This window comes from Dysidea avara, chromosome 1 (assembly GCF_963678975.1).
Source record: "Dysidea avara chromosome 1, odDysAvar1.4, whole genome shotgun sequence".
Taxonomy (NCBI): domain Eukaryota; kingdom Metazoa; phylum Porifera; class Demospongiae; order Dictyoceratida; family Dysideidae; genus Dysidea; species Dysidea avara.
This window is the reverse complement of record NC_089272.1, coordinates 24,564,690-24,636,778: the sequence shown is the minus strand read 5'-3', so window position 1 is coordinate 24,636,778 and position 72,089 is coordinate 24,564,690. Positions and strand designations below refer to the sequence as shown.

The 72,089-nt window shown below is 37.6% G+C and overlaps 3 protein-coding genes and 1 long non-coding RNA gene across 5 annotated transcripts; 1 reads left to right on the top strand and 3 right to left on the bottom strand.

Annotated features, from left to right (window-relative positions):
- The first annotated feature begins 16,706 nt into the window (after positions 1-16,706).
- On the top strand, positions 16,707-44,911 carry LOC136237791 (uncharacterized). Its single transcript, XM_066028026.1, has 8 exons — positions 16,707-16,815; positions 17,212-17,589; positions 28,457-28,714; positions 33,219-33,350; positions 40,988-41,140; positions 42,482-42,515; positions 42,639-43,062; positions 44,664-44,911. The coding sequence occupies exons 1-8, from the start codon at positions 16,707-16,709 to the stop codon at positions 44,754-44,756; spliced, it is 1,581 nt and encodes a 526-aa protein (XP_065884098.1). The 3' UTR covers positions 44,757-44,911.
- Positions 44,912-52,691: 7,780 nt separating this feature from the next.
- LOC136249174 (uncharacterized) lies at positions 52,692-53,736 on the bottom strand. Its single transcript, XR_010698103.1, has 3 exons — positions 53,606-53,736; positions 53,058-53,288; positions 52,692-52,905 (listed from the first exon to the last, which is right to left on the bottom strand). It is a non-coding gene; the product is annotated as an uncharacterized lncRNA (long non-coding RNA).
- A 3,521-nt stretch (positions 53,737-57,257) lies between these two features.
- Positions 57,258-58,900, bottom strand: LOC136260217 (uncharacterized). Its single transcript, XM_066053870.1, has 3 exons — positions 58,240-58,900; positions 57,574-57,840; positions 57,258-57,471 (listed from the first exon to the last, which is right to left on the bottom strand). Exons 1-3 carry the CDS (start codon positions 58,468-58,470, stop codon positions 57,358-57,360), a joined length of 612 nt encoding a protein of 203 aa, XP_065909942.1. The 5' UTR covers positions 58,471-58,900; the 3' UTR covers positions 57,258-57,357.
- A 227-nt stretch (positions 58,901-59,127) lies between these two features.
- On the bottom strand, positions 59,128-67,159 carry LOC136260206 (uncharacterized). Of its 2 annotated transcripts, none has more exons than XM_066053848.1 (5): positions 67,064-67,159; positions 64,700-64,779; positions 63,585-63,890; positions 61,255-61,689; positions 59,128-59,339 (listed from the first exon to the last, which is right to left on the bottom strand). In XM_066053848.1, exons 2-5 carry the CDS (start codon positions 64,761-64,763, stop codon positions 59,248-59,250), a joined length of 897 nt encoding a protein of 298 aa, XP_065909920.1. In that variant the 5' UTR covers positions 64,764-64,779; positions 67,064-67,159; the 3' UTR covers positions 59,128-59,247. The 2 variants fall into 2 exon arrangements, with proteins under 2 accessions (XP_065909920.1, XP_065909928.1); XM_066053856.1 differs by having other exon boundaries at positions 64,700-64,804; positions 67,064-67,136.
- Positions 67,160-72,089: the final 4,930 nt, after the last annotated feature.

The window sequence follows — 72,089 nt, the reverse complement described above, 5'->3', positions numbered from 1 at the left end:
CATGTGTCTATAGTGACAGTGGAAACATGTTTACTGTATACCTGCTAAACATTACAGCAGTGATTAATTAGTAACAATATGTGAATATGTTTTAACCTTTTATACGATGAAAAGGAAGATTTCAACATCCTTAAATAAACAGTGTATGTAGGTGTATAGGTTGTTATGGTAGTTATAATAAAGCCGTTAAAGTATGCATAAACAAGACTATTAATTTTTCACATGAAAAGTATGCTCCATATAAGTGAAACCATTTCCTAAACAATTAACCCTACAGTCGTGTGGCTAATTACCGAATACTATATAGTACAATGAGCATGAGCAATTGCACAATAATTTGTTGTGCTTTGTTGGTTGAAAAAATTCAATGAATATTGAATATGTGTGATACTGCTAACGTAAGCCTTTTACATCACAATAACCATGTGTGTAGGTGTACTGTACATATGGGGGAAGAAAATGTCCAACTATTCTTGTCTCACATATATACAGGTGTAGTCTAGTGGGATGTTTCAAGTACATTTCCTTGTAGATGGTACAGTTACTTGTAGGTTACTAGAGAAGAGTCTTCTGTACTAATTAACTGCATAGCACAGATATCCGCCAAGTGAAGTCTGTGTGATATTGTGTAGCATGATTGCTGTACCATCATTGATACGTGTAATCAGTGTGTAGCATGACTATACAAGGGAATTATACAAGATCAGAGATTTAAAAAATATCAAGTTGTGGGTAACAAATAATGAATACTGGTAATGTATACTGAATACAGAATGTCCTCAAAGCAATTTAGCATTCCATACAGTCTTGAATTCATTTGAATAAGAAATCATCTAGTGCTGTGCATGGAATTAATTACAAGTGTTATATTAAACAAAAGTGTCTGTAAACAGCAGTGTTTACCATATGACTGTATGGGGTTAAAAATATTATTTTGCTGTGAGAACAGTTTCACTAAATCTACAAAATTTCCATGACAGTTCCAATCTAGGTCCCTGAATGTTTTCTTAAAAATTGTAACTTAAAGATTTTTCTAGTGCATAATATTATGCTATATGCAAATGTCAATCACACAAATAGTATGTTTTACTTGCTGTAGTATCCACACAGTTATCACACACATATTTGTATGTGTGCTATAAAAGGACACATGTAATGAATACTTAATACCCACCATCAGTGTTGCCATGTGTGATGTCATGCCATATGATGTCAATGATGGCATGCGTTTTGATGTACTCGCATGGCATCGGTACATCAATTACCGAAATAGGATATTTATCTTTTATATAAATATGAATTAACTATCTCTGCTCACATGCGTTACTAAACCAACTATATTTCCTATCACATGTTTTAAATTCCTCCATTCACATGCTACTGGTGATAACAATCTTAACAAATAAACAAAAATTTTGGTAATCACGGATCATTCATGGAAGCAAGGAAATCCATAAGTGACAGATTATATTCAGTGTGATATCATAGAAGTGTTTCTACATGTGTACATGCATGGGCCATCAGTGTAATAATTTCTAGATATATACATTAAACTGTATACCAAAAAGATTATTTTGCTTAATAAAAGCTAGTACCAAAACGGACAGCCTGATACATGACACAGGTGTTATCAAATGTAGCCAGCAAGCAAAAAATGTCGGTTGTTGCATCAGTGTATATCCTACCTTGATTTGTTTACAAAACTATATAGTGCATAAAAATAATAAGGTTTGATCATGAAATGGGTAGATCTAAGCACTGTTACTATACAACTCGTACAATAATCGATTAGTGGGCGTGGCTCCACGTAAGCTTGCAGACAGCAACGGACACAGTTTCGTACTAGACTGCACTTACTAATAAATGGGCGTGGCTGAGCGTATGTTTGTAACGCGATAAGTGGGCGTGGCTCACGAAAGAGCTACGCGACTAGCGTTTATGAATTATCACGTCGTCAAACGGACAATTTCATTTCTCACGTGATCCAATCAGGGTCAGACCCGGATAATTTGTAAACCGGGTAGGCGGATGACCCGTGACCCGGATGACCCGACCCGGTTTCAACGCTGTACTGGATAGCTCTTTTTGTAGCTGAGCTCTCTACGCAGTGACTTGTTTGTAGCTGAATTCTCTACAGAGTGACTTGTTGTAGCTGAACTCTCTATAGGTGACTTGTTTATAGCTGAATTCTCTTCAGTGTGACTTATAATGTTCTGAATCTCTACATCAACATATTATTTGGAGCTGAACTCTCTACAGGGTGACTTGCTTGTAGCTGAATTGTCTATAAGATTAACTGTTTGTAGCTGAACTCCCTACAGAATAACTTGCGATGTAATATCTATAATGGAGTAAGTTATAAACATAGCTGAATGCTCTATTAGGGTGACTGTTCTATTAGAGTATCTCGATCTCGCATATGCTACACGTAGTTGGCTTTGGAATCATAACTCAGTGGTTTGTAATCCGATTCTTCTGTACTACTGCAAGGACTTTCTATAATAATTATTCCAGCTACACACCGATTTTCAGCTCATTGTTCTAAGTGGTTTGCCTGGTAGGCGTGAAAACTAATAGTTTTTTTTAAATATAAATCGATCGCGTAATTGTGACACAGATTGGGTTTTGTGTCGTATCTCGATGGCCTTTAACTGGATTCCTTTCAAACCACAAAAAGGCACTCCTACGATAGTTACTCCATCTACATAGCAATTTTCAGCTCATTCCTTCAAGCGGTTTACCCTGTGGGCGTGACAGATCTTCGACCTTATTTTACGCAAATAATCGGTTATAATTCCGTGAATGTTCATTGGATTCCTACCAAACTTGGTACTGAGATTCGCCTTAATGAGCTCTTTAAGTGTGCCAAATTTCAGCCCTATTGGAGTACGTATTCGTGTTTTATGGCGGATTTTGCAAAGTGTGCGAAAAGAAGAAGTAAAAGTAGAAGAAAAAACCCAAACTTTGGCTGCTCGTATCTCGGAAACAGATGGAGCGAGTTTCTTCAAATTTTGAATGTAGCCTCCCCTACCTAGCCGGAACTTCTGTAGCAACTTTGGCTTCAATCGGATAAGGAATCACGGAGTTACAAAGGTGTGAAAATTGCGTTTGCTTTCTTCCTGTTAATATACTCATGGTGTGGCGCGCCGGCTTCTTGGGCTGCACAACACACTACCGTGTGTCTTGATTCAAGTTTGGCATTTATCGGTACTGTACACTGCAATTAACCCACTCATGCCAGTCATCATTATCATCATAATCAACATAATTTATGATAGGTGCTATGCTAGCTGATACAACAGGTTGGAAATCATATTCTAGCATAAAAGGTGCAATGTTTATTTGCTAAAAGTTGAGCAATTGTAACTTACCATGTTTGCATGAAAAATTGAGACAGACACAACCGTTGCTGCAAGTGAAATTAATATCCTAATAGTACAATCATGTATACCTAACTTGGAAGGAATTTACTTTGTTATAAAGTACTAGTGCAAATAAATATCTAATCAAAAACAGCCAAGCTGTAAAAAAAAGGTGCGGCCCCTAAAAAGGTCAAGGTGAAAAAAGATGTGAAATCCAAGGTGGCAGCCAAGAAATGGCTGTGATGGTAGGTTAATGGTAAAAATTTTAATAACAACAATTCAGGTGAATTTTGTGCCGCTTGGTCTTGGCACAAAATTCACCTGAATTGTTGTTATTAAAATTTTTACCATTAACCTACAGTACCATCACAGCCATTTCTTGGCCGCCACCTTGGATTTCACATCTTTTTTCACCTTGACCTATTTAGGGGCCGCACCCTTTTTTACAGCTTGGCTGTTTTTGATTAGATATCACTTCTTTTTGTATTTGTATACCCCAAAGCTGGCCATAGGCTGACTTTGGGGCTTTTTTAACCTATCCTATTTCTTTACCACATGAAGAATAAAAAGACAGGGCAGATTTTTAATACTTCAACTGTTTTTGATTTTATCAGTAATTATATAAATATATTTATTACATGTCTATTATTCCCTACTGGATAACTTGTTCGCAGCTGATCTTTCTACTAAGGGACTTGAAATGTAGCTAAACTCTCTACAGGTTGATTTGTTAGTAGCTGCACTCTCTACAGGGCGATTTGCTTGTAGAAGAACTCTCTACAGGATAGTTTCTTTGTCACTGAACTCTCTACAAGGTGACTTGTTTCTAGCTGGCTCTCTACAAGATGACTTCCTCTAGCTGATTTCTCTACAAGGTGACTTGTATCTAGCTGAACTATCTACAGGATGATCTATTTGTAACTGAAATCTCTACAGGATGACTTGTTTCTAGCTGATCTCTCTATAGGGTAACTTATTTCTAGCTGAACTCTCTACAGAGTGGGTTCTTTATAGCTGAACTCTCTACAAGATCACTTCTTCTAGCTGATCTCTCTATAGGGTGACCTGGTCTCTCTGCAGGGTGACTTTTATCTAGCTGAACACTCTACAGGGTGTTTTTTTGTAGCTGAACTCTCTACAGGGTAATTTATTTGCAGCTGAACTCTATGCAGGATGATTTGTTTGTAGCTGAACTCTCTACAGGATGGTTTCTTTGTAGCTGAACTCTCTACAAGGTGACTTGCTTCTAGCTGATCTCTCTACAGGGTGACTTGTATAGCTGAACTCTCTACAGGGTGATCTGTTCATAGCTGAACTCTCTGGGTGATTTGTTTGTAGCTGAACTCTCTACAGGATGGTTTCTTTGTAGCTGGTCTCTACAAGGTGACTTGTTTCTAGCTGATCTCTCTACAAGGTGACTTCTCTTACTACAGGGTGACTTGTATCTATAGCTGAACTATCTACAGGATGATGATCTGTTTGTAGCTGAAATCTCTAAAGGGTGATTTGTTTGTAGCTGAATTCTCTACAGGATGACTTGTTTCTACATATAGCTGATCTCTCTATAGGGTAACTTATTTCTAGCTGAACTTTCTACAGAGTGGGTTCTTTATAGCTGAACTCTCTACAAGATCACTTCTTCTAGCTGATCTCTCTATAGGGTGACCTGGTCTCTCTGCAGGGTGACTTTTATCTAGCTGAACACTCTACAGGGTGTTTTTTTGTAGCTGAACTCTCTACAGGGTAATTTATTTGCAGCTGAACTCTATGCAGGATGATTTGTTTGTAGCTGAACTCTCTACAGGATGGTTTCTTTGTAGCTGAACTCTCTACAAGGTGACTTGCTTCTAGCTGATCTCTCTACAGGGTGACTTGTATAGCTGAACTCTCTACAGGGTGATCTGTTCATAGCTGAACTCTCTGGGTGATTTGTTTGTAGCTGAACTCTCTACAGGATGGTTTCTTTGTAGCTGGTCTCTACAAGGTGACTTGTTTCTAGCTGATCTCTCTACAAGGTGACTTCTCTTACTACAGGGTGACTTGTATCTATAGCTGAACTATCTACAGGATGATGATCTGTTTGTAGCTGAAATCTCTAAAGGGTGATTTGTTTGTAGCTGAATTCTCTACAGGATGACTTGTTTCTACATATAGCTGATCTCTCTATAGGGTAACTAGTTTCTAGTTAACTCTCTACAGAGTGGGTTCTTTGTTGCTGAACTCTCTACAAGGTGACTTCTTCTAGCTGACCTCTCTATAGAGTAACCTGATGTCTCTGCAGGGTGACTGTTATCTTGCTGAACACTCTACAGGGTGATTTGTTTGTATCAAAACTATCTATAGGGTGATTTTTTTTATACCTGAACTTTCTACAGGGTGATTTGTTTGTAGCTGAACTCTCTACAGGGTGATCTGATCTCTCCACAGGGGGTAATTTGTTTGTAACTGATATCTCTACGGGTAGATTTGTTTGTAAGTGAACTCTCTACAAGGTGATTTGTTTGTAGCTGATTTCTCTACAGGGTAATTTGTTTGTATCTTAACTCTCTACAAGGTGATTTGTTTGTAGCCGAACTCTCTACAGGATGATGTGTTTCTAGCTGATCTCTGTACAGGGTGATTTTTTTTTGTAGCTGAACTCTCTACAGGGTGATTTGTTTGTAGCTGATCTTTCTACAGGGTGATTTAGGTTGTAGCTGCTCTCTCTACAGTGGGTGATTTGTTTGTAACTGAAATCTCTCAGGTTGATTTGTTTGTAGCTGAAGTCTCTACAAGGTGTTTTGTTTGTAGTCGATCTCTCTACAGGGTAATTTGTTTGTAGCTGAACTCACTGCAAGGTGATTTGTTTGTAGCTGATCTCTGTACAGGGTGATGTGTTTGTAGCTGAACTCTCTACAGGGTGATTTGCTTGTAACCGAATTCCCTATATTGTGTCTAGTGTGTATATAGCTGATCTCTCTACAGGTTGATTTGTTTGTAGCTGAACTCTCTACAGGGTGATTTGTTTGTAGCTGATCTCTCTACAGGGTGATTGTTTGTAGCTGATCTCTCTACAGGGTGATTTGGTTGTAGCTGATCTCTCTACAGTGGGTGATTTGTTTGTAACTGAAATCTCTACAGGTTGATTTGTGTGTAACTGAAGTCTCTACCTGGTGTTTTGTTTGTAGCTGATCTCTCTACAGGGTAATTTGCAAGGTGATTTGTTTGTAGCTGATCTCTCTACAGGGTGATGTGTTTGTAGCTTAACTCTCTACAAGGTGATTTGTTTGTAGCTGAACTCTCTACAGGGTGATTTGTTTGTAGCTGATCTCTCTACAGGGTGTTTTGTTTGTAGCTGATCTCTCTACAGGGTAATTTGTTTGTAGCTGAACTTACTGCAAGGTGATTTGTTTGTAGCTGATCTCTTTACAGGGTGATTTGCTTGTAACCGAATTCCCTATATTGTGTCTAGTTTCTAGCTGATCTCTCCTATAGGTTGATTTATTTGTAGCTAAACTCTCTACAGGGTGATTGGTTTGTAGCTGAACTCTCTACAGGATTGTTTCTTTGTCACTGAACTCTCTACAAGGTGACTTGCTTCTAGCTGATCTCTGTAGACGGTGACTTCTTCTAGCTGATCTTTCTACAGAGTGACTTGTATAGCTGAACTCTCTACAGGGTGATCTGTTCATAGCTGAACTCTCTACAGGTTGATTTGTTTGTAGCTGAAATCTCTTATTTCAAACTGATTTCACTGTAGGATAACTTGTTTGTAGCTGAACTCTCTACAGGATGGTTTCTTTGTAGCTGAACTCTCTACAGAGTGATTTTTTTGTAGCTGAACTCTATATAGGGTGATTTGTATGTACCTGAACTTTCTACAGGGTGATTTGTTTATAGCTGAACACTCTGCAGGGTGATTTGTTTGTAGTTGATCTCTCTACAGGGTTTCTTTACAGCTGAGATCTCTACAGGGCAACTTCTTCTAACTGAGCTCTCTCTTGTTTCTAGCTGTTCACTCTACAGAGTAACTTGTTTGTATAGCTGAACTCTTTACAGGTGGTTTTTTGGTTGCTGAACTCTCTACACTGTGACTTGTTTGTAGCAAAATTCTCTACAGAGTGACTTGTATGTAGCTGAATTCTCTACAGAGTGACTTACTTGTAGCTGAACATTGTATAAACTATAAAGTGACTTGTCTGTACACGTAGTTGGCTTTGGAATCATAACTCAGTGGTTTGTAATCCGATTCTTCTGTACTACTGCAAGGACTTTCTATGATGATTATTCCAGCTACACACCGATTTTCAGCTCACTGCTCTAAGCGGTTTGCCTGAAAACTAATAGTTTTTTATTCATAAAAATCGATCGCGTAATTGTGACACAGGTTGGGTTTTGTGTCATATCTCGATGGCCTTTAAATGGATTCCTTTCAAACCACAAAACGGCACTCCTACGATAGTTACTCCATCTACATAGCAATTTTCAGCTCATTCCTTCAAGCGGTTTACCCTGTGGGCGTGACAGACCTTCGACCTTATTTTACGCAAATAATCGGTCATAACTCCGTGAACGTTTATCGGATTCCTACCAAACTTGGTACTGAGATTCGCCTTAATGAGCCCTTTAAGTGTGCCAAATTTCAGCCAGATTGGAGCACGCATTCGTGTTTTATGGCGGATTTTGCAAAGTGTGCGAAAAGAAGTAGTAGAAGAAGAAAAAAACGAAGAAAAAAAGAAGAAAAAAAAACCAAACTTTGGCCGATCGTATCTCGGAAATGGATGGAGCGATTTTCTTCAAATTTGGAATGTGAACTCCCCTACCTAGCCGGCACTTCTGTAGCAACTTTGGTTTCAATCAGATAAGGAATCACGGAGCTACAAAGGTGTGAAAATCGCGTTTACTTTCTTCCTGTAAATATACTCACGGTGTGGCGCGCCGGCTTCTTGGGCCGCACGACACACTACCGTGTGTCTTGATTTCAATGGCGGATCCAGGATGGGGCATTTGGGGCAAATGCCCCCCCTTCAAGAAATTGCATACAAGATCAAGATACTCTAATAGAGCAGTCAATTACTCTAATAAAGCAGTCACAATGTTCATGAGGCAGTGTAGCTTACCTATGAAGCTATAAAATAGGATTTTATTTTACATAACAGACGTGATATAGTTGGTAAGGATAACTAGCTATTATTGTTGTGACCTTTTTTTTTTTTTTTTTTTTTGGTCTTCGACTGGTTTTCAGGAAGTTTTTTTGGTCTTCAACTGTTTTTCAGAAAGTGCCCCCCCTCTTTCCAAACTCTGGATCCGCCCCTGGATTTAGTGCAAATAATTATTTGAAACACAAAAAGAAATAAAATCCATGCAAAAACATCCAAGATGTATAAAAAGGGTGTTGTTATGCATTTCACTTCACTCCATGTTCTAGTTAATGCCCTACCCGCTCTGGAACATGCGCTTCTTAATAACAATACAGCACACAATCACACACCCCCATAAAGAAAGGCACTGTCACACATACTGCATAATCTCTACAAAAACAACAAAGTTAGCATTACAGTTATAACCTAAAAAACCCAGATAAATACAACAAAACAAAAATCAAACTTAATTAGAGTCCACAGGTTCAGGTGTTCATTCCCTGGACAGGGCATCAGCCAAAACATTATCTCTGCCAGCAATGTGACGAATGTCCAGGTCAAGGATCACAAAGCCAAACTCCATCACCGTAGACGCAGGGACTGGCTTCAATATCAATGGAACCACTGGAATTGGATGATTCGGTTTGCCCACCACTTAACAAACATGATGGGTCCTGCAGAACTAAGCCACATCATGCTTCAGCTTTGGCAAGTAGAAATGAGCAAGTATCTTGCGATATGTCTCATTGACACCTAAGTGTCCAGCCATGGGAGATGCATAGGCCAGGGACAAAACTTCCCCTCGAAACTTCTGAGGGAGGACAATCTGATGTAAAATCTGCCACTCCTCATTAGCTGGTACATCCAAGGGTCTCCACTTCCGCATCAGGACCCCTGACTTCCTATAAAAACAATTGTCATGCTTATGCATCAGCATCATTCATTAACAGACGCAATTCAACATCATCTTCTAGGGCTAGGATCAGCTGCTCCCTACTACACAGAGTAGCTTCAGCTCTTACAAGGTCATCATTAGCACACACAGTGTCCTCGCTATCACCAGTATCACTTAACATCACACCACCTGAAACCTGTTGACTAGAGCTAGCAACGTCAGGTTGTGTTGTGTCACTGGGTTGCAAAGCTGCTCATCTTGCTGCAGCCCTAGTAACTGCACACGGAAAAGCCCTGGAATAGTGGGTATTGACTTGTCCACATCTGTAGTCAACTCAGGGTTGCTGGTCACTGACAAATCAGGTGTCACTCTACTGCCTGCTAAATCATTTCCTAAGAGTATAGAAATCCCCTGGACTGGAAAGCTAGGCCTTGTCCCCACTACAACTGGTCCAGTAACCAAACCACAATGAAGAAACACAGTATGGAGTGGCACACTAATAGGTGCAAGTCCCATCCCCTGGATGAACATGGTAGCTTCAGTTGCTATTTCCTTAGATAAGGGTAAGGTACCTTCCACAATGAGACTATGGGTTGCCCCCATGTCTCTCAAGATTGTAATTGGCACTTGTACTCCTTCCTTTGACAGTGAAACAGAACCCTTGGACACAAAGGGGTTGACTGGTTCATGTAGAGACAATGGCATAAGTCTGCTGTCAGACTTTGGTTGTACATGATGAGGAGTACAGCCAAGAGTTGGGCTGGGCATTCTTCTTCAACATTCAGCCATGACGTGACCCTTCTTCTTACAGTAAAAGCACACTGGCACATTGTACTTACTGGACCTCGATCCATCAAGCTGACATGTATCATTAGAAGATTTACCACTGGCAGAGCCTGATGCTCCACCATTGTGATTACCCTTGGATCCAGCACCACTCTGGGAATCTTTTGAACAAGTACCCTTAAGAGTCAATGAATAATCCTCTGCCAAGACAGCAGCTTGGTGAAGACTTTCTGCATTCCGTTCATCAAGGTAAGTTTTTGTGTGGGCAGAAATGCAGGATTTAAATTCTTCAAGTGAAATAAGTTGACGAAGTTTGTTGAAGTCATGAGTTACTTCCTTGGACACACACCACTGATCAAATTGTACTTCCTTTTCCCTAGTAAACTCTTTAAAAGTTTGCAAGACCTCTTTGCGACTGTTCCGGAACTGCTGTCTGTAATAGGGATGCCATAATAGTTGTGACATACAACATGTCATGACATAAAGCTCCATGATATGACATGACATAGGCTTCTTTATGTCGAGACATAAATATCTCCTAATAATGCACACTTTTCCATTCATTTTAATCAAATTTGATGCAATAAATTGGGAAAAGTTGACCAATAAGTATGAGCAATGTTGGTTATTGATGTCATAGTTAATATTGCTGATGCTTAAGTTGATATTTTTGCATGTTTGAATCAAAATAATATAGCTATACAGTTTCATAAGTAACAGCTTCAGTTGTGAAACTTTAAGAATTGCATATGTCATGACATAAACCTCTATGACATGTGAAATAAAAATTTCTATGTTGTGACATCCTAGTTTGCTAGCTTCTGGGACTAGTTCATAAGCCTTGAGTATTGCACTCTTGGCTGAGTCATATCAGGAGCTCTGCTCATTCAATCAACAGTGCAGAATAAACCTCATGGACTTTCCCTGTTAAAACACACTGGAGTAAGAGTGTCCATACATTCCAAGCTGGTAGCAATCTTCTCATAATGTAAGAAATGTTTATCTACCTTGAATGGAGGGACAAATTTTATGTGCTTACTGATATCAAACTGGGAAGGATTGGTAGGTCGTGGGGTGGTAGCAGGAGGAGCTTCTAATTCTTTATTCATGGTTGGATAGATAGTTCTTTCTCACAAATTTCCAATTCTTTAAGCTTTAGCTGGCTCTCTCTTTCCCTTTCCTTATCCTGGAGTTCAAGTTTCCGCAATTCTAAACTGTTCTGATCTGTACCAGACACCATTGGTGGTTCAACCTCCTCCACTGACACTATCTCCTCTTCCACTAAATGATCAATAACTATCTGTTTGGTTTGGCTCTTCTTCATTGTACTACCAACCCCAGCTTGTAACCGATACTAACTCGGCCTTCTTCAATGACCAAACAACTCTTAGGGTCAGTTCCTCTACAAAAGTTTCAATATTGAAAGGCTCCATTGTGTGACTATTAAACAAAAATGATAACGAAGCATTAACCACTGCCAAATTCTCTTCACGAGGATAGGAAAACTAAACAGTGCAGCTGGCTAGAGCATGGTGATAAACGATGACAATGGCAGTCAATCCCTGCTAACAAATGAAGCGAGAAATACAGTAACATAATCTTATGCATACCCACCATTAATCCAGCACCAAGGAATTTGAGTCTGAGGTTAAGAAAACAAAATGATGGGTTGCTTAATCCTTCGGATGATCCACCTTCCAGTACTTACACACGTTCACAACTCGCAGTGCTCTTCTGCTTGCTTCTTAGACTTATTTGCCTCTGCCGTCTCTCTCCCGGACAAGCCCCCAAACCTGTTACGGCCGGAGCACATTTCACTTCACTCGGCAATCTAGTTAATGCCCTACCACACCCTGGGGCGTGCACTTCTTATTAGCAATACAGCACACCATTGCAGTATGGCCTTCAAAAGACTGAGTGAAAAAAGTTGTGAAATCACAAGTGGTAGCCATGAAATTGTTGCAATGTTGTTAATGATAATAATGGATTTTGCATTGTTTAAAATTTATTAGCATTAACATCATTGTAGGCATTTCTTGGCTGCCACCTTTGATTTCACAATTTTTTCACCCAAGTTTTTTGAAGGCCACACCCTTTTAATACAGCTTGATTGTTTTTGCTTATTATTACTGCTTAATTTACAGTGACCAGCACTGAAGGTCTGACAGCAACTAGTACTGCATTTTGCACTTGCTTGGTTTAAGATTTAAGATTAGATACTGGGCAGTCAACTCAGCTGGTTGGCCCAGGGGGTGAAAATGCCCAAAAGGTACAATCACATGCATACATCCTATTAAATTAATAATTACAATAATTAAGATTAGTAAATTCGTCTATGTCTCTTGATTCAATCACATTAATTGGTAAATTGTTCCAATCTTTAATTGTTCTAGGATAGTGGTTTTTACTTTGTAACTCTAGTTACAGTATTATTACAGTTTTTCAAAAGCATTGCTGTGATAATTACTTTGTAATAATATATGCACACCAATTTCCATTTTTTCCCATGCAATTTACCCTGTAGCCATGATATAGAATTGATCTTTTTTGCAAAGAAATGTCCATCTTAATGTGAACGTTTATCAGATTCATAGCAAACTAATTCACTTTTATTTGCCCTACGGTTGCACCAAATTTCAAGGCAATCTAGTTGCATATTTCAATTTTATATTGCAAAATCTGCAAAAAAAAGAATATTGGCCTCCATAAAGTCCTTAAGAATAATAATAAAATAAAGACAAACATTGAAACTTTGGCTACCCATATCTCAGGAGTGAACTTGATCAAATTTGGTTTGTAGTCTCTAATACCTGGTAAACAGTTAATGGTACTTTGGAGAAGGAACTCTGGGGTTACACATGTGTGAAAATGGTAGTTTTTTCTTCCTGTCATAATACATATGTGTGTCAGCTTTCTTGGATGTATGACACAATACCATGTAGCTATAAACAGCTATCATGGTGTTGTTTGCTGAAAATGTAATATTTAAGTCATGCCAAATGATAGTACTACCATACCTATAAAATTATGTGACCAAATTTTGGAAAATCATTCATATGACACCTAAAATAATACATGATAAAAAAATAAGCTTTATGGTGTAAATTCACTTATTAATGATTTTAATCAATTCTCAATTTCTTGAAATACAAAAAAGTTTTTGAAATATTTTAAAACTGGACCCTGCACTAAACAACATCACCCTAAACATTAAAATTATTTCATGAGTGATAGTAGTGTAAACAATCAATTACTGATACTCTTAATACCACGGAACGTACCTTCCACTTCAATTATTCCTCAGGTACAAATTTTGGCAGAAGTATTCCTCTAAATACAGGTGTTCCCTAAGTTTGATGTCAATAGCTGCCTTCCCTGACCAGTAACAGGTGAAAAGGTGAGGAATCAAAATAACCAGTTACCAGAGCCATAACTCAATTACCGGAACTCACATACGCTTGTGTATTTCAATTACCGGAGCAATATCTAACCACCAACCAAAAGGACATTCCTAAAGCCATCAAAATTTATACAAATTTATGTTTACATTTTATACATCATTTTATTGTAAGAATTACGATTTTTTTTTGTAAAAATGTATACATAAATTGCTTGATAATTAAACACACAATGATTATTTAACAGTTCTACAGTAATAAATAGTGGAACAACCAGCTCCCAACCAATTCTAGATGTTTCACTTTACACTGTTCTTGATCTCTTGGTTTTTAGATGTTTTGTAGGGATAGCATGGCAGTATGCTTCACTTCCAGTCATGAAGATGAATACCTATGTTTCTTAGCAGTTGGCCAAATGCATGGTAGTACACTATTCTGGACTATATTCTCACCAACCTCTGCCTTCACCACAGCCACCATGTCATCTTTGGGCATGTCAGTTCAATTCCCATGTTCGGTAGTTGCTGTATCATGTTTATTTGTAGTCCTGGCCTTTTTATTGTTTGGTGACTAACATCGAAGCAGAAATCAATAGTACTCTCTCAAAGTGACAGAGAACAAATGCCATTGATGGTGCAGGGTGAACTCACATCCAAACACAGCCCCAAACCTACAGTACAGAAGTCATAAAAACTGTAAACCTTTGTCCATTCCTTTATCAGTAGAATTATAACCCTCAACAAACATGAAACAGTCTTTGTCAACCATTCCACTTCTTTGTACAATGGAATTCCACCGTTTTTATTAGTAAAACGCCCATCCGATAATTGAAACATAAGTTTTCAGTAATTGAGTCAATCCGATAATGAATGCTTATGCTATAGGTGATTTTCCAAAATTTGGTCACTTATGTACTGACTGGATCTGAAAAAACTGGACACGATCATGCAACAGTATAAAGCATTGAATACAAACACGGGTAAAATCTCCATAAGTTTTTTGAATGTTTTCTTCTTAGTGAAGAAAAGACTAACAATAAAAACCAGGATATCATCTTATTTGCCTACTTAGGAAGAGCTCAAAAATCTTTGTTTTGTGAGACTCAAGGATGTTGAAGGTATAGGCCTGCATTTGTTTTCGTCACGTTGAAATGATAGTATACAATCGATCTTTCTTCACTAATTTCACCTTTTTGTGTAGTGACGAAAGGTTATACAATTAGGAAAAACTTACCCAGTAATTGATTTCCCTACTCATGGTGAACACGATAGTGCAAATTGTAATTCTGTGTGTTGTTCTGCTCATAAGTTTAAATCATTTTGGTAAGCACCTGCAATTTATTTTCCTTATATACTAGCAGTGCAAATTGATCTTTTTATTGTTACTAGTTTTTATGCTGTAATTATCTCCCCCAAGTTATTGGCATATGAGGTGGAAACTTGCAGAGCTTGCACTTGGTTAAGTAGATTATAAATATTTAATAAACAAGAATTCGAATAATGCACAATTATATCAGGTTTTTGCAGATCTAGTTACATAATTATATACAAAATCTTTTAAGTCAAAATAAAAGTTACACACACACACGCACGTGCATGCACACACACACGCGCACACACGCGCACACACCATATCACCTTATCAGCCTGTCTTTTGACAATAGCAGGGTCCTGGAAGAACTGGACCAGGCACAATCTCAGCTCACACATGCACAAACATACACACGCATGCACACATAAATATATGTGCCTTTTTGCAAATTGTTGACAATTTTCTAAACTTTTTACAATTTAATGCTGCTCATTTTAATTTTCCCAAAACTTAGGTCATTTTCAGAATCTTGATACTTGACGTTGTCATATGATAAAATAATAAATTGAGCAACACAGCAATGTGATGTATATTTAAAGACCAGTAGCTATTTATACAAAGTAAGTAAATTACAAGTACACAATAAAATGAGCCAGGGGCAGTGGAGCAGGCCAAAGGGTGAGGGGTCCAGGCCAGCTGTAAGGTGAAGACCACAAAAAAAGGTCACTGCCTGCTGACAATAGCTGCTCTCCACCATATCTCTTTATTTATAACTACACATACGTAGCTAAGTAGCTAGCTACACTACTTCTCTGAATACTGTGACTGCTCTATTAGAGTATCCAGATCCTGACTGTTCTATTAGAGTATCTCGATCTTTTCTTGCAAACAGTGTCCCATATAAGTGGGGGAGCCATGGCCCTCCTCTCCCCCCCCCATCTCCACCGCCTATGAAATGAGCAATTTTCAACTAGAGTATGGACCATAGCACATCGATAAATAGTACTGAAACAAGCTGGAGTAGTGCACGGTATTAAATCACAGTAAAACAATAAGAAGTGTTATAGATATAACACTTCTTATTGTTTTACTGTGATTTAATACCGGTAAAACAATAAGAAGTGTTATAGATATAACACTTCTTATTGTTTTACTGTGATTTAATACCGTGCATCAGTACTATTTATCGATGTGCCATGGTCCTTACTCTAGTTGAAATTTCTGGTGTACTTGTTTGTTAACCATAAAATTATTATGACTGGTGAACCCACGCATAGCACTGGAGACATGTCTATTATGCCAGAATAATTTTGGGAATAATAGGTAGTTGAAAGAATTGGGAATAATTGGATGAGTTCTAGCAATAATTAGCACAAAATTACAAGTCTTTCTTGTAGTCTGGTGCAAAAATCTTTTGGATACAACACTGAAACAGTGCAAGCATAAAAATGATTGAAAAGATCAAGATGCTCTAATAGAGCAGTCACCTAAACTCTAATAGAACAGTCAATATTGAGTCCATAATTCTAATTATAGCAGTTACTTATGTAAAACTCTAACTAATATGCTTCTTTTTGTACAAATTCCAAGAATAATTTTGGGAATAAATAGGTATCTTTAAAAAGAATTGCCAGAAAAAATAATTGGAAGCCCATAGCGCATAATAGACTTCTGCCTACATACTGCACCAAAAGAAAGAAATGGTGTCGTGTGCCCCAGCTATCAAGTATCATCTGAAAAGTGAAGTATCCATTATGCTTCGTTGTCAGCTATGTTCAACCCGTTACACAGCAGGAACTATTCGAAAAACACCTCTGCAATCAAAGTAGCCACTATGAAAAACACGGACAGTTTCCATTATGAAGGAAAGCCGTCACATGCTAATGCTAAATCGACACTTTTCACTGTCAGCAAAGATGAATGGAACACAAAGGAGTACACTGGTAAGTGCATGAAAAATGCATTGTACATACTGTAGTATGCTAAAAGGCACCTCTTGGGCCGAAGTGACATTGAACAGTGAAAAATCAAGTCCATAGCCTTAGCTGTTATCAAGTTACACTTGTGTAAAGGCATCAGTCAGTTGGTTAGTCAGTCAGTCAGTAGAAAAGTCTGTTTAATAATTTTTTTTTTCAAATTCCATAGCAACTTGTTAAAGCGTTTCGGGTCGATCTGAAGACATGTTTGGGCTTAGTTTTACCTAACCAATACTGCTTTATTGCCATCAGAGAAAAATGAGGCTGATTTTGGGTGATGTTTTTTCATAGGCCACACCCACACCTTTGTTCCCTACTATTATGATTAGTGTGACTTTTACTGTACTTTCCTTCATTATACAGGTTTATTGATTGCTAAAGGTCCTGTTAATGTTACAGAATGTCTTAATGATGGCACGCAACCCTTAGCTATACAAATCCCTTGTGGTTTTACTGGAGCTCCTGCTAACACTACAATACCAAACTGGAGGATTGTTACTAGAGCTGAGGATGGTTCTGTTATCAGCAATGTAACTAGAAATACAACTGATATCAACAATAATTATAGTGATAACTTATACTGGGTACCTGATTGGACCAATAAAGTGAACAAAAGTATTAATAGTTTTTTGTCAATTGGTCCAGTGGATATAACTCTCAACCAGTCATCTTATCAATGTAGTTTCCAATTAGATGATCATACCACCATTAAGAGCAAAGTGGGAACTATTACACTATTTGGTAAGTACTGTATGTGTATCCATCCACACAAAAACAGCCAAGCTGTGAAAAAATGGTGTGGCCTTAAAAAATCTGGGTGAAAAAAAAGTTGTGAAATCAAAGGTGGCAGCCAAGAAATGGCTGCAATGATGTTAATGCTAATAAATTTTAACAATGTACACAACCATTATTAAAATTTTTAGCATTAACATCATTGCAGCCATTTCTTGGCTGCCACCTTTGATTTCACAACTTTTTCACCCAGACTTTTTAAGGCCACACCATTTTTTCACGGCTTGGCTGTTTTTGTGTGGATTTCACTTCTTTTTGTACTTTATAAGGCCCCAAAACCAGCCTATGGCTGACTTTGAGGTTTGTATTTACTCACATTTCTTCTTTTCTATGTAGATACAATGATGATTATTGAAGACAGACTTATAAATGTATTTCATTGCATGATTTAATTCAATATTTGATAATATTATTGTAATACTCTAATAGAGTGCACATTTTTGAGGACTTCTAATAGAACATACATACATAGCATGCTCTAGAACAATCTAATACTTCTATTGGCAGATCTATGAAATTACAAATGTTTGATTATAAGCAGATTTTAACTAGAAAATTCATTTATAAAGCAGAAATTAAATGAGATGATCAGCCAAGGTAGCAATGGTTAAGGATGCAGGTGTTAGGTATGGATGGAGGTCCCTGGTTCAAACTTTGGTATGTTTTTTCTGCCTTTTTTGCACACCTTTTTTACCCCACGGTGACTGCTCTATTAAAGTGTCTTGATCCCACGATTTTACACTTGCTTGATTTTGCTTTATAACTTTGTCACTATAACTCTATTGCTATTCAAACTATCAAAAGGCACTGCTACAATGATCAGCCTATCTACACAGCAATTTTCAAATTATTTCTATTCTCGGTTTACCCTGTAGCCGTGACAGAAGTTTTATCTTTTTTTACATGAATAAATGCTTATAACTCCTTGAATATTCCTCAGATTCACAACAAACTTGGTACGTGAATCCACCGTTACACACTCTTCATTTGTGCCAAAGATCGAGGCAAATGAGGTGCATGTTTGCATTTTATAGCAATTTTGCAAAGTGTGTGCGAAAAGAAATCAAAGTCTCCATACGGCATAAGAAAAGAACAAAGAAATTAAAATGAAACTTTGAACGCCCATATCTCGCAAATGGCGGTTGCGAATTTAATCACATTTTCTGTGTGGCGTACCTTACCTGGGGGACAGTTATAATGCAAAAATGGTGTGCTTTGGACACGGGGCCATGGAGCTACGCACGCATGAAAAAGCTGTTTTCTTTCTTCCTATTAATATACTCATGGTGTGGTCACTGGCTTTCTTGGCCGCATGACACACTACTGTGTGTCTTGATATAGCCTTTTGAATTGTGAATAATAGTGGCAGTTGTGCTGATGTGCCATGCTCTAGTATGTGCAGTGAAAATTGCGGACATAAGATGGATCTACTGCAGCACTGCCTGGGTATTGGTATTTTTTTTAAAGTTCAATTTTGGTACCTTTGTAAGGGTTTTCTAAGTATTTGACATTAGATACATAAAGACTTTTCCATGGAGCTGTGCACAAGCACAGGTCAGTTAAAGAATTCAAAAAAATAGCTTACAGTCAGTTTTAATGTAATGTTTGCTAGCTTCTATATCATTCATGCTGTAAAATTAATCTAGTGAAATAAGCTGCAGTTAACACCCACCTCCATTATACTTTGGTAATCCCTGTACTTGCCGGTATCATGAGCAGGTTGCCTTACAATCTGGTGGTTTGGTAGGTGTACAAGACCTCGACCACTGCATGGAAAGCTAGTAAAATTGTAAATATTGCAGCCTAAGTGCAAACTTTGTTGCTATGCTTGGGTGCAAGAAAGAAATTGGAGAGTAGAGAAGTTTCTCACCCACAATTTCCTAGATGCCTAACCTACCATACACACAGAAATTTTCACGACAAGTAACATTATCACGGATTTTGCGGTTAACACAGCAACCGTGTAAAATACAATATGTGAAAATTTAATAATTTTGACAATGACCAGTACTTTAACCATCAGGAGATAGAATCCGCAGTTGGAGAGACAATGAATTGTACAGAAATGCCTTCATGGGAGTGCTTCAAGATGAGACATAGCTGGTGCTTGAGTTCCATTTCAGTCACACTGCTTGGCAACACACTGGTTTAAAGTTATGAGTTATATCCATCCCATAGTCAAGTGTAACATGAGCTTGAATACAAAACAACTTGGCAACCACAAAAACTACAATGAATTTGTGGTACGTAGTCTGTAGCATTGAACCATGAGCATTGAACCATGAAAATCTTGTTTTGATTTGCAACCGTGAAAATTTCATACTGCAAAATTTTCTGCTCATACGGTAATTGAGTGCACTGATAATCCTAAGTGATGTCCCATACTGTTCCATTCCCTTCTAGAAGAGGATGGAGGTGCTGTGATAAGCAGTGACAGTGTGCGATAGTAAAACCACTGCAACCCTGCATGATGCATTGCCATGCAGTGCTAGTATATAGCAGTGGCAGAAAGGTATTAATTTTGTGACCATCTCAGCAAAAACCCTAATTGTTTGCACAAGCTTGCGTTTTGAGAAAAACAAAATTCTAAAAAATTCGTAAAATTATTCATGCTACAAAGTTAATATGCATGTTTTTATTGGGCCATTGCTCAAATTGAAACTATATACCATCTTATTTGCCTGCTCATGTAGATTTCAAAAATCTTCAGTAGCGCCAACGGTATGTGTGCCATGTGATTTTTTTATGATGCAGTAAACGTATGCAACATCATCACCATTGTATTCTTCAACTCAATGCCTTCATATCCATATGCATAAGCAATTACAAGGATAAAACTATACCTTGGTCAATTTGTTAATTCATGGTGACAAATTCCAGCATTACAGACTAACAAAAATGGAAGTTATGGCTGCAAATGTAAGCGCTTGTATTTTATTTTCAGTGTAGTCTCTGTACAGATCGATTTCCCTATATGTCCAGCACAACAATTCCAATACTACTCACCACAATAGGCTGTGATCCATTCCTTGGACACTACATGCTAAGAAAATAAAAAAAATGTAAGTTGTGTGAACAAGGTGGGTTTTTGCTGAGACTGTATTGTTCGATTGTAAAAAAGACACACAAGGATATTTCTACTGTTCATGAACAGGTGAATTACGATTATACATTTAATTAGTTTCAGTCTTGTTTCTAATCATTATTTAATAAAGTAATTTAAATGTGCATAAAATTAAATTTTTTTTTTCAGCATGTACTTCACGCAGTATTATATATCGAAAACAAAATTACGTAAACTAGTCAGATTTTCACTCAGAGGGCCACAATTAGCTTTCTTAGGAGTTATAGTGAGCAGCAGGCTAATCATGATCACATATCAAAAGGTAATGATTGAGATACTCTAATATACATATTAGTCATACTCTTAGAGTAACAAAACATTCAGCAAAATTAGCTTAAAATAAAAAGAACGTTGAGCAATAGCTGGCTTTGGGACTTACTGTATGTAAGACCTATACCTGTAAGTGAAATGGACTTTGAGGCATGCATGCACATCTAGATTTAACCACCCAGCTGTAAGAAGGATACGACTAGTTTCAAGCAGCCATTTCTTGGTGATAACATTTTTGTAGTTTGACTATCCAGATAGAATCATACAGTACTGTACAGCGGGTTTTTATTGTGAGGACTTTAATCTTGCATTTTGGGCACTTCGCAATATTAAAATTCGTGACATATTTTATCACGTGGAATTTTTGTTTATCGTGAGGTTATTAGTGTCTGTAAAATTGTTGTGTTGGAACAAACCAGGTGCTCACTTATGTATATAACAGCTTGCTGATCGTTTATTACAGCTTGATCAGTTGCTCGTTCCCCTACGCAACACGTGTTTCTTCATCAAATATCGCTGAACACAGCTACCCTACCCATTTCCTAGCAAACCTCAGGCGCCTGCATCAATTCATCGTGGATACAAGCATAGATACAAAGAAACACGGCTAACATGACAAATTTCATTGCCTTCCATCTTGTATATGCTAACACTTATTACGAGTAATAAATTTTCACGAGGAATTTAATGTTGCGAATTTGTCACCTCGCGAAATTAAATGTCACATGATTTAATTTTCACAAGTAAATTTGAGGAAAATCTGCTATACGGTATACTGTAGTTCTGTATATAATTTAGGGACTCGGCTTTTACAGCCAAAAATATCACCCTAAAACCAGCATCAATTTCCCTTCATGATACGTAGCTTGGAAGCATTGGTAAGAGCCCAAAAATGTCTTCAGACCAACCCCACACTCTTATGGAATTTAAAAATGTTTTATTTAACAGAATTGATTGATTAACTAACTAACTAACTAGCTAACCTCCAGCCAAGCATAACTCGACAACTACAGGCTTGATTTCTTCACTGTTTGATGTCTTTTCATCCTGAGATGTGCCTTTTCACCAACCACAGTACATACAATACATGCATTATGGACTTGCCTTTGTCCTCCTTTGTGTTCCAGTTCTTTTCACTGACAACACAAGGTTCAATTCGTGATAGTGCAATGTGGCTTCCCTGTGGCTGAGTTGGCTATTCTGCATTTTCTGTAGTAACTGGGCTGACTGCAGGGACACTTCTTGTACTGTTCTTCATTTGTAATGCTGTGTAATGGGTGGGGCATTGCTGAAAAATGTAATAGCCACCTCTCTTTTCGTTACGTAACTGATTGTTGGGGCGCACATTCTAATGCATTACTTTTATGGCATTCCTGGTGCCATTCTTTCTTTTAATGCGGTATGCACTGGTTCATTTGTTATAATTATGTTATAAAAAGTAAACAACCAGTTGAAGGAAAAATTAGGATGGATTAGGAATCAACAACAACAAAAAGTTGTGATAAAAGGGAATTAACTAGCTAAAAGTGGTGAAACAAGGAAGGTTGCCTATACCTGCAGATATACCACCTTTAGGTAGTTAACATGTTGGTTGCTGGGATTCACCCCTGGGAATAGTGGCAACCGCCACCATTTATTGAGGATTAAATTGCACATATGTACTCATATATATACATTTATTTACCTAGCTATCCACCCTTCCACCACACCAAGCTCTACATTGCCTACTCTTTTTCCTAATGCTAATCACATAACATTTTTCCACAAAGCCAGTAGTGTACTGTACGTGACAATACACAAGTTCAACAATCATGCAACAAGAACACAATGACACCATAATAGCAAATGAGATTATATGTACATGAGATCGTGCATGACATGACAATATATAGATCATAATATGATATAGAGATGAGTTTGGATGAAAAACGGGGAACTGAGGAAATCATAGGGTGGGCGGTAAGTTCTTCCATAAATAGGGTAGATGAATGAACCTAGCGTTTGCAAGTGATGATAGCAAACTGCTAAGACAGGTCAAATCACAGCAATTGATCACTAGCAACCAAAATGACAGACAAAGCTATGTCATGAACATTAATATTGGCATCAATTGATAAAGCATTACGTTACATAACTAGCATCCAGTGTTGGGCAAGTTACTTTGTAAAAGTAACTAGTTACATATTACATATTACTTGCAACTGAACTATTTAGTTACAGTTACATATTACCCATAAAATAAAGTAACTATAATAATATTACATATTATATTACTTTGTGTCCACAGCCTTAAGCTGTCACGTGTGAAACTACCACTTTATCACGTGACATGATTGTGTTGTTGGACAATGTGCAAATCTTGGCTATAAGTAAGAAGCTGGTGAATAAGCTTCATTCAGTAGGCTTCGTTACTTTGTTGTGGCTAGGCGTTACTCAGAGGCAAACCAACGACATTAGTAACTTCGTTACTTGTAGTAATAATATTATGTAATATTAGGCTCGTTACAGTAATTATATTACTTAGGTAACGCATTACATTTGTAAGTGAAGTAACTTGAGTTATATTACCTGTTTTTATAGCGTATTTCGTTATATTACTTTGTTACCACAAAAGTAATAATATTACGTAGCGCGTTACTTATGTAACGCGTTACTCCCAACACTGCTAGCATCTAATTAACCCAAATTGCCCAGTTGCCCGAACTTACTGTATTCCACATATAAAAAATTATGATAGTACACAGACAGTAATATAATTGTATATAGCTAGTTATAATAACCACACATAGCACAAGTATGCATGAAGCATATGACACATCCCGATGGTATATAGAAAATTACGACAATACCAAATGAGCATACAACTAAGTGAGCCTATATGTGTATCGATAGCGGTAAGCATCTTACTAAGCAGAGTTGTTGCATGACCAGCAGGGACTAATGCCTGAGAACCTATGAGTACCAAGGAGTGTGCAAATATAGTACAAGTATAAAGGAGTGTGTAAATATAGCATGAATGCATGCACACAGTAGGTCTGCCAATTGATTGTTTGTAAGTGTCAGCTACCCGTATGCAGCAACAAATGTACACACGCATTTTAGTGAGCATTAAATGAGTCCGCAAATATTGCTATGCACTGTATGCAGCATTTTTTTGTGCAAGCATGTAAGCAGAACATAAATGTAAAAGCCCATAAGCAGCAGCAACAGTTGTATTCAAAGTTTGAATACAGCCAAGTACTATACATACAGATATTGGTAAGCACGAGTAAACTTGCAATTAGAGCTAAAGAGGTTACATATGTAGTATATAAGCCTGCAATGATTTTAGGCATTGGTTATCATTGATCTCATGAACTTGCATAGATATGTAGCAGTTTATATTGTATGTAGATGCTTTCAAGTTTAAAGTACAAGAATACTCTTGTGCACATAAAAACACTATGCACTGACAAAGGCAATGAGGACTGGAGGTATGTACCCCCAAAACAAGCTGGTAAATATTTAAAGATAGGTTGCAGAGGGCATGGAAGGCTTGTAAAGAGCCCTAGACAATGACACCTATCCTACCATTAAACCAGGGAAACACTATAGCAAGATATTATTATATGTATATGGAGAGGGGATGTGCAACCTTGGTATGGATATGCACACCCAGCCTCCTACTTGCATGCAGCCACCAATGAACATACATATGCCTGAGTATGGAGCATGCCTGCAAAAAGCAACAGCCATTGAGCTATATAGGTATGCAACGGTTGGTGCATATTGGAGATATTACAAGTTACATTAGCAACCAAACGAAATATTTAATTGCATAAGAATGTAGATGGGTTGCAGAGGCATGGAAAGCTTGTAAAGGGCTCTAGACAATGACACCTATCCTACCGTTAAACCAGGGAAACACTATATTAAGGTATTATAAACATGGAGAAGGGATGTGCAACCTTGGTATAGATATGCACACCTCCTAACTGCATGTAGCCACCAATGGACATGCATATGCACAGGCATGGAGCAGGCCAGCAGAGAGTAACAGCCCATTGAGCTATAGGTATGCAACAGTTAGTGTATACTGGAGATATTACAAGTTACATAAGTAACCAAAGGAAAGTAAGTTAATACTGAGCAGAAAAAAAATTAACCATAACCAGTTAGTTCCAAGTATATGTGTACAAATAAGCATGAAACTTTAGTGGTTAATATTGTACCTGTGCAGTACTTATTAGCATATGCTAGGATGAGCAAGCAACTGAAGGAGAAATGAAGCATACAAGATGGTGTGGAAAATTGCCTTACTTACATTTACACAGCTGAAGTGCAGCGGCCACATATGCATGTTCAACGACAGAAAGTTACTGCAATGTAACTAACTGGTGGCAAATTTCACATAAGCAAAGGTGGAAACGGAATAACCCAAGTATGTCTAAGAGCTGCCATGCTAAGGAGATAGTAGTATTACTAAAGAAAGACATTGATGACCATTGAAATGTATACAAATAGCCACTAAGTACATAATTAATGGCATAGAGTTGGGAGTTGGTGTAGAAGGGATTGGAGAGTGGTTACACATTTGTAGTAGGTCAATCATGGAAGTATAATGATGTCAGTGACAGTAATGATAATGCATGAGCTAGTTAGAACAGAATGGGATTAGACAACTGAGGTGGTCACTGAATAGTGTAGTAGTCGCATAAGCATGGTATTACATGCAAGCAACAGTTAGGACATTCCTGTCTGCAGAAGCAGTGATAACTCAGAATGCTATAGTGAAGAGCATGAATGCAGTGGCAGCAATACTAGCAATAAAACAGTGGAAGTAAAATACTTGCAGCAGAGTTGCAGTTCAATAGCAGTGGCAACAGTAATAGCAGACATGCAGGAGCCATAAAATTCATGCAGCAGCACTTTGGTACATTTTGCGGTTGCATATCATGCAGCAGCAAAAGCATCGTACAGTACTCCGCTAGTCTCCGTACTCTCAGTAGATCATGCAGTAGTGGCACCCTCAAGCTCACAGCAGTGATTACATTTTGTGGCCGCAATAATGTTGGCAATAATTTTTTTTTTTGTGCTGGAGCCATAATATACATGCAGCAGCTGCAAACGGAATTGGGAAACTGAGGGAATTAGGTTGGGATCACTAGACGCCATAGTAGCCATACTTGGGTAGTATCACATATCAACCAATTGATGTCTGGGATATATACGCTTTAACGGAAGCAGTAATAACAGTGGTAACAGGCATGTGGTAGATGTAATCTTCATGCAACATCACCCTCAGAGCAATAGCAATAGTGACAATAATATTCATGCAGCAGTAGTAATAACATTCATGCAGCAGCACTCTCAGTGCAATATCAGCAGCAATAGCAATATTCATGCAACAGCACCTTCAGTGCAATAGTAGCAGCAATAGCAATATTCATGCAGCAGCACCCTGAGTGCAATAGCAGCAGCAGCAATACCATATTTGCTTGATTAAACACCGCATCTTTAATAGTTTCCGCACTTGAATGATCCCACAATCGATAGTGAAAGTAATGGCCTAAACATTGTTCATGAGATCAAGTGGTAGTCGAGTTTGAGTACTCACCACATCGATTTTTGGAAGTAAGGTAGTAAACGCCGGTGCGTTTAATCAAGTAAATACGGTATCACCCTCAGTGCAGCACTCTCAGTGCATTGGCAGCAGCAATAGCAATATTCATGCAGCAGCACCCTCAGTGCAATAGCAGCAGCACCCTCAGTACAATAGCAGCAGCACCCTCAGTGCAATAGTAACAGCAATAACATTCATGCAGCAGCACTCTCTTAGTGCATCATGCAGCAGTATTCTCAGTACATCATGCAGCAGCCGTTATGCAATAACAATGTTAGTGCGCCACCAACAAGGCAACAATAGTGGCAATTACCTTGATGTAATAGTATATTAGGAAATGGCAACATACTTTGCATAGCGTAAAAACACAATAGCCTCATAGACTTGCAACAACTGTTAATGAATACATGCACATAAGCGTGAGCGACCAGCCATCATGCTAGATCAAACATACAAAGCTGTTTGCCATACATAGAACATGTTACCGGAGAAAGCTTGTCCAGTAAATACTTGCCCATTGGCTGTGGTCTTATCCTCATCCCTCAGCTGCCACCAAACTATATGGAGGGGTGTACAAACACAGTGTAATTAAATGTGTAAGGGTTGTTTATTTTGCCACGCACTACATTCATGCAGCAGCACTCTCAGCCAATCATGCAACAGCAGCATATCATGCAGCAACACTCTCAATCATGCCACTGCAGTATATCATGCAGTAGCATTCTCAGTGCAATAGCGTTAAGCCATTACGAGTTTTTGATTTTGCTTTTACCAGCAGTATATGCACCTAATAACACCATCTGTGGCCCTTAGCTGTCACCTAGCCAGTGCCTGTATGTATCAGGCATAAGTAGTGCCTAGTGTGAGTGACCTAACAGTAGCTGAATAGTAGGAGCACTTACAGCTGGCAAATCATTGACATAACACATTGTTATTAGAGCACAATAACATTCATGCGGCATCATCATTCAGCAGTGCCTTATGCAATAACAGCATGCAGCAATAACACTTAACTAAGGCATGAGCAACAGTAGTGGTGTACATAGACCTAATGATAGAACATGAATGGACAAGCCTGAAAGCTAATGACAAGACTAAGCCAGTAGAGTAATTCATTGCAGCGTCACTTAATTATGCTAAACTTCTTACAGAACATGTGTGAGAACTTGGCCAGTACCCCACGATAGCCGTTCGTCTTATTGTAATGGTGTGATCAGTTTCATTCAATTTAGTGTGCTGCATGTAACACGTGTCACACAAGGAACGAGCTCACCGGTTATAATGAACTTCCAGCGATGATGACCTTGTATCTTGTTACCATCTCAACCAATTCCATAGACTGGAAGGACTGCTACGAAAACCTCCGGCCATGGTAGCTCTGCTCATATAAAACTCCTCCGAGTGGCGTTCACCAACCACTGTCCCCAGTACGCAACGTAACACTAGCAGTATTGTTTCACCTACTAAAACTTTTCTTTAACTAGGCCGTTCACTTTTCAAGAACGTGGTGTGTCACGTGACTGCAAAACTGTTAAACCAGTTTGTCGATTACACAATACTTGAAACCATTTCAACATTACTTCATGTACTTAGATCATAGCGTGCACTTAGGTCACAGCAATTATGTGCAAGTTCCTATAGTGCTACATCTGCAGTATGCATGTTAACTTCACTTTATTGTGATGCAATAAATTACATCTAATTCCCTTGTTTCACTACTTCTTTGATCCCTAATCCAACTTAAAATTCCCTCTGCTTGTAATTAATGTACATTGTGTATGTTTTCATTTTATTATAACATGCACTACTTTTAATTACAGATGTATTTGATCCACCCACAATATTAATGACTGATGCTAATACTAGCACCATTACAGTTTCTCTGTCATCATTTCCTCCATCATGTGGTTCATCAAGATACACTGCTACAATATCACCATCTCATGGTACAATAAGGATGATCAACAAGACATTCATTACATTCACTGGATTGACCAGTAACACCTCATATAGTGTCAGTGTACGTGTTGGTAATGGTAGACCTACTAGAGTGACTCTGATGACTAAAGATATGGAAGGTACATTTATATATACATAATATATTCATTATAAAGAACAGCTGTAAAAATACAGCACAACCTTCAAAATGCATTTGAAGGCCACACACCATGTTTGCTAGTTTTGTCATGGATTTTACTTCTTTTCAATTTTTCTTACCCAAAAGCTGGTCGCAAGCTGACTTTTGGACTGTTTTGACCTACTAACCTATGATGAATATGGAAGACTTTTTGCCTTGTAACACTTTTCTGTTACTAGGAATCACCAAAAAGCACTGTCACGATGATTAGGCTATGTACACAGTATTTTTCAAGTATTCCCATAAGCAGTCTATATATACCCTGTAGAAGAAGTGTATCGCATGGGGCCAAGAAAGCTGGTGTGCCACACCTATGATATACTAACAGGAAAGAAGATGTAATTTTCACACATGCTTAGCTTCATGGGTGGTTTTTGTAAGATTGTGAAGTCAAAAGTGGATGCCAAAAATAGCTGCAATAGTGTTAATGCTAATAAAAGTTAAAATGACTGTGTGCATTATTAACATTTATTATTATTATTATTATTATTACTAGGACCGGGTCACACATAACCAAGTAAATTTGTTAATATATAAAACAACTTATATTTGCTTTGTCTAATTGTGATGTATTATAAGTATTGTAGGACTTCCATTATCCGAACATCTGTTTCAGTTCAACATTAAAAGCATCCAGTTAAGTGAATTTGTTCAAATAAATGAAGACCATTTGTTTATATAGAGTTACGTTCAACTACTCTAATAAAACATACACTTTTTCTAATAGAATGTTCACTAAATGACGAAATACTCTAATAGGTCACACATGCCCCAGTGCAGTGGTCCCTTTAATGTTCGGCCATCGATACCCAAATGTTTTGTTATTCAAACAGTAGTGACTGTTCTATTAGAGTATTTTGTTCACTGTATGTTCTATTAGAGTATTTGAATGGAATTCTGTATATAAATCAATCAGTTTTAACTTTCCATTATTTAATGAATTTAAATTATAGAAGGACCATTGTACAGATAACAAGGGGAAAGCCATGTGCATAGTGTACATACACAAAATACATGGTCATATTATAAAGTTCATGTCACCAGTACCAATACAAAGACACTGAAAGCTCAGTACAACTTCGTAACAATGTTAAAGTATGCTATCAAAATTATAGGGCAACAGATGGAACAGCCAACACAGAACAGAACTATCATAGAAAGATTGGGAGTTATCTATCACTTAATTTCATTGTATGTACACACAACAGTCACACATTGTAAGCTAATAATACAATAAAATGGATATTATAGCAATCTATTAAACAGTGGATCCTCAATAATCTGAACAGCACTGTTCTCAAGTTGATAAAAGTAGTGAAATTGTTCAGATTATTGACTATATACAGAACCCTATTCAAATACTCTAATAGAACAATAGAACAAACACTTGTTCTCAAAATACCCTAATAGAACAGTCATTTCAACTGTTGGGATTAGCAAGTGTTCAGATTACAGGAGTTTGGATTAGCAAGGATCTATACTGTCCACATACATTATAAGCTATATGCCAATAGTTTATATCATAGAATCTTAGTATGCACACTACTAACATGGCTACCCACTCCCAATATGACTAGCTCATTACATTTATATTAGCACTGCTATTGTAGCCATCAGTACTCCGATATAATTGTAAAGTGATAGGTTTAATTGCTACGACAGCTATAAGCCATGTTTAGACACAAAATTAATTTCGTTCTACGAAGTGTATAGAAAAGTGTATCTACAATGGATTGGTCTTAACCAGTAGTCACACATCCAAACTGCTGCATGGTATGGTGAAAGTGATCTTTAAATAAGATGCTCAAAGCTCTACTATTATTCTCTGACATATGTGCCTATATGCACCAAATGGACAGTACTGATATGTCTAGGTAAGCTGTATACATGAAACACGAACAAGTCTTATTTATAAGAACAACTGCTCATATCAGTGATTTTACACACAAACTAGCAAATTTGCTCTAATTGTAAGACTCTGCTTGTATTCATTTATCAATAGTATTACAGTCTACATGAATCTTATGTTTGATGCTGTCTGTAAGTTTACATGGAGTCAAACCCATGGCCACTAGCAAGAGTTCATAATATATAAAGAGAGGAGATCTTCCTACTTCAGTATAGCCTGTACAAATGCATATCTCGAAGTGATGCTTAACCACTGAACCACTGCTATCTTGGCTGATCACCTCACTTTATTTTTGCTTAATAAATGAAATTTCTAGTTTATAAATAAACTTTCGTAATTTCATAGATCTACCAATAGAAGTACTAGATTGTTCTAGAACATTCTATGTATGTTCTATTAGAAGTTGTCAAAAATGTGCACTCTATTAGAGTATTGCAATAATATTACCAAATATTGAAGTAAAGCATGCAATATAATACATTAAAATTAAATTTTATAGTCTGTCTTCAATAATCATCATTGTGTCTGTATAGAAAAATAACAAATGTGAGTGAAATCAATCCCAAAAGTCAGCCATAGGCTGGTTTTGGGGCCTTATAAAGTACAAAAAGAAGTGAAATCCACACAAAAACGGCTAAACGTAAAAGTTTTAAAAGTTGTGAAATCAAAGGTGATGATGTTAATGCTAATAAATTTTAATAATGCACAGTCACCCTGGCTCTTTAAGGCCGCACCCTTTTTTCACAGCTTGGCTGTTTTTGTGCAGATATTCATTTTCAGCTATGTTACAAATGAAAGAACACTAAGAGAAGGACCTCTGCAATCAATCCAGTTACTAAAGAAAACTCGGATGATTTCCATCAAATATAGGGAAGTAATCACACAGTTATAGTACAAATCAACACCTCACCTATCAGCAAAGATAAATGGGACACAAAGGAGGACACAGACAAGTCCATTTTATGTACTGCAATATGCCAAAAGGCACCTGTCAGGCTGAAATGATTCAAGCAGTGAAAAAATCAAGCCTGTATCCTTAGTCGTTATCAAGTTACACTTGTCTGAAGGCATTAGTCAGTCAGTCAGTCAGTCAGGCAGTGGTACATTCCACTAAATATTTTTTATGAATTTCATAGTAACTTTTTGGAAGTATTCCAGGTCTGAGAGGTGTGAGAGGTGCCTTTTGGCATACCACAGTACGTACAATGCATTCTTCATGGACTTACCAGTGTCCTCCTTTGTGTCCTATTCATCTTTGCTGACAACGAAAAGTGTTGATTCGGCGGTAGCACGTGATGGCTTCCCTTTGTAACGGAAATCATCCGTATTTTTCATAGTGGCTATTTTGATTGCAGAGGTGCTTTTCGAACAGTTCTTGATTTGCACTGCTGTGTAACAAGTTGAACATGCATAGCCGACAACGAAGCGTAATGGATATTTCACTTTCAGATGATAATTGATATAACTGGGGCACGCAACACCATTTCTTTCTTTTGGTATATGCAGAGGTGCTTTTCGAACATTTCTTGATTCGTAATGCTGTGTAACAGGTTGAACATAGCTGACAATGAAGCATAATGAATACTTCACTTTTCAGATGATAATTGATATAGCTGGGGCGCACGGTGCTATTTTAGATGCAGTATGCGTGGGTTCACTAGTCATAATAATTATTTACAAAAAAAATTAACAAACAAGTACAAAGAAAAATTTGGAATTTTCAACTAGAATAGGGACCATAGCACATCAATAAAAAGTACTGATTCAGAAACAAGCTGGAGTGTGCATGATATTAAATCACAGTAAAACAATAAGAAGTGTTATATTCCTACTATGCATTTCCATTATGGTATCTTGAGCACAGTAGGGATATAACACTTCTTATTGTTTTACTGTAATATCATGCACTACTATACTCCAGCTTGTTTCAGTACTTTTAAATCACAGTAAAACAATAAGAAGTGTTATATTCCTACCATAATGGTATCTTGAGCACAGTAGGGATATAGCACTTCTTATTGTTTTGCTGTGATTTAATATTGTGCACTACTCCAGCTTGTTTCAGTACTTTTTATTGATGTGCTATGGTCCCTACTCTAGTTGAAAATTCCAAATTTTTCTATGTACTTGTGTAAATTTAGTGTACGTTGTATATATTTATTTATTAGCAAAACCCTTAGGGGTAAATGCTAATGTACAAGTACAGTAATAATCATTACGTAAATAAGTACGACCTAAATGTTTCTATGCCAATTATAAGTACTATCCCACTAGGGACCTGTGAGAAGCTAAAGCATATGTTAATTCAGAGAGTCCTAGTCTTGACATCAAAATATCATTAGATACAGAGAAAAATCCCAGACAGCAGTGGCTTGATTCTCAGGAAATACCTGTATGCAATCTAGGCATGTGCCAAAGAAGCCACAACAGCTGGGATTTGGGAATTTCTCTACGTCCAACCTAAAATTTCATGAAGTGTACAAAACTCAAACATTACATTCATGTATCCTGTTGCTGTTTATACATCCCTATGTAGCTTCAGAATCTGAACCAGTGATGTCTTCTAGTGTAATTGTGACATCTAGCAGTACAATAGTGATGTATAGCAGTACAACAGGGATATCCACTAGTATGCTGAGCACACAATCGATGGCTACACAGACAGTCGGTAAGATTACATAGGAATTGTGCAATATGTATATAGTTTTAGTACTTTTCTATTGTCATCAAGAATACTGTGTGTTGTTTGAACAGGAGAGCCAGTAAGCCACTTTGTGGATACATTGACAGGACAAAAGAAATCACAATTTGTACTCAGCATAATATATCTGTGTATTCTTTACAGCACATCATTTTTGCATTGAATAGCCTTCCTAATAGGCTGTACAAGTGTTGTAACAACTGAAAAGCAATAGTGAGGGCTTTGTAGGCTATCAGAAGTAGTGTACCTCTTCAAATCAAAAGGTGGCATGTCCCCTGTCCATGTACATAATGAAGATCAAACTGATTCAAGGCTTTGTCAAAGAATGTTTATAAAAAACACCATAAACTTACTGTATATCAGGAAAGAAATTAGTTCTGAACATTGTTGATGATTTTAAGTGATTCGTTCAAGTTACACTTCCTTGGCAATGAAAACCTTTAATTAATTAAGTGATCAAGTACATAATACATGAAATTACATATGCATTTGATAATACAAACCAAAGCAAACTGACCTAGTTTTAAAACATTAAATCTCTATAATTTATATACTGTATAGGCAGGACTTAGGGGGTTAGCCCCTCTAGGCCTGTGGATGGGGGATAACACCCCCTCAGAATGATATCTCACCAAAAATTATCCTTCTTGGAGTGGGGCTGAAAACTGAAAAAAAATCGATATACTCTAATAGAGCACTCAAATACCCTAATAGAGCAGTCAAAACATTTCATAGCTGTGTTTCTAAAAGTAGTCTAAAAATGAAATAAAATTTTACCTACAGCAGGAATCAAACCACTGACCACCTACTTGAGAGCTGGTGTATTACCACTGCACCAAGTGTTTCCAGGTGTCTAAAGGCTATTTTGTACTGGTTATAAATGCTGTATGTTTACCCTATAGTCAACATTGCCAAAAGAGTTTTATTAAATATTTTCGACTTGAAATGCTTCAAATTGTACCTAGAAATTAACTTTGGTGAACTATGAGACATTGTAAAAGCTAAAATGGCTACAGCTGTCCCCCTGCTGCCAGAGAATCTATACTCTGGTCAGCCCACCTCACATCAACTACTTCCTCTGCCATTGCTGTATAGTAGAAAACATTGACAAATTTGGAAAACTGCCCTTTAGTTTGCCAAGGTTTTTTCTGCCAAAGCATAATCCAGCTGTCTTTTCTATATGCAAAGTAGTGACACATGACAAAACACAGCAATTTGCCAAAGCTGTTTTTGCCATACAATCAAAGTTTCCTACTATACATTACAGGAGAAAAGTGTCCATGCAAAAAAATTCAAGCTGTATAAAAACATGTGGCCTTTTAAAAGTTGTGAAATCAAGATGGCGGCCATGCAATGATGTTGATGACAATAAATTTTAATAGCAAAGCCATTATTAAAATTTATTGTTATCAACATCATTGCAGCCATTTCATGGCCGCCACCTTTTAAAAACTTTTTTTCACCCAGGCTTTTTAGAAGACCACACCCTTTTTATATAGCTTGCATGGATTTCACTTCTTTTTGTACTTTAAATATACCCCAAAGTCAATCTCAAACTGGCTTTGAGGTTTGTTTTTGCACAAATCATTGTGCTTCTTGTCTACAGATGCAATGACAATGATATAGGGCAAACTAGTGCTCTACCAACACAGAAAAATATTTACTGATCTGATATGTTAATACTGATAATTGCCCTATAATTTTGTGCTTGCTTGTTCATGGCTATACAAAGTTGTATTATAGTGCCTGTATTTATTTGCAATAGTGTTTTATAGCAAGGCAAATTCAAGTTTGGTACGCATGATTGTACTATTAGTCTATTAGGATTTCACAGTGACTTTTCTATTAGAGTATCTCAATTTTCATGCAAAATGTGATAAGTTGCAGTTGCTCAATTTTTAATAAAGCAAATCCTGCAGCTTTTATACTAGAATACAATTTCTAGCCTGCTGTCACAAGTTTTATTAGCATAGCACTTATTGTGATGATTATGATGATGATGATTGGGGTGAATAGGTCTTAATAGTAGTATACTACCCCACCGTGAACTGTTACAAAAGAGCTATAATATCAGCTTTGATTTGATGGAATACTAGAGAAGTTACAATGGTATTGTATTGCAGAGTTTATTTGATTACTTTGTAATGCTCTAATAGAGTGCACATTTTTCAAGGATTTCTAATAGAACACACAGAATTTTCTAGATTTTCCATTGGTAAATCTATGAAATTATGTACTTTCACTATTGAGTAGATTTTAGCTAGAATTTTCATTTATAAAGTAGAAATTAAGTGAGGGGATCAGCCATGATAGCAACAGTTCAGCGGTTAAGAATTTGGGTCTTCAGTATGGAGGTCCCTGGTTCAAACACTGGTAAGTTTTTCATGCACCTTTTACCCCACAGTGACTGTTCTATTAGAATATTTTAGCCCAGTGATTTACAGTTGTTTGGTTTTTGCCTTGTAACTCTATAGTTGTCAATGCAATTTCTTTTAAACCACAGGAGGTTTGAGCTATGATGGTTAACTTATACGCTTATCATCTTTTAAAGTTATTTCCTTATGCAGTTTACCCTGTAGGCATGACAACAAGCTGTATGACTATTAATCAGATTTGCGCCAACATGATTGTGCTGCAATGCACTCTTAAAGTGTACCAAAGCTCGAAAACTGAACTACACATTTGTATTTTATAATGGTTTTTGCACAGTGTGTGAAAAATAATCTAAGACCCCAAGCCCTCTAAACTAAGAAAAAGGTAATTGTATTTTGCTTCTTCCTGTAAATACATGGTGTGGAGGGCCAGCCTTCTTGGCCACACAACACACTGTCATGTGTCGTGATTATGATTGAAGCTCAATATCCACAATGTACATAGCTGTTACTAACTAGTATATATCAATTTGTTTGAAGTTATACAAGTTATTATGTCTTGAAATTATACCACGGCAGGTTATAAATCTGCATGAAGTGGGTTAGGGAGTTCATTATCAGTTTATAAGTATACAACATTTGAGAATTAGCAGTACAACAGTTGGAATGGGTGCAGACTCATTTCTCAAGTAAGTTTAAGCTAGCAAAGTGCAGATCAAGCAATCCCTTATAATGATGCCATCCCATAAAATGCTTGGTCATTTGTGGGATTCTGCAAGCGAATAGCTCAGTATGATTGCTATTAAAACAAAACACACCTACAAGGAATTTACCATGAAGTTTGAACTTTACTAGTGCAAGATACTGCAGCATCTTAGCATCTACTTATAAACAAAACAATTAATTTACTGATTTTAGTTGTTGTTAGAACATAAACCTTGACATTTATTTACCGTACAACTGTGCTGTAGAGTTTCATGCTCAAGTTGCACTCTACCAGGGGCATATCTAGACCAATTGTGATGCCCGGGCAAACCACTAACCTAAGTGAGCAACCTGTGGGATGTCCATACGTACACTCATAAAAACTTGTTTTTAGTGCAAAGCATGGCTAGCTATTCTATATAGCTGCTAACTCCATCTGTATGGTGCATGAACATAAGCATTTATACCGCCTATCTAGCTAATCGCTACTGCATGATTGCTACCTAATCGATTGTGGGATGCATATGTAGCAGTAATCACGTGCAGCGCCACAACACTGTGACACTTAAGAGATCTTGTGTGATAAGTCCTCCTCCAGTCCTCCATTGAAGATGTGACTCACTAAACATGACAATTCATCCACTGACTGGCTCTGCTTCAGTGAACTCAGGTCTACAAAAAAATGGCAGCAAAACTGGCAATAATCCTGGTGATCTCCCACCTCTGCGACTAATACAATTGTGTTTTAATAATAGCTCACATCACATATCACACTCCACTCCTAAACCGTACAACACTGACTCCACACCTCGCTCCACACTGTTTCCCTTGTGTCACGTTGCATCTAAATAAATTCGGGCGCTATTAGAGGACTCTGTTTAGAGCATTATCATGGACCTCGCACCATCAAACAATAATCAGACAATATCCAACTAACAGCCACTGTAAACACTCACTCATCACGTGAAGAACACATGACGCCATTTTCTGATTTTAACTGAACGCGCATCGCTAATTTGTTTCATATCGCGGCGCACCCCTTTTTTAGAGAGGGTGCAAGTGTCGATGACAGGCAGAACCTGAGGTAGAAGCTGTTGGCAAATGGCGTAGAATTAATGGTAACGGGGGTGGGAGAGGATTTATGTGCTAAACGCGATATTTTGAGTGGCTGCGTGACCCAACCATTTTCTGATGCCTGGGAAAAGTGAAGTGATGCCCGGGTATGCCCGGGTGTAGCTATGCCACTGTACTCCACCATTCAATTTCTGTGCATATATACAATAGTGTGACTTCAGGTTCTTGGTTATACATCATTTTGTAATGTGTGCAGTCAAAAGTTAAAAGTAAGCCATAAGGTGTCATTCAAGTTCTCTATCAGGCACTAAAGTAAATAATCATTAACCAAACATGGTCACTATATGTATACTTCATTGTATGTTCAATGATATGATTATGATGGCATAATTTACTACTTTTCAAGTTAATGCATTGTTGCAGTTGCTACCTTACCAAAAACAGCCAAGCTGTGAAAAGGGGTGCAGCCCTCCAAAAAAAGGTGGCAGCCAAGAAATGGCTGTAATGATGCTAATACCAATTATTTATAATGATGACAGTAAATAATTGGCATTAGCATCATTGCATGGAGCTATTTCTTTCGGCCACCAAAAAGCCAATTTCTGGCTTTTTGGAGGACCTCACCCTTTTTTCACAGCTTTGCCTATTTGGTAAGGAAATCACTTCTTTTCTAATTGCAAGCCAGCCTATACTTGGCTTTGAGACTTCATTTTTCTTTACTACAGGAATCGTTGATGACTGCCATTTGTGTGAACCTATGTATTTGTACTAGTAATAGCATGGGTAGCAGTGAAATTGGGATAAATACCACGAGTGTTGTATTGGAAATGGGGATAAATTTCACGAGGCGGAGCCAAGTGAAATTTACCATTTCCAATAAAACAAGAGTGGTATTTATCCCAAATTTCACTGCTACCCATGCTATTCCCAGTTAATACCATACTCGATGCATATACGCATGCTGTGCATTAGCGTTGCTATGTACGCAATTTGTCACTATGTACTAAACACGTGTCAACACTAATTGTTAACATAAATTCTAGCCAATGAAATTGCAATTACAACTTTTTCACTGCTACCAGTGAAATACGGGATAAATTTCACTGCTACTATTGAGACTTTTGTATGGGCAGTGAAACAGGTATGGTATTAATACTAGTAATAGCATGGGTAGTAGTGAAATTTGGGATAAATACCATGTGTGTTGCATTGAAATTTCCATTTTCAATGCAGCAAGAGTGGTATTTATCCCAAATTTCACTGCTATACCCATGCTATTCCCAGTTAATACCACACTCACTGCATATATGCATGCTGTGCATTAGTGTTGCTATGTACGCAATTTGTCACTATGTACTAAACAAGTGTCAACACTAATTGGCGCTATATTGTTAACATAAATTCTAGCCAATGAAATTGCAATTACAACTTTTTCACTGCTACCAGTGAAATACAGGATAAATTTCACTGCTACTATTGACACTTTTGTATGGGCAGTGAAACAGGCATGGTATTAATTGTAAAATTTAATGTGAAACTAAATAAAATAATTATCGTGTAGTTATTGGGGTGACTTGTTACATAACCGAACCCTGTACAGGGTGTTATGTATAGCTAAATTATCTACAGCGAGATCTACAGGGTGATTTTACAAAGCTGAATGCTCTACTGGGTGACTTATTTGTACTCTGTACATGGTTACTTGACTGAAAAAGAAGAAGAATTAGAAAAAGATTGAGAAGAAAAATATGAAAAAAATAAGACAAACTTTGAAGGCGCTTATCTCAGTGATGGATGGACAGATTCGACTCGTATTTGAAATAGATGAAGAAGTTTCCACAGCAAAAATGGTTAATTGCTGTTCAGGCACTGTCAAGCTATGGATGCATGAATAGGGGCATACACGGGAATTTTGAAAAGGAGTTTCCACTACAGCTAAGTGACTGTTATATTAGAGTAGTTTATATTGTGTGACTGCTTTATTAGAGTATCTCAATCTTTTCACCAAAATCTTAAGCTGTAAGTGTTGCTATCGTGTGAGAAACTATTAGATAAAAGTTTACAATGTGTCCTGTGCCATGATAGATTCCAGATTCTGGAAACCTGAAGTTTCAATTTCTTAATGTTTCAAGTAGTGTGTAAAATCCAAAGGGGTTTCCTGAACCCTTGGAAATCCCCCTCGGTATGCCGCTGATGTAAATGGGATTTTCTTGGTTCCGTAAAATAAGCTGTACAATACTGATTTGTCTTTTATGTGCACCCACACCAGCTGTACTTGGCTGCATGACACACTACTGCATGTGTATGTGTGTTGTTTCAATATTTTAGTACTCCAATAGAGCGCTTTTGTTTTTCTGAGCACTTCTAATACAATGCACATATAATTTTCTAGAATTTCCACTGATACCACGAGATTATAAAATGTTACTCTAGTGTACTTTCATTTATAAGGTAGAAATCAAGTGACATGAGCAACTGACAGCAGTGGTAGAGTGGTAAAGAGTTTGGAAATATAGTTGTGGAGGTTGAACCCTGGAGAAATTTTTTCCTGCATTTTTTTTACACATTTTTATTTCTCAGTGACTGCTCTATTAGAGCATCTCAATCTCACTTGTTGGTTTTTGCTTTATATCTCCTTAGCTATGCTTTCAGTGTTTTTAAACCATATACTGTAAGGTTTGCACTCCAACAGTTACTTCATGTACAGATCAATTTTCAAGTATGGATTACCCCATAGGCATGACAACAAATCATTTTTACAATTTTCAAAATTGCACAGAACTCCCTTTTTCCTGTACAAAAATTGTACTACTGTGAATATGCAGACATTATGGCCCTTCAAATTTGAAGCAAATCAACTATAGCATGTGCAAGTAATCTGATTTTTTCTAAAGTGTGCAAAAAGAAAAAGAATTAAGACTACTGTACGTAAGGAGATTAAGATGACAAAATAAGGTGACCTTTGAGGGTGCATGTCTCGTTGATGTCCTAGCAGATTAGGAAGTGCCTTACCCAAGGGAATTTCCACAGCAAATGTAGTTAATGTCATTGAACTCTTGCTGCTACTATTGTCAAATATGTTGGTGATGCCCAAATGTCTTGGAGATTGTGACAACAAACTGTTAATTCCTTACATTTTAATTACTGTTATAACTGTACTTTATTAAGCTTTGAAATTTCATCAAGTACATTTGGGCATCATGATCTATACATTACAGATCACACCTCAACTGTACTTAATTGAAATACTGTAATTTGCACTTTTCATTGACTGTGCTTACAAAAAGTTCTTTAATATATATTTTGTTCAACAAATTAAAACTAGTGTCTACCAAAATGCAGCTAGTGCACTATACAATGATGGTCTAACTCCTTTTTGTCAAAACTGTATGTAATAGCTACATTTTATAACATTGTGTTACTGATTTTATTGCAATGTACATTCGTGTACAGGTAGCGGTGGTAACAATGACAATGACAGTAGCAGCAGTGATGGTGGCAATGGAGGAATAATTGGAGCTTTTATTGGAATATTAGTGGCTCTAGTTGTTACAGGAGTTGTCATCATCATCATCATGTATTGGTTTTGTTATCATAAGAAAAAAGGTAATTGTGATTGTCAGTGTATTCTGTTGACATTGACCCCATGATGAAATGATAAATAATAGTCGGACACTAAGACCAAGTGAACTAAGTGATTGGTAACCCTGAAGGACCGAGGCTGTAGCATTCCGAGGGTACTACTATGAATTTGCTTAGTTTCCATTAGTCACAGTGTAACTTACTTACTGCAATGGGTTGCATATACCTTTATAGTCACAGCATGAGAGTGGTGAAAGAGCAGTGAAGAACAGCTGAACAAAGCAGAATATTAGCTTCTCATCCTGAAGTTCCTATGGCACCCACAAAAATAATTATTGCTGCACAATTTTATTAGGTTGTGCTAGCCAAAAAAACACACATACATGCATAATTAAAATCAAGTCAAACAAGATACCTGCCATAAGAACACACTCTTTGTACTACATGAATCTTAAGAGGTCTTCACAAAGAATAACAAGTACAAATGCTTGTAAACATGTTTGATGTGATATGCATGATATCCTAAAGTCCATGCTAATAAAGTGTCATATAGTAATAAAACCTGTTAACATCCTACGTCAGCTGGCTACTGCTTTATGGCATGCATTCGAGCTATGCATGGTTTGGGGATAAATGGGGCAGCCCAGGACATTGCTACGTGCTAAATGCACTTACATTTGCCCTAGTGAGGAATTTATCTGCTGTATTTCTATTGCTATAGTGAGTACTTAGTCATATAAAGCAGCCTGATTGTGCCTCCTGGGTGCCCAAAATATGAAATAGCGTATTTATACAAACTGTGCTAGCATGCATGATTGCATTGGTTGAGTGAGGGTGGATATCAGTGATTAGTCAAGAGGGCGGGTGGTTCTTGGCATGTGTGTGGCAGCTTCAATCTTATGACTGAATTCAGTATGAGCAATTCCAAATAGTACTCCTTCTGCCATGAGTAAAGATCGTGTGATCGCCATTTGCACGTGCAATGGTGTTGAGTATTAACAATTGTGGTTCCAGTTCTATTAACTGGGGGACTCAATACTAATTATACCCAAGGCTTCCTTGTCGTAAATTGTGTTTAATCAGGATGCTTGAAAATGAGGACACCTGGACACTTGGTAATGGTTCCAAAATATTCCTTATGATTGACCTGGAATACCAGACACTTTGATAATCAGGACACTACTGTTTAGCATCATGTATTTGCATACATAAAAGTGTAGTTTTCAACTAGTTAATTAGATTTACACTGCATGTACTGAGTGCATGTGTATATCTGATAGTCAGAATTTTTAATTACTTCCCCCAAGAAGCTATGTATTCATTGTAATCTATGTTACAGTATAACGTAAATGTGTTCCTCTGTAGATACAGTTGATTATAAGAAGACAACTTTTCAGAGGTAATAGTATAGTAAATACACTGTACACTATACTATACTTGTGTACAGACTGTGTATGTAAGTTGATCATTGCGCCTTTTAGACAATACTGTATAAACAAACTATTTTTTCTGTATATTACAGTATTTCTGAGGGCAATACAGCAGAAGGCACTACTACAGCAACCAAAAATTATGATCTTCAGTCTGAGCCACTTGTTAATGAACAATATGCTGATATCCAGAAATTACATTACAAGACTGCTACTGTTCCCCATCAAGCTGCACCTAGTGGAGAAGAATATGCTTTATCTACTAAAATAACAAATGATGATGCTGTTAAACAGCCCAAGCCAACAGCACCACCAATGGAGTATGCTATTGTTGATCTACAAAAGAAAGCCACTGAGAGTCCTCCACAGCAACTGGTTGCTGAATATGATGTAATTAAAGATGCTGTTGTTGATCTACAAAAGAAAACCACTAAGAGTCCTCCACAACAACTGGTTGCTGAATATGATGTAATTAAAGATGAAGATGTTGATGATACAAAACCTGCTAATCAAGGAGTAAGTATGATGGAGCTGTAAGAATCAATGGCTTAGGCTTAAAAAGTGAAATACTGTCAGTATGCATGCATATGTGTAGTTCAGATTCAAATTCTCTATGAAGCATACATGTGCCTTTTCTTTTCCTTTATGTGTTATGAAATATTCTGCAAGAAGGTATCAAAGTACCATATTTACCCAAAGAAGAAACACACAGTCTCAAAATTAAATTAATCACAGCAGATGTTGAACACATTAATTTTGCAGTACATTAAATCATCACAAACAACTTGTTTACATGCTTTTTGCTTTGTGACTACGTTAGTGTGTATAGACTGTGCAAGTTTTAGTGTTTATTTGGTGGGTGTTATAAATTGTCTGACAAGCAAATGTCAATTAGCTAAGTCAAGAGCTATTTTGTATCTGGTCCAGCTGTGATTGCGCAGAAGAACTAGGAAGGGACACACTACTAGCAGTCACTCACTACATAGCCCTCTGAAATGCAAAGTATTAGTTCTTTAGGGAGTATGAGGAAATCTCTTCAAAAAAATTGGACCTTTCAGATTGAGTTTGAAAGCAATTTGACTGAAATTATCAATGCAAGTTGTAATAAGGTTAACTAAGCTGACTCCTCTATTAGAGTTGTGAAATTGACTGCTCTGTTTGAGTATGTCAATCTTGAGTAAATTCAAGTACATACATAGCTCTGAAAAGTAATGATCAAAATTAGCAATTCCCATGCCTCTTTAGACTACCATTGATTTAAATGAGCCATGAGCCACAAGCTTACATGTGTGTATACAATTAGTGAATAATACTTTTCTATTGTGTGTACCAATTGCATTGGACAGGAAATCACATTGTGAACTTGGCAGTTTAGTGTAAAATTTAAGACTTCTTCGTCTAGCTATAGGAGACATCTTTTATTTCTACTACTAAAAGATAAATAGACATCGTCTGTGGGGCAAGAGTTAGTGTCAGTAGTGCAGTGTGTACTTGTAATTTCCTTATTTGGGCTTAAATAATTTTTGCGAATGCCTCAAATGGTTAAATATAGCTGTGAAACAATGTTGAGGAATGATTTCGCTATATATCACATTTCATAGCTAGCTTTGGCTAGCCAATTAGTTAGCTAGACTATATAGGCTGTAGTTACAGTTGGTATTACCATTCCTCAAAGTAAAACCCCCTCCTTATTGAAATGGATCCACCACTGATATAGCTTCTACTAACAGATTTTCCTGTGAGATTTGTGCTCAATATTTATGGACTGTCTACTACACAATCAATGGTGCATGGATGCAGGATGGTGCATTTGGGGCAAATATCTCTTTCCCACCGTGCACCTCCACTGCATGTCCAGGTATCCAAGTGCATGCACATTGGCACTGATGATATAAAGCAATAATGACATTCAAGTAGCTATCTCGCTAAATAAGTGTAAAACTAAGCTAGAGATTTTCCCCCCAACTGCCTACCTGGGTGTGCCCCTCCCTTTGATAACTCCTTGTCCTCCCCTGACAATACAAATATGTCATAAAAGTTTTAATAAGTGTATTTTGTCTTGTATTTGTGTATTTCCTAGTGCCACAAGTAATATGTGAATGTGTATACCACTTTAGCTCAACTATGCTGTTCTAGAGGATATACCTACTACCGAAAATACCTTTCGTCTGGAGAAAGATCTTTCTTCAACGTATGCTCAAGTTGCATAACTACATTGCATTACCAGACTTGTTGTTTTAACCTTGAGATGCACACCCATAGCCACAATTTTTGAATTTTTTGTAAATACTCCTTTAATAGTCTCCTTTTATTTTAGTGTAATGTGTGCAGATCTGAATAGTTTTTAGTAATTTGATTATACTGATGTCTTACTAGTTTATGTTTGCAATGCATGACAACCACAACTGATTATTCACGTCATGTGATAACTAGCAATTACCAGAAATATGATTAAATGATACCAACTATACAGTCCAGTACACCAATTTGATTGTATTAGTTGACTAGTCCACACACTCATAAAATCACCTACTAGGTATAACTATGTACTTCTACCAATTTCTGCACTAAATTCACAGTAAATAGCACGACAATTATTTTATATTGATGGTTCTCTAGTAGTTGTACCATACATAGCTCTTAAATCTCAAACTGATTTACTGTATATACTTACACTGGTTGCTATATAGGCCTGCCCAAGCCTTTGAACAGCATACTGATACCTGTTTAAATAACCTCATACTTTAGTTTCATGCAAAAAAATTCATGATATACATATTAATGTAAAATACTTTAAAATATGAATTACAGTGAATGAAACTTATTTTACACAAGTAATTTAATGTGATACTCTGTTGGAGTATCTTAATCTTTTCTAGCACTCAGACTGGTAGTTCAAGCCACACAGTTAATTTTGGCTAGTTTCTTGCATGCATCCTTATAATGGACAGGTTTGTTGCATCTTTTAAACACCACTATTTCATTGCTTCACTGGCAAAGCTACTATTGAGATAACCAATTGCAAGGCAGCTGCAAAATAAATTTTGCTTGAATTTTTGGTATTGCAAAATAATCTAATAGAGCAGTCATGGTTGCAAAATTGTATACTTTACAGCTACATAATTATTTGTATATGCTGGCCACATTTTACATGGTCCCATTGCCAACGTTTAATGTCAAAATAGGCCAAAGCCTATAAGAACTGTGCTTGCATAGACACGTGTAAAATAAAATTAATAAATTAACAATTTCATGATGCAAGACACAGTATTTTTACTTTGAATTCCACAATTTCCCTCTTTTAAGATGTTTTTGCAATGCAACCAAGTAACTAAATACATATAATTGTCATGATGGTCACATACAAACAGGAATGGAAGTTATACTATATGTGCATTTTTTCAAAGTAACATGTAGCTAACTGCATGTGTGTCAGCAAGAGTATAAAATGGTGGAGGTAGAGGGTCGAACTGCACATACAGTGTGAAAAATGAGCCTGTAAAGTCCTATGACATCATACAAATAACTCAGTGCATCATACAGTGATTTGTGTTGATTGGTGACTAATTATAAGCTTAGTGGGAGCACTGTGTGAGTGTATGCGTACACGACTACACGTGAAGAGACTGAGGCTACTGAATGAAAGAAAGAAAACTATGGCATATTGCAAATAAGAACTCAGTACAAAGAGAAAGACACTGGCAGCTAACTTAGAAAGCCACGAATATCATCTCACGTGACATCCTTAATTCGAGGTTTCATTATACTGCCTTGACAGTTCTGCTAGCGAAAGTGATGCATGATGCACATCTAGATGGAGTTGGATTCCATGTGGACTACCAGCCAAAACAATATATCAAGACACACGATAGTGTGTCGTGCAGCCAAGAAAGCCAGCGACCACACCGTGAGTATATTTACAGGAAGAAAGAAAACAGCTTTTTCATGCATGCATAACTCCATGGTCCCTTCTCCAAAGCACACCATTTTTGCATTATAGCTGTCCCCCAAGTAGGGTACGCCAAACAGCAAATTTTATTAAATTTACAACATCCATTTGCGAGATAGGGGCATTCAAAATTTCATTTTAATTTCTTTGTTTTTTTCTTATGCTGTATAGGGGCTTTGATTTCTTTTCACACATTTTGCAAAAATTGCTATAAAATGCAAATGTGTAACTTGATTGCCTCGATCTTTGGCACAAATGAAGAGTGTGTAACGGTGGATTCATGTACCAAGTTTGTTGTGAATCTGACTAATATTCAGGGAGTTATGAACATTTATTCACGTAAAAAAAGATCAAACTTCTGTCACGGCTACAGGGTAAACCAAACATAGAAATGACTTGAAAATTGGTGTGTAGATAGGCTGATCATCGTAGCAGTGCCTTTTGATAGTTTCAATAGCAATAGAGTTACAGCGACAAAGTTATAAAGCAAAAACTAGGCAAGTGTAAAATCGCAGGATCGAGATACTCTAATAGAGCCATCACCACGGGGTTAAAATGGTGTGCAAAAATGTCAAGAAAAAAAAACACTTACCAGAGTTCAAACCAGGGACCTCCATACCTAACACTTGCACCCTTAACCAATGAACCACTGCTACCTTGACTGATCACCTCACTTAATTTCTGCTTTATAAATGAAATTTCTAGTTGAAATCTGCTTATAATCAAACATTTGTAATTTCATAGATCTACCAATAGAAGTACTAGATTGTTCTAGAATATTCTATGTATGTTCTATTAAAAGTCCTCAAAAATGTGCACTCTATTAGAGTATTACAATGATATTATCAAATATTGAATTAAATCATGCAATGAAATACATTTATAAGCTGTCTTCAATAATCATCATTGTATCTACATAGAAAAGAAGAAATGTGAGTAAAAAAAAACCTCTAAGTCAGCCATAGGCTGGTTTTGGGAGCTCAAAAAGAAATGAAATCCACACAAAAACAGCCAAGCTGTGAAAAAATGGGGTGGCCTTAAAAATCCTGGGTGAAAAAAGTTGTGAAATTAAAGGTGGCGGCCAAGGAATGGCTGCAATGATGTTAATGCTAAAAAAATTTAATAATGGCTGTGTGCATTGTTAAAATCTATTAGCATTAACATCATTGCAGCCATTTCTTGGCCGCCACCTTTGATTTCACAACTTTTTTTCACTCAGGCTTTTTAAGGCCGCACCATTTTTTCACAGCTTGGCTGTTTTTGTGTGGATATATAGTAATGTGTTAATTTACGAGAGGAGATGAAGGTATGCAGGTTACTTTATAGATTCATTTTTCACAGCCTACAGTGCAGTTTGACACTCTCCCTCCCCATTATATACTGTTGGTATAAGGGTAAGGCATCACTTAGAACAAAGAAATCCACAAACCACATTGATATTGTTGAATTGCTGTAGACATTTATGTGTACTTTACAAGTATCAAGACACACGGTAGTGTGTCGTGCGGCCCAAGAAGCCGGCGCGCAACCCCGTGAGTATATTGACAGGAAGAAAGAAAACGCAATTTTCGCACCTCTGTAGCTCTGTGCTGCCTTGATGAAACAAGACGAATTTTGCTGTGTACATTCCCTCCAACTTCAGTACTCCACATTCCAAATTTGAGCGAAATCGCTTCAGGCATTCCTGAGATATGCGACTTCAGAAATTGGCTTAGTTTCTTCGTTTTTTTCTTCTTATTTTTCTTCCTCTTTTCGCACACTTACAAAAACTGCTATAAAACGCGAACGCGTTATCCGATTGCCTTGAAATTTGGCACACAGACGGGGGGGGGTATAAAGGCGCATCTCGGTACCAACTTTGGCTGGAATACCATAAACAGGCAAAGAGTTATGAGCGATTATGCACGAAAAATAACACCAATATGTTGTCACGCCTACAGGGTAAACCGCGTATGGGAAGAAGCTGAAAATCGGTGGGTGAATAGGTTAACTATTGAACCTCAAACCTTTTGTGGTTTGAAAGAAATCGAGCTAAAAACCAGGAAGATACAACAACAAAACCAACAGTGTGTAACAATTACGCAACCGAGATTAGCTAATAAAAACGAACACTTGCCACGCCTACCAGATAAACCGCTTGGGGTAATGCTTTGAAATTCACTGTACAGGTGGAGTAATCATCTTAGAAAGGCTCTTCAATGGTGTAGAAGAATCAGACTTAAAGCCACGGAGTTATAACACGAAATCCAACTTGGTGTAGCAAGTGCGAGATCGAGATACTCTAATAGAGCAGTCATCCTAATAGAGCAGTCACCCTGAACAGAATTCAAGAGATCAGTTAGAAATAAGTAACCTGTATAGAGATCAGCTACAAACAAATCACCCTGTAGAGAGTTCAGCTACAAACAATTCACCCTGTTTAGACATCAGTTAGAAGAAGTTTTCTTGTAGAGAGTTCAGTTACAAACAAATCACCCTGTTGAAAGATCAGCTAGAAGATGTCACCTTGTAGATAGTTCAGTTACAAAGAAACCACCATGTAGAGAATTCAGCTACAAACTAGTGACCCTGTAGATACATCAGCTAGAAGAAGTTACCTTGTAGAGAGTTCAGCTACAAAGAAACCATTCTGTAAAGAGCTCAGCTGCAAACAAATCACCTATACAGAATTCAGCTACAAACAAATCACCCTGTAGAGAGATCAGCTAGAAGAAGTTACCTTGTAGATAGTTCAGCTACAAACAAATCATCCTGTAGAGAGATCAGCTAGAAGAAGTTACCTTGTAGATAGTTCAGCTACAAACAATTCACCCTGTACAGAGCTCAGTTAAAAGAGGTTTCCTTGTAGAGAGTTCAGCTACAAACAAATCACCCTGTAGAGAGATCAGTTAGAAGAAGTTACCTTGTAGATCGTTCAGCTACAAACAATTCACCCTGTAAAGAGATCAGCTAGAAGAAGTTACCTTGTAGAGAGTTCAGCTACAAAGAAACCATCATGTAGAGAATTCAGCCGCAAACAAATCACGTGTAGAGAGTTCAGCTACAAACAAATCTCCCTGTAGAGAGATTAGCTAGAAGAAGTTTCCTTGTAGAGAGTTCTGCTACAAACAAATCACCCTGTAGAAAGATCAGCTAGAAGAAATCACCTTGTAGAGAGTTCAGCTTCAAAGAAACAATCATGTGAGAGTTCAGCTACAAACAAATTGTCCTGTAGAGAGATCAGCTAGAAGAAGTTACCTTGTAGAGAGTTCAGCTACAAAGAAACCATAATGTAGAGAGTTCAGCTGCAAACAAATCACCTGTAGAGAGTTAAGCTACAAACAAATCTCCCTGTAGAGAGATCAGCTAGAAGAAGTCACCTTGCAGGGAGTTCAGTTACAAACAAATCACCTGTAGAGAGTTCAGCTAGAAACAAGTCACCCTGTAGAGAGATCATCTAGAAACAAGTCACCTTGTAGAGAGTTCAGCTACAAAGAAACTACCATGTAGAGAGTTCAGCTGCAAACAAATTGCCCTGTAGAGAATTCAGCTACAAACAAATCACCCTGTAGAAAGATCATCTAGAAGAAGTTACCTTATAGAGAGTTCAGCTACAAACAAATCACCCTGTAGAGAGTTCAGCTAGAAACAAGTTGCCCTGTAGAGAGTTCAGCTAGAAGAAGTTACATTGTAGAGAGTTCAGCTATAAAGACACTACCATATAGAGAGTTCAGCTACAAACAAATTGCCCTGTAGAGACAAACAAATCACCCTGTAGAAAGATCAGCTAGAAGAAGTTACCTTGTAGAGAGTTCAGCTACAAAGAAACCATAATGTAGAGAGTTCAGCTGCAAACAAATCACCTGTAGAGAGTTAAGCTACAAACAAATCTCCCTGTAGAGAGATCAGCTAGAAGAAGTCACCTTGCAGGGAGTTCAGTTACAAACAAATCACCTGTAGAGAGTTCAGCTAGAAGCAAGTCACCCTGTAGAGAGATCATCTAGAAACAAGTCACCTTGTAGAGAGTTCAGCTACAAAGAAACTACCATGTAGAGAGTTCAGCTGCAAACAAATCACCCTGTACAGAACTCAGCTACAAACAAATTTCCCTGTAGAAAGATTAGCTAGAAGAAGTTACCTTATAGGGAGTTCAGCTACGAACAGATCACCCTGTAGAGAGTTCAGCTACAAACAAATCACCCTGTAGAGAGTTCAGTTACAAAGAAACCACCATGTAGAGAGTTCAGCTGCAAAAAAATCAATCACTCTGTAGAGAGTTCAGCTAGAAGAAGTCACCTTGTAGAGAGTTCAGCTGCAAATAAATCACCCTGTAGAGAATTCAGCTACAAACAAATCACCCTGTAGAAAGATCAGCTAGAAGAAGTTACCTTGTAGAGAGTTCAGCTACAACGAAACCACCATGTAGAGAGTTCAGCTACAAACAAATCACCTGTAGAGAGTTCAGCTAGAAACAAGTCACCCTGTAGAGAGATCAACTAGAAACAAGTCACCTTGTAGAGAGTTCAGCTAGACGAAGTCACATTGTAGAGAGTTCAGCTACAAAGAAACTACCATGTAGAGAGTTCAGCTGCAAACAAATCACCCAGTAGAAAGTTCAGCTATGAACAGATCACCCTGTTGAGAGTTCAGTTAGAAACAAGGAATCCTGTAGAGAGATAACCTAGAAGTATCGCCTTGTAGAGAGTTCAGCTACAAACAAATCACCCTGTAGAGAGATCAGCTAGAAGAAGTTACCTTGTAGGGATTTCAGCTACAAACAAATCACCCTGTGGAGAGTTCAGCTACAAAGAAACCATTCTGTAAAGAGCTCAGCTGCAAACAAATCACCTGTACAGAATTCAGCTACAAACAAATCACCCTGTAGAGAGATCAGCTAGAAGAAATTACCTTGTAGATAGTTCAGCTACAAACAAATCACCCTGTAGAAAGATCAGTTAGAAGAAGTTACCTTGGAGAGAGTTCAGCTACAAAGAAACCATTTTGTAAAGAGCTCAGCTGCAAACAAATCACCTGTACAGAATTCAGCTACGAACAAATCACCCTGTAGAGAGATCAGCTATAAGAAGTTACCTTGTAGATAGTTCAGCTACAAACAAATCTCCCTGTAGAGAGATCAGCTAGAAGAAATTACCTTGTAGAGAGTTCAGCTGCAAAGAAATCACTCTGTAGAAAATTCTGCCAGAAACAAATTGCCCTGTAGAAAGATCAGTTAGAAGAAGTTACCTTTTAGAGAGTTCAGCTACAAAGAAACTGTTCTGTAAAGAGCTCAGCTGCAAACAAATCACCTGTACAGAATTCAGCTACAAACACATCACCCTGTAGAGAGATCAGCTAGAAGAAGTTACCTTGTAGATCGTTGAGCTACAAACAATTCACCCTGTAGAGAGAGCAATTAGAAGAAGTCACCTTGTAGAGTGTTCAGCTACAAAGAAACCACCATGGAGATTTCTGTAATCAATATATGTGACCGGATTTGCGAAAAGGGGTCTTCCACACACATCCAATTCCGTAAACGTTGGAGATCATAACTCAATGTTCAAGTAACATATTAACCTGAAAATTTCACCATGTATTCAGCTATAGTGGTGCGCACCACTGCCCAAATTTCAAGGCAATAGCTCTTTCCAATCTGGAGTTATCAATTGTCAAAGTTGGCAAATTGGATGTGTTTGGAAGGCCCCTTTTCGCAACTCCGGTCACATATGTATTATATATATAATTTGTACATTTACTGATAAAATATTTAAAGTACATCTACTTCATCTTTTCTTCTTCCTGTAGTAAAGAAAAAAAAATAGGTTAAAAAAGTCCCAAAGCTGGCCATAGGCCGGCTTTGGGGTATACAAATACAAAAAGAAATGAAATCTAATCCAAAACAGCCAAGCTGTAAAAAAGTGTGCGGCCCTCAGAAAGGCTATGGTGAAAAAAGATGTGAAATTCATGGTGGCGGCCAAGAAATGGCTGTGATGGTAGATTAATGGTAAAAATTTTAATAATGACAATTTAGGTAAATTTTGTGAAGCGGCACAAAAATTCACCTGAATTGTCGTTATTAAAATTTTTACCATTAACCTACCATCACAGCCATTTCTTGGCCGCCACCTTGGATTTCACATCTTTTTTCACCATAGCCTTTCTGAGGGCCGCACACTTTTTTTACAGCTTGGCTGTTTTGGATTAGATAAGTGTTAACCAGAAGGAATGTATTGCCATATATAACATCTATGTACTGTGGGATGGGTTTAGCCTGCATATATATAGATACATATACAGCCAGTCTCAGTTTTCTCAAAATCAAAGCTACACTACACTGTCAGTATAGCCACTAGCAGGATGCTGAGGAGTCCAAATCCCTTTACTGCATTAGCACTCCCACACTATTGGTTGATGTTCTGCTGAGTAACAAGGTTCTATCAATAAAAAATGTGGTTAAACATCACTCCTTGTATATCCTATAATATTATATAATAGCCAGTTTTACTCATATGCAACTAGCTATATGACTACATATAGGTTAACAAAGTTGAACATATATAAACGCACATGCAGAAATTTTACATACTGTATCTCCACAAGCATCCACAACATCTTGAAACAAAGGTCTGCAAGTTGATGAGCAGGCTGTAGATGCATCAATGTTGTTTGGATCAGACACTGCAGTAATGCAATCTGTGTTGCTTATCAGTATTACTGTTGCACTTGTACATACAGTAGAATTGAAGCCACTGCCACTGCCCATGTCATCGTCATCACTATCACCACAGAATTGGGTAATCCCTGTTCCTAAAGAATCCTGAAATGCCGTGTATAATATTAATTGGAGTGACTTGGACACATTATACATGGCAAAGATTTAGTTTTTCAGTAAACATGCAAATTTTGTCTATGAGTAGTACGTGCAACACCAGCGTACAGTATTCACAGCATGAAAAGTTCAGCAATAGAAAATAATGTGGTTGTGCCAAGTAACCAAGTTCAGGATCAGTTGGCATAAACTGCCCAGTATACACACATATAGACAGTTAATATGCCAGCATGAACTACATCGTAGCTATATTAACTACGTGCACCGTTCTAGACTACAGTATACACTTTGTCTACCATGCATACATCATGTGTAACTGCTCTCGCAGCGATCCAAAACCTCTTCAATCAGATCTCTGCATGTTTCCTCACATAGGTCAGCCGAAATAGAGCCATCAAGGAGAAGTCCAAAGGTTTGCACACAGTCCTCATCGTCCATAAGGGCTGCTTCAGCAACGGTACAATTATTCAAGATTAGCTTTGCAATACACCGGCCAGTAACAGGGAGAGCACGAGTACAGCTAGTATATTTGCTGGATCAAACTTGGCCATAGCTATAGCTGAACCGAGCGGCTACGTTGCTACTAGGTTAGGCCACTCCAAGTCATACCTTAGTTTCTGGTCACTCCCAAGCCTACAAATGGATGCGGGCGGGCGGATGATCAGGACTTCAGGACTATAGACTCTACTGTGACAATATACTGTATGGTACTATTATTTGCTCAATTTAGCAAATTCATGTTGATTTTTAGTCAAACTTAACCAACAACATAAGTAGTTGTGCTTCGGCAAACAATGCACTAGGAAAGTTGTTGATGGATCATGGCTAGCTATACACTGATGTATAGCATTTAAGTATATTTATTTATTTATTTAGAATATACTATAGGAAATGTTTTGCTCATGTAGCTACTTATGCTTTCCAAGTGAAATAAATGTCTCATTAGCTATGTCAGGAAAGTATTACTATGACTTATAGCTAAGTTGTTCAAATGGTCATGATCCAAAATGAAATTTAACTTCTATTTTCACATCAGAAATTCTTCATTCAAATGTGAAGTCTTAGCCCACTAGCTATGTGTTTCCAGCCTTCTATTCAGCAAACCTTGAGAAAAGTAACTGTCAAAGTTTTGAGTCATTGAGTGCTCCAGACTAGTGTTTTTAGTGATCATCTGGGAATGTTTAAACTATAAGGGTTTCTACCTGCCAATCTAATTTTAGTTATGGAAAAGTTTAAGTTTAAGCTCACCAAATGTTGCCGGCTTTCCATACCCCTGCAGTGTTCAGTGATAAAGAATTTGAAGTTACTAGACTAATTATTAGAGGACTACATTTGAATTATAAAGTTAAAGCTATGGCCCATCTGCATGGACTAGTAGTTAATGCTACTGAAATTACTTTGGTTACAGAAACATTAGTAACAGTTATAATCTGAACAGCTATATAATCAAGGACAAAACTAGCTATAGTTAGAAACATTTTATTAGTGTGGCATATATACCATAATATTAGAGTTAAGAGTAGTGTGACTGCTCTATTGGAATCCCTGACTGCTCTATTAGAGACTGCTCTATTAGAGTATCTCGATCTTTTGCAGTAAAAAATAAGTGTCTTGCTGGGTCACATGCATTTAAGCACCTGTAATATTAAAAATAGTCCTCATAAACTAGGGTTCCAGGTTTACCATGCGGGCGGGTGACCAGAAACTAAGGTTTGACTTGGTGTGGCCTTAAGTATATCGCAGTAGACCTATCAAGCTGCAGTTCACACTTCGGATCACTGACAGTCGTAATTCATATCGTAAATTCGCGGATTTCATTTGTATCTTCAGTCACGTGACTGCTCGCACCTTACTGGCTTACATACGTGATTTCCGGTAGCTATTAATTTAGTGATGATAACGTCATAAATTTGAATATAGTTACAAGGAGTGTAGTCTCAGGCTAGGGTTACCAAGTTATTTTAAAAATATTTAACTGGAGCCCTGGTAAAACAAAAAGAAACCTAGTCATTATATACTTCAAGATAATTCAGATGAAGGATAAAACTGGGAGCGGTGGGTTAAAAACTGGGGTGGGAAGCAGGAAATCACGTGAGTTCCATTGACCTGTAGCATACCAGCTAGGGCAAGTGTAGCTCTAGCCGAGTGATAGCAGACTAACAAAGCTTGTACTTCACATCTTAATTTTTCTGCTGGATCCCTTCCTGAAACTAGAGATACCCTTCAGTGTCTTTAGTTTCAAGTCACTGTAGACAGTCAAATGTGTCACATCTACATGTAAAGAAAGACTGCTGATTATACAGCAAATATTAATTTTTGTTGATACAACGAGTATTACTTTTGTTGATACAGCAAGTATTTATTTATTTAAAAATCTATTGTTTTGGTGAAAGGATTCAACAAAAGCATAGTTGATGTAAAATCAAATGAACTTAAGACACAAAGATAATTGATTACTCAGTTTGAATTCTCACTCTCTAGAACTCCACTTGCCCTTTTTTGCCAGTGAACTGAATTCTCACTCCCCATGCATCCTAGTTTTCGTATACCCACCAGCCATATATAGATGGGATATAGTATCTATTGTACAACATATGAGTATTGAGTGCTTGTGTGTGTGTGCATGCACATGTGTGTATGTTCATGTATGCATGCATGGCTTTGTGTGTGTACAGCGTGTGCGTGTAAAGAGAAAGAGAGATATAATGTTCCTACTGTGTGCAAGAAACTTAATTCACTTTGCTCTAGTATACACGCAGGAGGACCTGGTGACCTAGCTCATGGGGACAACTGAGGATTACATTTCACATTACTATAATTATTTTATAGGGAACTATGTTTTCCAGAAATTGATCAAGCTAAAGCATTTCTCTACACAAATAATTTGTGGAAGGGAATGGTTATCTGTTGTTTACTCAATTTTGTACTAACATACCGTATATATGCATACACACACACACACACACACACACACACACACACACACACACACACACACACACACACACACACACAAACACGCACGCACGCACACACAGTATTGTCTTAAATGATAGTGGTTTCAGCCTACTGTATGTATATGAACTAAACCGTGGTAGCTAGGTGGCTATATCTGTAATTATTGTTAATATATTTGGCACTATAGTGTGTGTATGTGTGTTACATGCAGTTGGCTAACAGTTATGTTAGTTAGCATTTGATGTTAATCTGACTGTGTGATCCGTATATTATCAGGGGTCCCATGATGGGTTCCCATGCGGTATTTCTGGTTAAAGCCATTTTAATATCTACTGAAAAAATGTATCTAAAGCAGCTATAACTGCATTTTCTGCTAGAGATATAAAATGTTGGCAAAGCTCATTAAATCGAAGTGATTCAATTCTACGTACGTGCTTTCAACAAGTTGGTCACTGTCTGCCAATGTGTATGAAGTAAAATAGTCTTATGGGCATCTATGATGGGTTTACTTTCTTGCAGACTATCACATTAAGACTACTATACTACAGATCTAAAAAATTGTGTAGGGTCACACTAAGATAATTATTTGATTAAAACTTCCTCTCAATATAAACCTCATTTACCTTAATTAACCAAAGTATCCATGCCTGCTACATGTTAATGCGTGGTCACTTCTCAATGTATTGAAAATGTGCCTCCATTCTCACTACCATCCCTGAAACTTAAAGAAAAATTATCTCACACTTTAAGAATTTTATACATGCAGCATGTTTACTGCACTAGTAGCTCCAAAACAATTTTCTTCATCAAGTGTGATTTTGATAATAGTAAACTAGAAGCCATGCAGCATGTTGCATCACATATATATGAACTCTTGCTATTGTGTATTATAGGAAAATGCATAATCTCTCCTTAGCTATATATATTTTATGTGAAGGTAATTGACATGCACAGTATTGAGTGAACTTCCATATGTACGTACCAAAGGAATTATTGGTGGGATGGATGTAATATAATATTAGATGTTAAAATATACATTATAACTTCCTATGCAATATTCTAGTTGATTGAGTCTCGGTTTTGTCGTGTACAGCTGATATCAATAACAAAATACTGCTGTAACTGCCACAAGCAGGATGCCACAAATTCCAAATCCTTTTACAGCAACAGCTCCTCCACATGTTCGCTTAATATCACGTCGCTTAACAAGAAACTATAAACAAATTTAAGAGTTAGTGTCATGTATAACATGTTACTATATACATGCATACACATTGTAGCTACAGTTATAGATAGCTACACAATATATCATTACCGTATTCCCACAAGCATCCACAACAGCTTCAAACAAAGGTTTGCAAGTTGCTGAACAGGCTGTAGCTTTATCAACATTGTCAGGATCAGCAATTGCTATGATGCAGTCTGTGTTGCTTATGAGTGTAGTTGTTGCAGTTATACACACAGTAGAATTAGAGCTGTTGTTTGTGTTGTCTTCATCATCATCATCATCATCATCATTGTAATCATCATCATCATCGTTGTTGTCATTACAGAATTGCTCAACACTGTCACCTATATATTCCTGAAATGTGCTAGTAGTAAATGGTTAATTGCAAGAGAAGCAGACCAATGTGCAAACAGACAGACATTGTTGCAGTTGCATTGCAGAACATTAAAACTATAAGTATCTTACATTGTGTAGTCAGAAAGTATATTAGGCAAACTTGACTGCTCTATTAGAGTGCATGCATATGGATCATCTGACTGGTCCATTAAACAAACTCATCATCTTTTTTCTGGCCGTGTATAGCCGAGTATAGCTAACACCGCCACTGCAGTATAGCGGCTATACTGCATCAAAATAGCTATAGCTACATCTGATCTAATTCACTAATTTGGCCAGTCCACATAGCTAAATGTGTATTTTAACACTATGCAATTAGCTAGCTTGCACCTCGCTTATAATACACAATGAACGTACCGGATAATGGCAGTTATCCAGTACATCATTAATCAAATTTCTGCATGACGTCTCGCAAAGAACAGCTGATGTAGTACCAACTTCGGTGACTAGTCCAAAGGTTTCCGAACATTCTAAGTTGGATCCAAGAGCATTTTCGGCATTGCTACAAGTAACTTCGTTGGCATTGCAATTCACCAGCAGCAGGGAGAGAGCAATAATAGTGACAACTGCTTCGTCAAACTGATACATAGCTAGCAGGAATTACAGTACCAGTACACAAAGCTACGTGTATGATACGTACAGTAATTAAGTAAAGTACTGCAAATAGCTGAGATAGCTAGCTATAGCACCACTGAGACTTAAATCTGATTATAAGTTCTTGGCCGGCTTGCGCAAATCTACGGAATGCTGTCTCTATAGAGGCGTGCGCCCGATTTATGAATATTTTCACTCTTTGCACTAGCTCATTAATGTTGAAAGCTTCAAATTACAAAATAAGCGCTATAGCTAATAAGTAACATTTTAAGTGAAACGTATGAATTTAAAGTACTGATCATGTGATGCAACAGTCAGCATGGGGTTTGCTGAAAATGATAATCTGGCACAAAATTTCTCTGGGCTATTATATAGCTATCATGAACAACTTTTGACAACTTATACATGCAATGTTTTCATTTGTTTGTCCTTGTGGCACTGTGACTTGATCCAAACAACCTCACGTAGTTGTTAAACCTTAGTGTACACAGCTTAGAAACTCATAATATAATACCGTACCCAGCTTACTACACATATGCCATGAAATCTACCATGCATTCAGCTGTAGTAAATACTGGCATATGAAAGAATTTTAGTTGAAACAATTGTACATTATTTTAAAACTGTACGGCAGGTGCCATCATGTTACAATTCAAGTGGGAACTAAATATAATAAACAATTTAATCATGCATGATGCAAAAACTACAAAATAGATTGCTTTGCTACTAAATAAATGAGATTTCTCTTTACACATTATATCCACTCGTTGATCAGTTGTTAGTAGGTATAATCACTGCCATTAGAGTAGTCACCATGAGAAGTAATATGCTACAGTGTATCTCAACTGCACTCCCTCTTTCTCCTGTAATTTCAGAGAACAAAATTAATGTACACACATGCATAGAGCTTGAAGATACAATGTATACCATGTAGCACTATAGAGTTTGAGCTTTAGCTACAGTTCACACATACACACACACTCGCACAGAGTATTTTGCTACATTTTTGATAGTAGGAAAGCTTGGCATTTAGGGACAAATAAGCAAGATTTCATCAAACTAAACTCCGATAAATCCAAATCAATTCAGCTAGTAACAACTTGCCAAACTTTTATCCTATCACATTGTCAAATTTCCTCCACCAAACTTTCCTGCTGTATACACTACACAGTGCATATAGTGATGCATGTTATGTACTCAGGAATCGGGATCAGACCATCTACATTGGAGCACATCCTTGCGACTGCTGAAGCACCTCACCAGGGTTTGATTTTTCACCACTTCTTAAACTTTTGTGAGTTAATCATACAGTACAGTAGTACTGCATATTAGGGATCATGGAGGAGTGGGCTTTACTGGCCAAAAATATCACCCAAAAACCAGCTTTCTGGTGCCTTGGCAGCATTGGTTAGGTATAACCAAGACAGTGCCTCCAGTATGACCCTAAATGCTTCCAATAAGTTGTTGCAAAGTTTTAATAAGTTTATTCAAAGGAATTTTCTACTGCCTGCTGCCTGCATGCTGGCCCATCCGACCACCCGCCTGCATGTCACTTCATCCCAAGATGTGCCTTTTTGCAGTATGTATAATGCACGCATCATGGACTTACCTTTGTCCTCCTTTACAGACAGCTCAAGGTGTGGATTCGCGGTAGTGCAATGAATGGCTTTCCTATGTTTGTCAATGAGAATTTTACATGGTAACTAGGTTCATTTCAGAGGCATTTATCCTACTGTTCTTCATTTGTAGTGCTGTGTAATGGGCTGAACATAGCTGAAACCGAAGCATAATGGCCATTTCACTTTCAAGTCAGCAATTGATAATTCAGACAAAGACATTAACTCTGATGCCATCCTTTCTTTTAATGTGGTATGCGGGGGTTCACCAGTCATAATTATGTTACCAAAAAGTAAACAAACAAGTATAAGGAAAATTAGGATTTAAAGTCAATTAGGGATCATAGGGAAACAAGGGAGGTCGCCTACACCTGCAGATATACTAGTGAACCCGCACTTCAGTCTAATAGTATATCTGCAAGTGTAGGCAACCTCCCTTGTTTCCCTACTTTTTTTCTATGATCCCTAAAATCCTAACTTGTTTGTTTACTTTTTTATGACTGGTGAACCCACGCATATTACATTAAAAGAAAGGATGGTATCAGAGTTAATGTTTCTGTCTGAATGTGTGCCCCAGCTATCTTAAAAGTGAAGTGGCCATTACGCTTCATTTTCAGCTGCGTTCCCTACTGTGATCCCTAATCAGCTTTAAAATTCCTAATACTTGTATGCCTGCAAAGAGTACCAATAAGTGAACATGGCTCATGGTTCCACGTAAGCCAGCAGACAGCAGCAAACATGGTTCCATTTATACAGTGCCTACAGACTCAAAACATAATGGGCAAGGTTCCACATATAATAACCCACGACACTGATAAGTGATTATGGCTCACAAAAAAGCTGACTGCTGACTATGATGCGTCACTATGTACTTCCACATCATAAAACTGATTAATATATTTTATATGTGTCCCAAAGCAGGTCACACCGAGGTATTCTAGCTATAAAAGCAGGTCAGACCAGGATGACCCAGACAAAATGTGCCTGATGCAATTTCAACCCTGATTTGAACAATCCCTGAGGGTCTAATATCTCTACTGTGGTAGTAATAAATTTTCAGATAGACAGACACAATTTGGAACTAGCCGGGCACTGCAAAATTAACTAGCCTTTGCAACTAGTTAAGAACTAATGTGCATAAAACTGAGCTCAAGAAGCTCACCTGGTGTTGTCTGCACTGTAGAAGTTGGGTTCATGTTCACTCTCATAGTAGCAGTAATGGTAGCAGTAGTGACAGTTGTGGTAGTGGTAGTAGTAGTAGTAGGAAGACTAACACTAGGCCTATCACCATTTAGAGGTCCAGTCATAAGGGTCATAGAATTTCTTTGTCCCCTTCCACAAACGTTTACAAGAAATCCAGTGACATTATAAGTAGTATCAGGACTCAGTCCCTCAATAGTGTAGCTGGTTGTGCTGGGATCAAGTGTTACACTCCCTATGGTAGGACCACTCAGAGTACTCCAGTGTAAGTATATACCACTAACATTTCCAGCTGATTCACTACGATAGCTGAGTTGAAAGCTCAAAGTGTCTGGGCTCCTGGGTTCACCAAAAATAGATGATGAAATACCAAATACCACATTCTCCAAAGGAGTTTCTATAACGGTATAATAAAGCTACGTAATTTTAAGACACATGTACATGAATATTGTACAATACATATAAAGTACAAAGTTAAAGCACAATGGATGATATGCATACAAGCGATGGTTGTTAACTTGCAATACTATCAAAAGGTAGTAAAAGTTGGTTGTGGCATTTACATACAACAATTTATTGGCTAACTTTAAGTAATTACACTATTATAAGTCTTGTATTATGACTATAGTAACTGTATTCCTTGCAGCGTTGTAAGTGGGCCGGGTCATTTGGGTCACATTTTGTCCGGGTCAAGTGGGTCTTATCCACTTCACTCAATATCTGGGTCTGACCCAAATGAAATCACATGTGACTATAAGTTAACAAGCTTGATTGTATTGATTGTAAACACTCAAAAAACTTACGTGGAGCCACACCCACCATTCAGGAATATGCTTTGCTGTCTGTGCAGGGTATTCAGAGCCACGCCCACTTATCGGAATTATACCAGCTGTGCTCTGTGGGCATGCATGCATCACCAGATCCGTGTTGCTACTTGAAATGTAGGTAACTAACTTCTGGAAATTCTGTAGCTGCATGTAAACTTATGTGGAGCCACCCCCACTTGATAATACGCAGGAAGAGCCACACCCACTTAATAATATGTAGCTACTCACTTCTTGCAGACAATTTTTTTATAGTGTAAAAAATGTGGGGCTGACTAGTGGAACTTGTGGACTTTTAATCTAGCTCTTGGGGCATGCCTCTATTTTAATTAAACCGGGTCCCATCCGGGTTACTATTCGGGTCAAACGGGTCAACAGTACTGACCCACTTACAACGCTGATTCCTTGTATAAAAACTGCATTCAAACAAATGTTTGTCTTAATTATAAACTTTTGAGTGCATCAGAGAAGTAAATGTCTGATCTCAAATATAGGCCTAGGGTGAACTGTTAGTGGCTTTAATTCTTTTCCTTGCTTCTATTACTTCTTCAAAAACCACATGAAAGTGCACAAATAATCATGTGAGCACTCTGTGAAAGTCTACATGCAAGCAGATATGTATCATACAATTGTTTGCCAATTGTTTTAGGCCTGCACTATACTTGTTTATCACTGCATATGCTTACCACTAAAATAATAGCATACATGACTTGAATTTAATTAAATTCCAGATCTAATATAAACCAGGTCTACATAAAAAGGCCCTATTTGTTTATAGGCTGGGTCAAAAAGCTGGGAAAGACATAAACCTGGAGCTATTATACAAGGAAATACAGTATGGTTGCACATAATACTACAATTCCTTTGAACTGTTTAAAGTACGGAGAGAAAACAAGGTCTTTAACACATTTTGGCATAATTAGTACCAATTTTGTGACCAAGTATGTTTTAATAATCAGAATTTTGCTCACTGTGTAAGTGTGTATGTATTTTACAATGGCAGTTGTAGGAAATTCTAAAAGAATTCAACACATTATTATGATTAAACAGGTGTGCTCTTTGCTAACAATTTACCACAGTATTGTCTGTCAAACTTTTCCTCAGCACGGTACAGCATTACATACAAACAAGAGTATGGGAAGTTCCACACAGTACAGGAATTTCTACACAGTACGTACAGGAAGTTCCACTAGAATAATATCACAGGCATGGATTTGATGATTTGGTCTGGGTGTTCCATCTTGTGCTATCCTAAAGCATGAAATGCATACACATGTGGTATACCCTCTTGTTGGCTTGCAACACCACCACTAAAGAATCCTAACCCTGTGTGGTTTCCATCACAAGTGATGCAATTAGCCACTCTACCAAGTACTGTGTTAAAAGGCCCACAATCAGGAGGTTGCACAGGAGTACAATTATGCACACACACACATATACGTACACACATATATACAAGGCTGTATACCTGAAATAATAGTGAGGGTAGAAGGGTTACTTCTCACTCCACTTTCATCACACAGGTAATTCGCTCCAGACTCAATACCAGCTAGTGTGACATTACTGATCAGCAGTCTGGTACTAACAATGGCTGGAGTTGAACTGGCATCACTGCTGTTGTCTGTTACTACATGGAAGGATGCACTGGACACATCAATGTTACCATTTCTAAACCACGTGGCACCAGATGGTGTCCCACTAGCAAACTGGAATGCACAAAAGAATTCTGCTGTTCCTCCAGCACATGTTGCCACATCAGATGGTGACTGAACAACTAAGGAGCATAACAAAGCAAACATGGAAGGAGTACAATATACAACAAAATACATGACATTGTATACTGTAAGTTATAACTTATATGTGATAGAGATGCTTTACCCTGTTAATTTCAATACATTTTTTATAGCAAAATAAAATTTTGCAAAAACGGCCGGTTTTCATTCAGCCAGTCATGTTTCATTTGAACTCTGAATAGAAATAAAAACAAGGGCAGTTGTTACATCTGAAGTATGGCACAATGGTGACAAACTGATTTTAAAATAATTGCATGACTGAATGGTGATCCTGGCATACAGTATTATAAACAAAGAACAAGCACCTCTGAAGTTAATCCACTAGCATTGAAATCGGGTTACTACTGCTGATCCGGATCACCCGCTTACCTAGACAACAATCCAGATCAGATCCAGATGTGAACTAATACTGAGGCATGCAGGGTGGTCGACTAGTATGTTAAGTACAGGAGTAGCTATATGGAAATTAAACAGATAATGCTTATAATTAATGATCAGTCAGTGGACACATAAGTTTACAGACAGCAAGATACATTTCCTGTAAGTAGGTGTGGCTTTGTGCATACCTGCAAACTTCTGTACTAATAAATTAGCATGGCACATCAGCTTACAAACAGTATTACACATTTCTGATACCACAGGCACCTGCAAGAAGGCCAAGCCTAACAGACTCACAATGGCTCGATCCTCTGGTAACATGTAGTCTAGGCAGTGTAGGTACATGACAAAGGAATTAAACAAGCAGTACTATGTAAATACTGTAACACTTGTAATCCATATAGTTACATACCTGTCACTTGTGCTACAACCAAATGAACTAAAGATAAAACTCCAATCAGAATTACTGAATCCATAGTCTGAAATTCTTTCCTACAAATAATCTTGGATCACAATACTACAAATTATTATATAGACACACATACAAATACACTTTACATTTATACGTATGTACATCTAGAATCATGATAGTGTAACATTAGAAGAGATAAGTGTAACAGGCACTACGTGATTTTTCATGCGACAACAGTACACACTATACATATTCAATATCTACTACATCATAAATAATGAGAATTACAGAAAATATTATTTAATATCCATGGCTGTAATATGTGCTATACTTTATGTTGTGGAAGTGAGACCAGTGTTTAAAGATAATGCATTTTAATATTAAAAAATGTTTAAAACATGTAGTCTGATTGGTCATGATGTCAATGATGTGTTTGGGTAGTCACAGGAAGTAGCTACATTGTGAAAACCACAATATAAGTTTGGAAGACCATGATATGTGCTACGCTTTGTAATGGACGTAGTAAGCTGGTAGGAGGCTGTTGTATTCTCTTATCAGTTAGCAGTAATTTGAGTGCAAGCAGAACCCATGCACTGCAATAATTATCCCTAGTGAGCTCACTCATGTCTATACCATATGTAACGCTACTGGAACATCTCAGCAACATCTGTAAGTAGCACCATGAAATTGAGCACATGCACTAGCAACTCAGCTTTGATGATCAGTGTACCAACAAACAGTGTACAAGCAGGAAAATTATGATTATACAAACCACACACAAATTATAGACCAGTGCACACTAAGGTGTGGCCCAGCTAAAAGTTGCTATGGCTTCAGATTTCACGATAATTTACAGGGGATTTTGGAGGGAAATGAGGGCAAATGTATTGAGCATTTTATTGCACAAACCTTCCCTAAGCAAAATAAACTTGCCATGCAACAAGTATGTTATGTACTTTTACCTAGTAACTTACTTTTTAAAGCACTCCTCTATTTTTCAGTACAATTACTCAAGGGGTGCACAACTCCGAAGAATCCTGTACAAGATTTCAAATCTTTGCGATTTTTCAAGATTTCAAGCAATTATGGCAAGATTTCAAGATTGCAGAACATTTGAAATCTTGGATATCCAGAATAATAGCATCACATGATACGTATTATACAGAAATTTCTCTGCAAACTTGTGGGGATGCTGGACGTAGCATATGTGATGCTGCAAATACGGAAGTATACAGGAAACATACAGAACTTTACAACAATTTTCAAAGATTTCAGATTTCAAAAGGAGAGATCATTTCAACAAGATTTCAAAGAGGGCTGTACAAGATTTCAAGGGAGTTGCGGACCCCTTGCAATTACTTCACATTAAACTTTTTAAAACATTTCCTAGCATGGTATTTATTTATCTTTATGATGTAAACACACCAAAGGACTGATCATATGATGTAGCTAATAAAGTGCCACATGCCTTAGTGCGCACTGGGTCTATGGGGTCTTGCATGCTTTCCCCCTGTCATTGTAGCTCGTATCTAGCTACATGGTGGTCTGTATTGACTTTATGCACTATCAATGCCAAGCTCCCCCCCCCCCAGGAATACTGTGGGTGGGGATTTGTACACACTGGACCCTCGTGCAAAGTTGATACTATACGCCCCACGCCAGTTAGCCGCACCCACAGATGTACAAATCCCAAAGTATGCCCGGGAGGGCAGAAGTGGGTTTGACATTTGATAGGTGCATTAGTAGGTAGGGTAAATTTGGATCATTTTTTTAGGTCCAGTCTCAGTGGCAAAGCCAGAAAGCCTATACGCCACTCGATTTGACAGCTCAGTATCTCATATCCGGCGGTATTTATAAACTTGACATGTACACACAACAGGCAGGTAGTCTCGCGTGGCCAGACCGCTTTTTTCCGTATATTGGGTGGGGAAAAAGGGTCTGGTGCAACTCCAATAGCTGTTTACTTCTGAGCCGTCCCCACATTCCGGGGACGCTAATTGAATAACATTGGTCACAAAGGAGGTGCCATGACGTCAGTAAGTTAACTAGAGATCTGCTTATCCTTTAAACGAATCTTAATTTGCTCCGATGTCTCTTTTATAGCGTCTTGAAAGTTAATCCTCATCGTGTAACAAGACTCACAACCAGAGCAGGAGTGTAGGAATACTTCATAGTTTTACTGACGTCATGGCACCTCCTTTGTGACCAATGTTATTCAATTAGCGTCCCCGGAATGTGGGGACGGCTCAGAAGTAAACAGCTATTGGAGTTGCACCAGACCCTTTTTTCCCAACCCAATATACGGAAAAAAAGCGGTCTGGCCACGCGAGACTAACAGGCAGGGTGCAGCTAGTACTGACTCACCAAATCCTCGCCAACTTCTCTAGTCTACACAACGACACTCACAGCACCAATCGCTCAGCACAATAATAAAATACAAACCCACGATCAATAATTTCTATGCAATACTTCCTGTGGTTATTAATTACCCACACAATATCCGCCAATTAGCTAAATATTTTTTTACTCAATTGTATGAGCACAGAACTTACTGTAATGTAGACCGGTCTAATGCAAACTTTGTACGTAGCTAAAGCTAGATAACTAAAACTTTAGTTTGCATTTGGTGTTTGTAAACTAATTATAAGCCGGCACTGATATTTGGCAAATTTGACTCTCTTGTTGCTAGCTAGCTCAGTAGCTAACCATATCATACATGCATACAACTGTACTACCGGTAGCTACCTGGCTGCATGTTCCTATATGGAAACGTATCTGCTGGCTATTAACTGACATAATATATCTGGCTTTAAGTGTATAAGCAAAAGCAAAGCAAAAGAGGTATAGCTGTAGATATATCCGGACTCACTGGACTACTATTTATTTATTAATGTTTTACAGCACGTAAGTGCTGAAAGCCATTGGCAAGTCCTGCCAAGGGGCTAAAATACACTAACATAAAATTAAATTTGTGTAAATAAATAATTAGCTACTAAGCTTTTTTTGTTTTATTGCTTGCTTTTCTATGCCAGGCTGGGAACATAAATCAATAAATTCACCACAAGATTTAAACATTAACACATTCTTCACAATATCTCAGTGCTGGCACTTCTTCATGCAAAGATGATTTGGCTACAGCTATAGCTATTAGTGAGCAAATTGACAAGACAGTGACAGAGTGACTGATCATGAAGTTTATTTAGTATAATATAGTGCTGTTTTACAACTGGAAAGAAGGACAGATACCTAACCATTTTAGCTCCATGCAAGTCAGTTCATATGCTTGAATCTAACCCCTGTATCCACTTTCTTAATTTAGCCAGTTTCCTGATATTTGCAACTCAATTTGTGAAGTTAGTGCATTTAGTGTATAGATCCATGCACTTGTGTGCATGGGAAGCAATATTGTTAACTTTAATATAGCCATGTTGTAATATAGCCATGAGTCTTGTTTCACAGCTATGTTACAACATCTTTCTTGGCCAAGCCTTCAGCTGAGACGTAAAATATCCAGATTACAAGCACTTTTTAAAATTATACATCAAGATTATTCACTGTCAATTCCTCTTCATTTTATTTCAATGACAAGATCCACCAGACTATATCACCCACATCGTTTTATTCTACCAAATTCATCTACCCATTCATACCAACAGAGCTTTTTCTCCAGATCAATTAAGGATTGGAACAACTTACCATCTTCCATCATTGAGAGCAACAATATTGACTCTTTTTCAGCGGAACTGCAAACATTGTATGGAACTCTATAACTGTAATCTTTGTAACTACGTAGCTAAATTCATTTTATGATTGCTTTTTTTTCCTGAGCATATCAGCTGTGCTGTCTGCTCAGTAACAATAATAATAATAATAATAATAATAATAATAATAATATACCACTAAAACTGTCACTAAAACTATAATCTGCATGGCTGTAGGTAGTCTGGCGTAGCCGACTCGCGCGCGTAGCGCGAGGGTCTGGTGACAGCCGCATTCAGTACCTGTGCAGATGGAATGCAATTAAATTTGAAAATACGCGCGAAACACGTGGACAATTTCCGGTAACAGAGCGCGACAGCTACTGCATGTATACTTGAACTTGAATGACGTCTATTTCTCTACAAACCCTTACATTTGTGCTGGTTGTGGAAAAGACATAAGAAGCTCGCCATAATCAGCAAATCGGGAATAACGTCATAGAATGTTGTTAATTGGTCACTAAGCGATCTGATTGGACGCACCAGTTTTTCGTAAGGCTGGCACAGGTACTGAATGCGGCTGTCACCAGACCCTCACGCTACGCGCGCGGGTCGGCTACGCCAGACTAGGCTGCATGTGCCTCTAATATGCAAGACAAGTTGAAAAGGGAAATAATTATTTGGCTATGCCACGGTCAGTCCAGCACTAGCAGTCTGGTACTGAAAATGCATGCACTCAAGAGCAAAGTGGCTGTCATTTACATTGATTTGCATGCATGCCAAGCTCATATTTTACATGACTTCAAATGTAGGCTATATCAGTAGTGTGTTGGGCTGCCCAAGAAGCCGCCGAGTGCACCACACCGTGAGCATATTGAAAACCTGATTTTCACACAATAGTTCCATGATCTCAGTTTTATCCAATTAAAACCAAATTTGCTATAGAGGTGCCCACCAGGTAGGGGGGTCTACCTGGGTCGCTTGCTTGTAGCTGAACTTTCCACAGGATGATTAGTTTGTAGATGAATTCTCTACAGTGTAACCTTTTTGTAGCTGGCTGAACTCTCTACTGGGTGACTTGTTTGTAGCTGAACTCTCCACGCGGGGTGATTTGTTTGTAGTTGAATTCTCCACAGGGTGGTTTGTTTGTAGCTGAACTCTCTACTGGGTGACTTGTTTGTATAACTAGCTGAACACTCTACAGGGTGACCTGTTTGTAGCTGTACTCTATACAGATGACTTGCATGTTTCCAGCTGATTTCTACAGGATGGTTTATTGTAACTGAACTCTCCACAGGGTAATTTGCTTTTACTGGGTTACTTGCTTGTAGCTGAATTCTCTACCAGATGACTTATTTGTAGCTGAATTCTCCACTGGGTGACTAGCTTGTACATAGCTGAACTCTCTAAAGGGTGACTTATTATAGTAGTAGCTGAACTCTCTAGTATTTGTAGCTGAACCCTCTACTGTTTATACATACCTGTCTCTCTACAGGGTGGCTTGTTTTTAGCTGAACTCACTATTAGGTGAATGTAGTTGAATAGGGTGATTTGTTTGTAGCTAAACTCTCTAGTAGGTGAATTGAACTCTCTATGTATGCAGGGTGATTTGTTTACAGCTGAACTCTCCACAGGGTGCTTTGTGTGTAGCTGAACACTCTACTGGGTGACACTGTTACTAGTTACATAACTACAAAATTATTTTCTGGTACAATACATATGTATAGTTCCAAGAGTAGCTGTATTTATCAATAACTGCCATGAGTACTCATGTAGTTTAGTTATAAGCCTAAAATAAATTATTGTATAGAATTACATACAAATGATCACGTACATTTCATTTTTTTTTAATTATTATATTATTATCATAGTTATTAATGTTTTACAGCACATAGGTACTGAATGCCAATAGCAAGTACTGCCAAGGGCTAAGTGTGCCCATGGGATAGTGCTGCAGATGCAAATTTTCATACTAAGCAACTGTAGAGGATTTTTCAATAGTGTAATTACATGCGGTCACTGTTCTATTAGAGTATTTCATTGACTGCTCTATTAAAGTATGATCTTTATAATGCAAATATATCCCACCACATGATGTTTCCTGTAGTTACTTCCTGTCCTGTACTTCCTGTTAGTTATCCACAAAGGATGTGACATCACAACATATTGATGTAGACTGAATTAACAGTTTTGCTTGTAAACACATCACTGATTCCCAACGCTTATCTCACTTCCAAATAAAATTGCTGGTACCTATTGCTACACATGGCCATAGGCATGACTATAGCCATTGTACTGTGTATAATAATTGTATGTAAATTAATTCTAAATTCTATTTAATTAGCTACAGCTAACAATGATCTATGTAGCTGATGCTCTTTGTGTTTGATCATCAGTTGCAGATAGTTACAGTAAGCTGATGAGGTGAGATGCAATTTTAGGTCAAGATACAGGAAGACTCTCAATATTACAGCCATGAATCAAGTGATTATTACATTTGAGTGGCCTACATGAGTGTATAAATATAATAGTAATGCCAATTAATGTTGATATTAGGTCCTTGATGAGTAGCTAGTGGCTGACTCAGATTCAAACTCTGGTACTTTGAAGACTCTACTATGAGAGTTATTGACTGCTCTATTAGAGTATCTCAATTACTTACAGTACAATATTTTTGTGGTTACCTGCATAGACAAACTAGAAAAAAAGCTGTGAGGAGGATATATAGATTGTGCATATACTCCTTCTAAATCTGTCCTAATGAAGCTACATAGCATAAACTATACATACAAAAGCTTTTAAAAGTTGTAATTTGAAAGTAAATACCCCATATTATGTGATCCATCATAAAGATTGCATACATGTGACAGGTTTCTCTCCAGCTCAAAAATGCTATATGGGAGAATGGTTGTCATGCAGTGCATACTGTTTTTTTAGCCAGTCACATGACCATTCATAATATTGCCAGTAAGTACTGTAGCTAATCATATTTGGTGAGATCATCACTTACAGCTTTTACAGGTTATCATTATGATATCATTCAATAAGCATTATCATTATGAGGTCAGCTTGTATGTGTGTACTTTTGGGAATGTTACGTATATGAACTTGCATGGTAATGTGGCTTTGCAGGTAGACTTCTATTGTTGCAAATTGATTGCCTATAATTTTTTTTCAACTTGTCTACATTACACATTCTTCTATTTACATTCAACTCCAATGCTTCATCAAGTAGATACATCATACAAAGGTCACAGCTGACAATAAGAATCAATTGTGAGTCATGTCCAGGTGTGCTGCACATAGCTATTAGTGTGTGCCACAGATATGCAATGTATGAAATTATACTAAATTGAAAGCTACACAAATTAGAGACCATATAAAATGTATAAACACCAATAGAATTATGTATGCATGGTTTTAACAAAATATATGGTTTATAGATACTGCTAAAAGTTTGTGGACCTAATATTATAAAAGTCTGTTGCCACATGACTAAAAGTTATCAACATGCCTCACTAAAACAATTATTGGATCCAATTATTCACTGCATCTCCACAAGTTATAAAAATGACTTTGAATGAAAATCTTATGTGTTGCATGTGTATCTAGTGAGCAAGCCACAAATGTACAGTGTCATCCTCATCTGACATGGTAGATACCAAGTTCAACACTTTGTGTTACTATGTATG

What these genes read in the sequence shown, in the direction of transcription:
- LOC136260217 (XM_066053870.1), bottom strand. Translation starts at nt 58,470, where the DNA reads ATGTATCAGTTTGACGAAGCAGTTGTCACTATTATTGCTCTCTCCCTG. An exon ending in TGGATAACTGCCATTATCCG is followed by an intron (nt 57,841 to 58,239) that starts GTACGTTCATTG and finishes AGCACATTTCAG; the next exon opens with GAATATATAGGTGACAGTGT. An exon ending in TGGATGCTTGTGGGAATACG is followed by an intron (nt 57,472 to 57,573) that starts GTAATGATATAT and finishes ATTTGTTTATAG; the next exon opens with TTTCTTGTTAAGCGACGTGA.
- LOC136260206 (XM_066053848.1), bottom strand. Translation starts at nt 64,763, where the DNA reads ATGGATTCAGTAATTCTGATTGGAGTTTTATCTTTAGTTCATTTGGTT. An exon ending in GGTTGTAGCACAAGTGACAG is followed by an intron (nt 63,891 to 64,699) that starts GTATGTAACTAT and finishes TATGCTCCTTAG; the next exon opens with TTGTTCAGTCACCATCTGAT. An exon ending in TACAGTGCAGACAACACCAG is followed by an intron (nt 59,340 to 61,254) that starts GTGAGCTTCTTG and finishes CTGAAATTACAG; the next exon opens with GAGAAAGAGGGAGTGCAGTT.
- LOC136237791 (XM_066028026.1), top strand. Translation starts at nt 16,707, where the DNA reads ATGAAAAACACGGACAGTTTCCATTATGAAGGAAAGCCGTCACATGCT. An exon ending in GATGACTAAAGATATGGAAG is followed by an intron (nt 28,715 to 33,218) that starts GTACATTTATAT and finishes ATCCCTATGTAG; the next exon opens with CTTCAGAATCTGAACCAGTG. An exon ending in TTGTTATCATAAGAAAAAAG is followed by an intron (nt 41,141 to 42,481) that starts GTAATTGTGATT and finishes GTTCCTCTGTAG; the next exon opens with ATACAGTTGATTATAAGAAG.